Source organism: Empidonax traillii, unplaced genomic scaffold, assembly GCF_003031625.1.
Source record: "Empidonax traillii isolate 1590-97213 ecotype Southwest subspecies unplaced genomic scaffold, ASM303162v1 scaffold124:size1682992, whole genome shotgun sequence".
Taxonomy (NCBI): Eukaryota; Metazoa; Chordata; class Aves; order Passeriformes; family Tyrannidae; genus Empidonax; species Empidonax traillii.
In genome coordinates this window covers 108,033-179,787 of record NW_020955317.1, presented here as the reverse complement: position 1 = coordinate 179,787, position 71,755 = coordinate 108,033, and the positions used below count along the sequence as shown (strand labels likewise).

The 71,755-nt window shown below is 45.6% G+C and overlaps 1 protein-coding gene across 2 annotated transcripts; it reads right to left on the bottom strand.

Moving 5' to 3' along the window:
* Positions 1–21,787: 21,787 nt before the first annotated feature.
* On the bottom strand, positions 21,788–55,612 carry LOC114057280. 2 transcript variants are annotated; one of them, XM_027883346.1, is made up of 7 exons: positions 55,545–55,612; positions 54,580–54,665; positions 44,392–44,554; positions 31,128–31,297; positions 28,173–28,362; positions 23,813–23,997; positions 21,788–21,866 (listed from the first exon to the last, which is right to left on the bottom strand). In XM_027883346.1, exons 1-6 carry the CDS (start codon positions 55,578–55,580, stop codon positions 23,977–23,979), a joined length of 666 nt encoding a protein of 221 aa, XP_027739147.1. In that variant the 5' UTR covers positions 55,581–55,612; the 3' UTR covers positions 21,788–21,866; positions 23,813–23,976. The 2 variants fall into 2 exon arrangements, 1 of the variants encoding a protein (XP_027739147.1); XR_003571172.1 differs by lacking the exons at positions 21,788–21,866; positions 23,813–23,997; positions 28,173–28,362; ... (1 more) ...; positions 54,580–54,665; positions 55,545–55,612 and adding an exon at positions 32,608–32,966 and having other exon boundaries at positions 31,134–31,297.
* Between the last annotated feature and the right edge of the window lie 16,143 nt (positions 55,613–71,755).

Below are 71,755 nucleotides of genomic sequence, written 5' to 3'. Positions count from 1 at the left end.
GCTTTCCAGGAGGGAGATGGGGCCCATTTCAGCCAGGACAGGCAGTAGGCAGAGATAAATGTGTCTCACTGAACACACCTGGGCTCTTTCAGATTATTTGAGATCAGCAGTGACTGGAGCTATGGCATAGAAGCCCTGAATAACTGTCAGAAGACCCCTCACTTGGTCTACAGAAACTGCACATCCCCTCATCCCCTTCATGGCTTGGATTCTGAGGCCCCTGAAGGAGACAGTGGTAGGGCTTGCAGCAATCCAGTGTAGCAGTGGTGCTGCCAACCAGAACTACATCTTGTCCTTGCACATGCCCAGAGAACCAGATGTGGCTGAATCCCTTCAGGGTTGTGCTGGCAACCACCAGAGCTCTCTCCTTTTCCCACTGAGTTTTCCAGGCAGTCAGTGCCACTTTCATCAGGTGCAGAAGAAGTCCTATAGTTTTCCCGTGAATGCAGCCGAGACACAGTGAGCCCACTTTTATGTGGCTACTTCACAGTTGTCCACCCACTGTTTAGCTGAAACAGTGGGTTGGAATGGTAGGAAAGGAGACTCAACAGGGAACATCTCTGGGTGTGATTTCCTATTCACACCTCTAATTAGTGTCAGCAGAGTCATCAGTGGCGCAGTCACATTAATTGCATGTGAATGGCAGCTCCAGCAGCTTGGAGAACAAGTACAATTTCCACTGGAGTGCCAAAAAGGACATGCCTTTGACATAGCATGAATCTGAACATATTAAGAAATAAATTGTGATTTAAATACTTTAATATTGAAATAGACTGTATTATGGTAGCAATGGAAAAGATGACCAAAAAAAATATGGAAAATTCTCCAAAATGGAGAGTCTCCAAAAGGTGATTTAGACCACGCATGGGCTCAGTCACTCTGATCACAGGGAACTTGGGTGCACCTGTAGCATTGTTTGGTGGCTGTGGCTGGGTGGGAGGGTCTGTCTGGCTGACACCCTGAGTCACACAGTGATGGGGATGAGGATGTGCCCTGTCAGAGGGGGCTCGTTCCAGGCAGTGTGGGGCTGGGATGGTGGCACAGGCAGACAGACAAACCTGTGGTAGCTCTGCTCTGTCACAGGCAACAGAGAAACACAGAATCACTAAGGTAGGGAAAGACCTTAATGCTGGACCTTAAGTCCAATCACTAACCCAGCACTGCCAAGTCCACCACAACACGCTGCAGCACATCTGTCCCAGCCAAGCTAACTACAGAGATCTGGAAATCTCCACTGCCTTGGCATGGCAGCCAAGTCTGAAGTGTTGCCCTTTCCCCAGTTCCTGACTGGAACAGGGCCATTTCCAATCACACTCCCTTAATATTTTCATGAAAAAAGAAACAACTTCCAAGCTTTATGGAGATCAAAAATCTCCCTACAAACAGCATTCTGCCACTGAATGTTAACAACTTTGAGATTTTTATTTTTTTTCCCCTTAAGAGGCATTTTCCTGGCCATTAGCATCCCAGTACTCCTGTACAGAAGTGCATTACCTCTAACAGGGTAGAGCTGACAAGCAGCAAGAGATGTGTAGCTCCCTGATGGTTAAATCTATAGGAAACCTCTGGTGTCTAATGAAACCTCTATGGAGACCTCCATATTAACCATGGTTTAATGCTCTATAATGGCAGTGAATAATTTATCTATGAGCAACAGCAACTCCTCGTTCTGTGTGCATTAAGGGTTATTTATGAGGTAATTTCAACAGTTTCACACTGGCTGGTCATTATGTCGCCGAGGGCTGGCTGTCGGCACATGTAGCCTAAGAGGAGAGAAATACTCCCCTATCCCTGGCTAAGTAGTAAACAGGGACATGGCAGCACTTCCCTGCTGGTGTGTGCACAAGTGGGAGAAGACAGGAGGGAACAGCTCCACGAAAAACCCTCTGAGACCTCTGCACAGACCACCCTTCTGCTCCCCCCGCTGCCACCAGCTCTGCCCCAAGGATCGCCCTGCAGCTCTTGTGGGGGCACTTTTCATCTCCCTCCTCTGGTGTCTGCTTCCACAGTCGTGCTGGAAAAGAGGATAGAGAGGAAGGGGAGCACAGGGAAGAGCCCAGGGACGCTGGTGAGCCTGAGAGCTGAGATGGCATCACAGGGAGGTTTGCTGTGATCCAGTGAAGGAACATCTACTGAGGTAGGAGGGTGTCCCAGGAGAGTGGAGATTGGTTGGGGTCACAGATAGGGGTAATTCGGCACTTTTTGGAGCATGAAGAACATTGTGCAGCTGGTTACCACTGCAGCTCCAGGTGTGGGCTGCAGACCACGCTGTGGATTTCTGTGGGACCAGAAATCGTGGAAATCATAGCAAAAGAAAGTCGAGGGCACTGCCACAAAGCTGTAACACAGGCTCTTGTTGCAGTGTGACAGCAGACACGGGACACTGGCAGAGCAGGATGGCACCACAGACAGATGGGGAGAGGCAAAAGGACAGACAGGCTGGGATAAGGAGCATGTACAAGAAGGACCAGCTGGACAGAAGGGACAGTGAAAACAGGAGGTGTAGGAATGAAGCTGAAGGTGATAAACCATGAAACTGGAAGATAAGTGCAGAAAGGAAAGATCAAAAACACAAATAAAATACAGGAGGTGATGCCAGAGATGAGCACTGCTGGGAAGCTGGAATGTCAGTGACCTGCAGAAGATGAGGGCCCTGCTGCCAGACAAGTCCTCACTACCTGTTAATAATCCTCTGGCCTTGGCAGATCAGCAACTGCTGCCACAAGAAACAAAATAATGAGGAATATTGAAAGGAAATATTAAAAACCCAGATGACACCGAAAAGAGTAAGACTATGATTTGCTGCAAGAAATGAGCAAGAAGTTGGCAAGAGGGCGCAAAATTTGAGTGCTGGTAGTAGTTGTGTCAGCAATACAAGGAGGTTTCTCAATTGAAATTTGTTGGGTTTGTGTTGTTTTTATTTCCTTAAAAAAATGTCTTTAAAAAGAATCCTGACAACAGCACATGAGCAATGGGATAAGGTGGAAGCAGACTGTTCCTTTGCCCAAAAGCTGCAGGATCTTCCTCCAGCAGTGTCCCTGCGGCTCAGATCCTGGCTTAAATCTCTCTGCTGGCAGCTCTCCTCCTCACAATGTGCTGCTCAGACAAACTAGCCAGCTGCATGATGATGAAAGTGTTGGTCTTCTAGGTAGTTTCAAGCCTCCAGCTTTTCCTGAGTTCGTTGTCCAGGACAAAAATTGTCCTCCCAGAGTTCTGCAACCTCTGTTAAATCCGGTGGCAGATGTGATGCTGCACAAATTTATTGAGCAGATGTGCTCACTAAGAAGGTCCTGCAGCTAAACCATTTTTTTTTTTCAGACTGGAAGTTCACATCAGGAGAATTTACTTAAGGGAAACATAACTCCTCAGCTGTACATATGGGTTTGCTGAAGCCAGTTAAAACACATTTGCTTATCAGAAGGAGCATCATCTGGCTTTCTGGATTCAGCCCGGCAGAAATGCTAAAAATAAACCTCTTGTTTCCACTGTCCATTTCCCCCACATGAAATCTCCCATCACTGTGGAGTTCTACCCCGAGGTGTCCCCTTGCCATGTGTCACCTCCCCAGTGCCTCTTGCCAGGTGTGTGCCATGGAAAACCTTCATCCTGCCCTCTGTGCCAGCTGTCCTGGCAGCTGCAGAGGGTCAGGGTTAATACATGGAGATCCCTAACCTGGTTGTTGCTCCATTGGCACAGGTTGTGGGGGAGAATTCCTCTCCCTGGAGCAGAGCTGTCCCCTCTGCCAGCTCAGGACTGGTCAGGCTTGGCAAGCAGTGGGGCAGGGGGAACAGCGGTGACTGTGGACAGCTAGATAAACATGTGGCCCACTTGGTCAACACCACCTCAGAAGAGCAAACCCATTCTAAAACTTCAAGACCAGTGTACAGGCTCTCTTCCTCGTTCAAACAATAGGAGACACGCTTAGCACTCCTAAAATATTCCTTTTTCCGTAGCCCTGCTCATAGAAACAGCTCAGACACTTTTGCTGAGTCCTTCAAACCAGAGGTAGGCTAAGACAGAAAATTTCAGCTTAAGCTGTTTGTTTAAGGGAAGATAAAAAGGTCTTATAATGGGAAGTGCTGGGCCAGCACAACTGTGTATTGTGGTGTTGGTACATATTTGAGCTGGCCAATATCGAGGCTCAGGGAAGAACTCCTTAACATGCAAATAGTTCCAGGAGCTATAAAATATATTGCACATATCAGGGGGAAAAAAGTACAGTTTTAGATACCAGATCTCCTGACTGCAGGAAGAAACTCAGAGATTTCAGCATTTACTGAGTAGATCAATACCTCCTTAACTGAATCCATAAACCTCCCAGAGAAACCCCCCTCCCCTTGCTATCACTTTTTCCTTTTTTTTGCTGTATCACCAATCTGCCATGGATACTAGCTGAAAAGTCATTATGTTGCCCTGAAAATACCAGTTCTAGATTCCCAAAGGATTTTTCTGAAATTGTTCTCCACCCTTTCAATGAGAGCTGAACTCGCCTGAGAGCTTCCAGAGTCAGACTCTTCATTTTCCAATAATTGAAATTACCTGGCCTGGACAGAGTGGACAAGTCCATTTCCTCACTCACCTGAGCTTCCCCAGCCTAAATCCCTTAATTACACCGATTCACTCCTGAGCATGTGTGTTAATTCCACTTTCTCCATCCTGAGCCCCAGCCTGGCAATTCTTCATTAAAAAACCCCCCTCCCATATTTTCTCCTGGCAGTCTTTACCATGCAGTCCATAATAGTCTAACGCTGTGCCTTGGAACATCCACCCCACCTCTCCAGGTGGCTGTGAAGCAGCAAAGTCTCACAAGTAGGGACTTTTCCATTTACAGACCCAGACATGGTACTGAGCTCATTTCCATCCAATGCAAGCAAAGCAGTTTCTAGAAGCCAGCAAGACTGTACTGGTGTAAACCTGCCTTCACAGAGATTACATCATTTCATCTTAGTTTGTGCATAGAGAGTCAAAAAATGAATCACTTTCCTTTTTCACTTCTTCAGGGAGAAAGACTTGGCTAAAGAAGTAAGGCTCTGAGAAAGTCCATTTGTGAAACCCCATCAACGTACAGACCTTGATTTTACTCTTTTTTTTTCCATTCCTGAACACCAAACTAAACAGATGTACCTGGGAGAGTCATTTCCATCTCTCTCCATGTGTTTGGCTGAGAAATAACACTTCTCTCCTTGAATTCTTCTGGACTTTCTGCTCAAATTCAAGGTAACATCAGGCGGTGATGAACTGCACCCAGCAGCAACATACTGACATCAAATGTGGGATATGAGGGATGGCATTTGCACAGGCTCTGCCTGACAGCAGATACCTGGAACAGACTTTTACTGGGAAGAAAAGCGATTTCCTGACATTTTCAAATCAAGAGTATTCAGAAGCAATGTTGGAACAATCGCACACTGCTGGGGAGAGTTAACCTTAGAGTGGGTTCAGCAAACTCCATTTTCTTCAATTTTTTTACTGTGATAGCACAAGCAATAACTCACTGGTACTTTTAAATGTTTTTAAGTGGTTAGAGAGAAAAAGAAGCTGGTATAGTTGGAATTTCAATACATATAACTGCAGTGATTCACACTGCTGAAATTGTTTATTTACACTTGTAAATTTGGGTACTTTTACAAAAATTAATGCTACTGACATCAATGAAGGTGCTTTGGTGCATTCAAAATTCTTTCATCCACCTCTGTAAGTCTTCAGGTTATACAGTGTGACTTAAAATCAGGGCCCTTCTCCACTTTTAGGCAACCTGAACAGGAAAAGCGTAAGGGAGAAGATTTATTCAGGCAGTAAAGCACAGATGCTCACTGAACATTTGGAGGGGGAACATACTGTGCCCATTTTGTGGAGCAGGGTCACAAAGCCACGGCTGCCACTGCAGCTCTGCTGTGCTCCTGCCCAAGGTAACGTAACTCAGCTGGGCTGTGCCCAGGAGAGAGGGACAACACGGAAAACTTGTGTGGCAAGTTCCCCCTCCCAGCTCAGAGCCTTCCTTGTCTGGAGAGATATTTGATAGAAAGCTCAGAATAATTTCCAAGAGCTCAGAGAATGGGTGGAAATAGTAAGAAATCAATCTCAATCCACCCTCCCTCTGCCTTCCTCCTACAGTTTTATGGATCTCCATGTCCTCTTCTGCTGTTTCTTTTCCAGGATGTCATAAAGGGAGCGACAGTGATTCAAATGATCAGACCTATTTTAAAACAAGATATTATATTTTTTTTTAATCTAGAGTAACTATAGCAACTCCCCATAGAGTAACAGTCATATATAAACTGTTGCTAGAAAGGAACTTTTATGGGAAATACAGAAGGAGAAAAATCAGTGTATTTCCAGCTAATCAGATGAAAACAGTAACTACAATGTAATTATTGCAAGGAAGTTGTTTCAGCTGTACTAGGGCAAAACTTTGCAGCATCCATGTTATTTAAATCTGCAACTTGTCCTTGCTGGAGATATAAAATATAACCGTGACACAAGAACAAATGAGGAATGATGCCTTGGGGGAGAATAAGTTTAGACTGGAGATTAGAAGGATCCGAGCAGTAAAGGGAATGAAGTATTTGAGCATCCTTCAGCTTGGAGGAGAGAGAATAAAATAGCCCAGTTGGTTTTGTCTTGTGTGTCGTTAACTTCACCTGATCCCCCACCAAAAAAAAAGATTTGCAGTGGGCTGTAGAAATCTGAGCCTTCGGACTGAAAGCTGCGAGTCCCTACAAGCTGCTTGCGAATCCAAATCAACGTTTAGACTCACGAAACGAGCCGAGGGAGGTCTCCAAAGAGCCCTTTGCTGGGCAGGTGTCTGCATCACTCAGCTCGGGGCGTGACCTGCAGCAGCCCTGGGCAGCGGGAGCCGCAGCGCAGGATGAGGGATGAGCTCCTGCTGGGACCAGGGATGCGCTCCCGCCGGGGTCAGGGATGCGCTCCCGCCGGGGTCAGGGATGCGCTCCCGCCGGGGTCAGGGATGCGCTCCCGCCGGGGTCAGGGATGCGCTCCCGCCGGGACCGCCCGCTCCCAAAGGAAGCGCGTTTAAGGCTAAGTCAGGGCGCTCAGCCAAGGTGTGCACGCTTGAGAAAGACCAAACTGACGTTACCTGGACTGTATAAGCTGAGCTTTCATTTCCAAAGCTGCCGGCTTTAGCTTTTGTTGGCCTGACGCTTGGGGAGGGGAAAAAAAAAGAGTTCCTGCTTTTGACCTTCACAGCAGGAATGTGAACAATGTGCAATACTTTTAATGCTGGGCGCTTTTTTTTTGTTGTTGTTTGGAGTTTCTTTTTTTGAGTTTTGCTGGGGGAGAGGGTGTTAATATTTAGTTTTTGAGCTCTGGAGTAGCCCCAGGTTACATGAAAGCCATCTCCCGCTGATGCAGAAAAAAAAAAAATCACCACAAAGAAGCAGAGAGCAATTCTGTTGTGTGATTATTTGACCTTGCCCCTCTAATTGCAATGGAGGAAAAGGCCACTGAAAATTGCTTTGAGCCCCTGCAATTTGGGGCTAGTCAGCAGGATGCAAGACAGTTCTTGCCAAAGCACAGCCATGTGGTTAAATAACAATCAAAACAGTAAATATTTGCCATGGCAAACGTGGGACAGAGAGCTTGGAGGGGCAGGAGGGTGAGTGAGTGTGGAAACTGTTTCACTATTGCTTGTGATTTAAACTGCTTAGCAATTTATTGCTGATCACTGCTCTTGCAGAACTGACCTGGCAGAAGAAAGAGAGGTTCCCTACTTGACAAAGATCACAGCAAAAGACAGGAGGAAATCCAAATGAAATACGGGGTGAAGAAGGTGCTGTTGGGGGCACGTGAACCTGCAGATCAGAAACAATGTATTAGTCAGTGCTGTTCCGAGCCAGGGAGGGATGTGCAGGAAGACTCACCCCCTTCCCAAAGAGGGTAAATACAATTCATCAGCTACAGAGAAGTGTTTTAATTTAACACCTTTATCAGGGATAGGCTTTTAAGCAGGATCAATCGAAGACATTGACTGCAAACACAGAAGACCACGGCAAGTAAACAACATTAACTGTGCTTGGCTCTATTGTGCCCACTGGCTCCAGGTTTTTGGATGCAATTCTTCACTGATGGAACAGCAGCTCAAGTTTGTATATAATGCCCACTCTGACTATAAAAACACAGAGTATCTTTATTGTTGCTATGCAACATTCCAACATCACAATTATTTGACAACTTTATGCCCCCAATGCCCTCAGTTTGTTTTGCTGTCTGCTAGTTAGATCACCAGCTTTTCTAGCTTCACTTATTTTCAGTCAGCATCACATTGCAATCATTCCACTCTGTGTATGGGCAAAAAAACCAAACAACCCACAAACAAAAAGAAAAGCCAACAACAAATCCAAAAAATCCCTGAGCCCCCCAACCCTCATCTTCAGTACTTCATTCTTAGGACAAAGCTCATCCCACAAAGCTCCTTCCCTGTCTGGAAGCAACAGAGTTTTTGCCTGATGCTTTATTTTCATCTGTGGCAGTTTTATTACAGGAAGAAAAATGAATATTTGTATTTGCAGCACTTGTCAATCCACTTGTGGGTTAGTAGAAAGGCATAAAAGTTGCATCAGAACTGACTCAGCTGCAGAGCAAACCATCCCTCTTTCCTCTCCTGCCCCTCTCACTCCTTCTGCAACTTATCTTCTTATTTATCTCATCTGCCAATATTTTGCATAAAAAAAGTTATCTGGGAAGACCTTTAATCATTTCCAGCTGAGCTCCCCTGTACAGGGCACTACTGACACAGTTCTACTCTTTAGATCTGACTTCTAACAGCGAGACACAAAATTTGCAGTATAGGATTTTGGAAAGTGTTCAATCTCTTTCTAGAAATACAGAGGGGAAATCCATATGGTCAACACCTGTACAGGTTTAATAAGTTACCAATCACTCAGGAATCTGGTGCCATATATATATATTCTCCTATAGACCCAAGAACACCAAGTGCCGTGCACTGTACTAAGCTGAAGGAGCAAAATAAATCAAAAATACCAACCAAAGGACTCTTCAGAGCTGTAACAGCACCTTCCCTTGAGTATCTGAGTTGGCAGTTTGCACATCCAGGTGCAATCTCTGCAGGAACATACCAAAGAGCAGCACTGTATTTCATGCTGCATCTAAAAACACCCCAGGACCTGCTGATCAGATGAGCTGCATCCCCATAATGCCATGGCACAGCCATTCCCTGGCAGTAGAAGCAGAGCCAGAGGTTGCTAATTACTTGAGAACACAAAGAATTCAAGCTGCAGGGCTTGAACTTGCTCAGAATTTTTTTGCAGGGGCTAAAAGAAACGAGGTAACTTGCTTTTTATAACAGTTATTCTTTACATTGCCAATATACCTGAAAGTTCCCTACTAAACAAGACACATGGACAGGAATATTTAGCTTTCTTACCTCCACAAACCTTTAAGCTCCTGCTGGAACTCACAGTGCCACGATAGCTACCAGCCTGTGAGGGGGCTCAGCAATGGAGAAAACAAAGCTAAACCTTAAAGGGTTTCCATGACTGAAGAAATAACATGCTCAGTGTAAATAATGCTGGGTTCAATGGGGACCCCTTGGGAGTGGAATCAATCCCACCTTCAGGAAATAAAGTGGTGCCATTTGTATGTTAAAAGAAGAGCAGCACAAACTGGTTACAGTAATGACCCATAAAACTGAAATGGCAGGAACAAGGCTCTGGCTCTGAGATTTATACCTCTAGACTGGTAAATAATGGGGACTCTTGCTGCTTTCCTCTTTCCTGTACAAGAGTTCCCATTATCTGAGCCAGAATTGAAAATGCAAAGTGAAACAGATGTTTGTTCAGAGCCCTGGAACTGTTACTCCCTGCACCTCAAAGGAAATGCAGCAGTTTGCATTTAAGACCTGTCTGTGCAGTGTGATTGCTATTAAATAGGGAACCTGTTGAAAGGTCACCAGCCTTCACTGGTATGGGGACATGGCAGCGTCACCCAGCGCTCAGCTCAGAGCCAGGAATGTGTGAACATCCCCATCACGGCTCAGCTGAAGTGCCACTCGCTCAGCTGGAGCTTGGAGGACAGATACAGCTCACCCCTGCTTTTCACCCTGGATTTGTGGAGATCCTCACCCAGGGGAACCTCTCTCCTTGTGTGTGGAAACCGGACAGAGTGCTGGGGGTTGGGGTGCCTTCCCACCAGGCTTAGGACTCACACAGCCCTGCTCATGGAAGGAGCTGGGTTAATAATTTGAGCTTAAATGCAGCCCCCAGCCAAGGGCTGGAGGCCCAGGTGAGGCTCAGCAGGACAATTAGAGCCTGTTAGAGCCCTGACAATCATTTGCCTTGCTTTGGTATCACAATCCTAGCGCTGGAGTAATTTGCATTTGATTTCTGTATCTCTCTGGAGGATGACAATTTTTTTTCTGCACTGTGTGAAGAAGCTCTGGGCCACTGGGACAGAAATCTCTACAGCAGGATTTTCTGTGTCCACTACCCATTTTAGGTGTAAGACCTGTGCTGGTGCACAGACACCTCTGCCTTGTTTATGGCTCACCAGGGCCAGCCTGGCCCCCTGGCTCAGCACGATCCTGCTACAGGGCTGCTTGTTCCAGTCAAAACCACTTGGGTTTCATTCTTCGTGTCTTTGTCCAATCCTGGAAAAAATCGAAATTCCCTGTTTCTGTAGCCCAGAACTGACCCACAAGCTACAGACCACAGGTCCATGGCACACCCATCACTGTTTCTCCGAGGACAGACCTTTTCTCTGCGTTGTCCTTTGTTTTTGCCACATTGTGTGGCACACAGCAAAGAGCTGCAGAGAGGTGATGGAGCTGAGGTTAAAAAGCTGATCCAGAAGTGCCTCATTCCGCTGGCAGAATGTACAATTTGTAGCTGGTGCGGGAAGCCCCCAGCAGGACCTCTGGAAAGAGATATCCCATCCCATCCCATCCCAGACAGGCATTCCATGCCACCAGTGTGGATCAGACAGTGCAGAGCAGAAGGGGTTGTCTTTAGGGTGATCTGGGGTGTTTGGTGATGTGATTTGGGAGGTTTGGTGATGTTAAGCCATACACAGCTTTTAACATCCATTGGGGATCAAAGTGAAACCTCTGACTGATGCTAGAGCTCACAGGGAGCCAGGAAAGAATAACATTGTTTTTGAGGTGGATGAGCACCTGCTGCGGGTGGGTTTGGGGGTTGTTTCCTTAATGGTATGACTTGTCTCATGGGAACTTGTTACACTTTTGTCAGTCAATCAATCAATCAATCAATCAATCAATCAGACTTACCCCAGTGACTAAAGACCCCCAGGAAGCACAGAGTCTGACACAGCAGCTGTGGCCCTTGTGGAGGGACTATAAACATCACAAAAGGGTTTGTTTTTTTTTCTGAAGACTTTTTGTAAGTAACCAAAGAGCACGATAAAATTATAAAACTGAAACACAAAAATGCCCAAGAGACATTTTCATGTTTACCTTGTGTGCATTAAAATATATAATAAGGCTTTATGAAATAGGTTGGATTTCTCCTCCAGACATTCATGATGTGTAATAGGGCTCATTTGAATTGGAAAAAAGAAAAGCCTTGGAATCACTTGAGACATAATCTTGGAGATATTCCAGTAAATTCAATTTATTTTGGACTTTGCATGTGGGTCTGACTGAGCCTTGGAAGGTTGAGGAGAATTTTTTGGAACCTCTGTGTTAGACTTTTATCTCTGTTACACGAGTGGGAACCTGAAACACTTGGATTTATAGCATGAGATTCACTTCAGCTTTACATCTGGATACATTAAACAAGATCATACTCTGGCTCCATCCCTAAATGTTTTCCTTTTTCTCAGTGTAGATGAGAGGGAAAGGTAGCATTACAACTCTTCATATCTATTGTACCTAAATGACATTTATGTTCAAAAAATGGAAAAACAGGCCAAATACTTTCTCTTTTAAAGTAAATTTCTCATTTAAGTCTCTTAAGGTCTTGGATCACAGGATGAAAGAAGGGAAACTGCCTTCTGGTATCCACAAAGAACTGGAGACAGTTGCATTTCCTACTTAATTTCTAGCAAAGAAGTCTGTTCTCTCAGCTTTGTGGCAGTCCCATCTCTGTCATGTAGCAGGGCTTTTTCTTTTATCTGCCTAAAAATACAGAGATAGGCAAAGCACTGTGTGACTCCAGCAGGAGCTCAGGGCCTGAGGGAGCCTCAGGAGACCCTCTGGTTTATCTCCTCAGCCGGGGTGGGATCAGTCCTCCCTGCACCCTCGCTGACAGATGCCAGCCACAGGGAATGGCACCAAAATTCAACGAAGTACACCAGGATCCAGCACCAGTGACTATGAATTTCAACATGCAATTACTGGTACTCAGGGTTGCTTCATTGGAAATGGGCTTTTTGGAACAGAGGTGCTGTGGGCAGCACACAGAACGATCACTGGGTCAGCCCAAGTGAGCAGAAGTGGGGAAAGCTGGGGAGTGTTATTGCAGTCTGGTTTCTATAGAAGAGAAACCGGACAGGAGAGGTAGGAACTGGCTACCTCTGCCTTTTTTAAACATTTTTTGCCTTGAGTCAAATAAAGAAGTTCTGCCTTCCCTTCAGCTTGTCAAAGAATTTCATCCCTCAAAGTTGAGGTATCTCACCAAGCAGATCCATCACCACAAAGTGGAAGACACATCAACACACTTATTAATGAATTAATGTTTACTATTCTTTGCTGGATGCAGCTTACAATTATTCCTGATCACTTGATCACAAGTTTGGGCGCAATGCCCCCTTAGCAGTGGTCACCCTGAAAACCTCTCCGCTCCCCCTAGGGAGACAGTTTCCTTTCAACTCTCCAGCGACACCTTTGCACAAATATAATTGCTTTTCCAGCAGGGAGGCTGCTGGAGAGCTGGGTCTGACTGCCAGGTGTCTGAAGATCTGAATATATTGCCATGGTTAAGAACCAATGTGATTATGCAAAGTACCGCTCTGTGCGTGTCTGGGAGCGCAGGCGGGTGTGGAGATGAACGGAACGCAGCAGCTTGCCCTGAAACGTGACTGCCTTCTCTGAGATGGGGAAAAATCTCTGCTGTCAAGCAAATGCTCACAGAGTGCTAATGGAAAGTGGAATCTGAGCAGAAATTAAGGTTCAACCAGATTGCACAGGCTGGATCCTTAGCTGGTATAAATCTGTGCCTGCAGTGGATCTGACTGCTAGTCTACTCCAGCCTAGCCTCATCCATCCTGGGCTTGTTCTTTCCACGTGCCTACCAGCACAGAAGCTGGATGAATGTCTGCACAATCAGGATCCATACCATTATTATGCTGCCTGCAGACATGGCTCCAAAAATAAAGTGCTCAGTATGTTTCAGAGCAGCCTGGAGTTGATGTACGCAGAGGTTCCTTCCCAGGCTGTGCTCACCCTCACGAGCAAAGCACAGCTGGGACAGGTCTTACACAGTAGGTTTGTCTCCTTCCCAGATTTCTTCCTCCTCTACCCCCTCTCTCCCTAAAAATGTGCCTTGGTGGGACCAAGAACCCACTGAAAACTCAGGAAGGTATGAGGTTGAAAAGTCAATAATACTTTTAGAAAAGAAGGTGAGAGGCAGAGTAAGGTGTGAGAAAGAGGGGAGTCTAAAGAAACCACAGGAAACAGACTCATCTCAGCAGCTGTGCCTGGAAAAAAGTGACTTTCCAAAATCTCCCCTCTGCTGAGACCAGTACTTCATGCTTGTGGATGTGACAGCCCATGAAAATGAGAGGGAAGGAGAACACACCAGGAGCTGAGAGATCCAGAGCAGCAGCAGCCTGAGAGGTGTCAAATGAGTGAAAGATGCCAGAGGGGGGAGGGGAGATGGGCTGGGATCTGCCAGGATGCTCTGTGGCTTCATGGAGAGCTTGTTCCAATGTGTAACCACCTGCCAGTGGTGCCACTGGGCACCTGCTGATCCCAACAATTGCACACACGTAGGTGGAAAAGCAGGAGGGGACAGGGAAGGAGGACGGAAATGAGAAGTGGGTCAGCTTTGGAGGTCTATGTTGGTTTCATTTAGTGGGGAGAACCTGGGTGTCATTGCACACCTGTGGAGATCCATTTCACTGTTTGAAGTGAGATGTTTCATAGAAGTGGAGAAAGGGAGAGGTGAAAACAACATATCAGGGCTGTCTGGAGCTGTGGATGCACTAACAGTGAGAGGGAACAGTAATTACACTCGGTGTAAAACTTGCCAGGAGCCCTGACCTCTGCCTGGAGAGAGCTGGTGGCACACAAGCCCTCTTCAGAAAGTGCTCCTCTTTTCCCAGCAGCCAGTTTACTTTAAAATATTACCCCTGGCACAAATCCATGGACCATCATGGCCACAGGTGCCCACTCTGTGCGAGGTAGGCAACACTTGACTCCAAGAGGAGAGGGCACTGCTAAAGGCATTTACTGAACCAGAGAGATAAAGCCAAAAGGGGACAGTGGTGGATTGCAGAGTCCACTCCCAGCAGTGACAGGCTCTAACTGGGACCAGCCTATTGCAGCCCCAGTAACAGAGAACTGGGACTGAACTCTGTGGCCATAGCACTGCCCCCAAGGCTCCTGCTGCCCAATATCTCAGGTGCTCCAGCTCAGAGAGTACCAGAAAAAACCCGGACTCCTCTCCTCCAAATAGGACTCAAAAGATCATTTTGATCCCTTGGTGACTGATTCAGAAACATACCATTTGCAGAAAGCTTTCCAGGGTCACTAAAGATGAGACACTCAGTGAAGGGACTGAGGATGAATCCTGGCTCCTCAAGGGTTAATGGCATCTTTACACAGTGCCAGGATTTCATGCTGTATTTCCAGGGTGTGAAATACTGTCTCGTTATTTCTGTGATACAAACACCACAGCATACAAGTAACAACAGCCAGAAAATGGATCTTAGTAGATACTGACCATAAACAAAAGTGAAATAAATACTGATTCTCCCTTAGGCATGCAGACAACCCGTAAGCATTCAGCCAGCTGAGACTCCATCAGCTCCCAAATGTCAGTGAACACACCATGCCTGTTTGTTGCCCAGTCACTGCTCTTTGCTATGAATTTCCTCTGCTCTCTGACTCACCATGAACTCCCCAGTTGTGCTACTCATGCATGGTGTTCCAGTGCAGTCACCCAACTGGGACCCTTCCTTCAGCCCCCCTGGCTGGATGTGAATTAGATAATCTTAAAATTCTTATCTGCTCAGGAGTTTCAACTTTATTTTGTGTGGGCAGCTCTGGAAAGAAACCCTGGACTGCCCAGATATGTGCAGAAAGGGGTCAAACCTGAGAGAGGAGGGACTGCCTCTCCATCATGCAACACAAGCTTTTGCCCCAGCCTTGGATCCACCTCAAAGTTATCCAAAATTCCTCCCTAACTAGTGTGTGCTGTACCTCTGTCAGCCCTGTTTTGCTACTGAATGCAGCACTTCACAATGCAGATGTGTCCTGGGGGCTTTTAAAAGCATAAATAAAGATCTGTAGATTGTTTTGTCCAGAATACCGAAGGCTGTCATACGAGTCCTCCCAGATCTAAACACTGTTTTCATGCCCTGCTTGCTCTGAAAGTGCTGCTGCAGGGGTGTGACTTGGTGTGGTCTCACAGCACCGTTTCAGGGAGGTATCATTAACCCACTCACTTCACAGTACTCCCTTAAGGCACGGGGTAATTTCCCAACACATCCAACGACTGGGCAACACATCCAACGACTGAGGAAAAACAGCCCAGAAATCCCAGTGCCAGAATATATTGGAAGGGATGTGCATTAATGCAGAATTAATGGGGATCCATCACTGTGCAGTGGTATTTGCTAACGGGGCTATACAAGCTAATAAATAATGCACAACACTCAAATGTACATGATTTTGATGGCCAAAAGCCCTTCTAGTGGCAAAAGCTTCTGCCAGTAGAGAATTTGGCTCTCTAATTCCAAATAAACACAGTTAAAGGAGGTATATAAGGAACTCACAGCTCAGCTTCTGAAATTGGTCTGTTCTCACTTGGATCCAGGTTAAGACTCAATCAATTTCTTTGTTAAGGATTCTTTGTCTTGTGGTACTTTCAGGATGAAAGGAAATGCAGAGGGAAGAAGGAGATAACAGACGATGCCAATGGGTAAAAATAAAAATTAAGACCCTGGGGGGTCAACATATGTTTTATTCGTTCTTGCCACCAGGCCCTAAACTTGGTCATATTCCCCACAGCTCTTATCCCAGCCCAGTCTGACCACTCTCTTTCCACAGGTCTAGTCATTCTCTCATCTGAAAGAGAACTATTAACTCCTCGTGTGCCCCTGCCTGAGCATCAGCAAGAGGTCCTAAACCCTTGGAGAGCTCTTTTCTCTGGATGTGCCTTTGGATTCTGCAGGTTCACAGCATCTCACACTCCCAGCCCCTTCAGGATCCACCTCTGATAACTGAACACCTTCGGTACAAATGAAACAAGAACGGGGCTTTTTCAGCAACAAAGACCCTGCAAATCTTCATTTTCCATGCCCTGGAAATGCATGGAAAATCCAAATGCACAAAGGGATATACTTGGTGTAGTTTCAAGACAGGAAAATTCCCAACAGGGGTTTCAAATCTCAGCTCCAAGGCAAGGAGTACCTTCTGAAAGGAGAGAGTGCTGGAGGTTTTTTTCTGTTAGGGTGAGTGAAACAACATTTCTCTTTATCCTCTTTCTTGGAAAATCAAAATCCTTTTGCCTGAAATCATTCCAGTTTTCTACATATAAGGAGACTATACTTCTCCCAGGTCTGATTCAGAACACATGGAGATGGTCAGACCTCAGTTAAAAATTTTAAAAATTAAGTTCTTCAGCTTGAGTTGCATCACTACACCCAGTTTCATACCTCTATTTCTTTCCCTATGGGTGATAAATCTGATCTTCCCAAAGAAGCAGGATGGATTTACTCAGTGCTAGGATAAGAAAAGCCTGAGAAAAACTTCCTGGATCAGGAAGAAATAGGTCTGTGGCAGCAGATTGAGCTTCTCTTTGTGATCAGGCAGAGAGAAACTTCCCTGAAGTTTGAAAAATCCAGGATTTGCACATTGGCTGAAAGCAATCTCCCATGGACCATAAGCAGTTAGAGGAGTCTCTTGACAAACACCAGATATACAGCCCAGTTTGCTGGCATGACCTTATTCAGTGAATATTTTATAATCCCAGCATTATTTGCACCACTCTTCTGGCTCTGACCTTAGTAAATCCCACATCCCATGTTTAAGCCTACAGCTTATCAATCATCTCAAAGGTCTTTTGCAACCTAAATAATTCTATGATAAAATGCAATCAAAGCTGAGCTACATCCCTGCACATGCAGCGATTTGGTCTGCTGGCATAGTCATTGCTAAATGAAAATTAAGCTTAATACTGTACATATTTTTCATGCACAATTATACCAGTATCTTATTAAAAAAAAAAAAAAAAATCTGGCCTAGCAGCTCTGCCTGCAAAGTAGCTGGTGGTGGTTAGATCTGTGGATAAAAGATAAAACTGAAAGACAGCTTGAAAACAGGAAAAAAAAAAAAGAAAAGAAAAAGAGCAACATAAAATGGTGCAGTCAAGAGAGTCAGATGAACTCTCAAGATCCAACCCTGCCTAGAAATGCCAAACTGACTTAAATTGGAGGATCACATCATAATCCTATATAATTAATGTTTGTCATCCTGCTGTAAACTGCCAGATTATCATTAGTTCATCTTTTGTATTTCCAGGAGAAACTCATTACTCAGTGAGTGAAACGTTAGGAAATTATTTACAATTACGCTGCCGAGAGCAGTAGGCTAATTCCATCTACTAATTAGCCCCACTTACATAAGTATAGGTAGAGTGCTATAAATAATAGCAGCAGCGTGTGCCGGGCTGGCACCGGCGCGCTGGGGCTGTGCAGCAGCGGCAGCTGCCCCCTCTGGTGGCCTCTTAATGGGATTTTACTCAAACCACACGAAAGGCTCCAAAAAATCATTCCTTGCCTAGGGCAGGGAGAGATGGAGTGAGCTGGCAAACCGGCTGTTTCTGAGCTCCTTTCTGCAGCAGGCACATTTACTGCCCGGCCTGTCGATGCTGCTCTGACGCTGCTGGGAGAGAAGGGATCTACAGGGGCTTTGGGGTGAGGGCAGCGCTGATGAAAGGGGGGAAAAACACTTTGCTTTAAACTGGAAGGTGTTGTGCAGGTTCCAGGCAGGAGCCATCACAGTGACAGAATCACAGAACCATGGAATGGTTTGGGTTGGAAGGGGCCTTAAAGACCACCTTGTTATCCAACCCCTTACTATGGGCAGGGACACCTTCCACTAGACCAGGTTGCTCATGTTATGGATTTTGTGCTGTTGGTGGTTCCAGACTCCTAAGTCAGGACAGGGTGTTGCACATCTCCTTTGTTACTCGACTGTTTGTAGCTCTCAGAAGCAGCAGCCGTTGTATTTCACATTCAATATTAAAAAAAAAAAAAGAGAGAAAAAAAATCATCTCCCTCCATTCCAGCTGCATCAACTAACTAAGAGACAGGGGCAGCTCATGGAAAATAACATAATCTGTACTATATTTTTAAGCTGAACTCCACAAACCTGCAGTGAAGCTTTGCTGCCTGTTTGCATTCATTCTTCTTCTTCTTCCTCCATGGATTTTTTACCTCTCTATAACAGTAATTTTCATTTAGCAGGGACTCACCTTAATTCAACCCCAATTTGGGGATTGATTAGTGATGTGAATTTATGTGCAAATTAATAAAAGTCTGGTTGGGGCTGTTTTTAATATGGAGATGGAAGTACCTTCCTCAGGGAACTGTTACAGGCTGTGGACCTGCCATGGAGAACAGCAGGTCTGAGAAAGGCTCCCTCTAGTCCCATGTGGACCTTTCTCTGGGTGCTGGGTCTCTCTTAAAGGCCTCAGAAATGAAGCCTGCAAATCTCACATCCTTCCTCAGATAGGGTTGACAAAACAGCACCTGTTTTGGGAGCCAAAAAAACCAAAGAAAAACATCAATGCACACTTGAAATGTTAACTTCTTTTAGTCTAAGCCAGCATTTAGTTCATGTGTGGTTTCTTTTGTCAATGACTTTAGGGATATCTGGGATGTTAGAGGGGGAAGATGAATGGTGGTGTAAGGCCACGGTACACTAAAGAAGTTTGAGAGCATTTTTCCTTAAGGCATTGAAATACACAGAAATAAAGAAGTGCCATCCTAAACCACTTTAGATATCAGTCACATAATAAAACACTTACTTTGCTTGTTTCATATGGTTTTTCAGTTTGCACACTTGGCTACAGGCAGAATTTCCTGATGAAGAGTGTGGAATTGGCCAACACATTCAGCCAAACAGTCTCAGATGTTTGAGTCCTTATTACAATGTTCCCAGCACCAACTGCCTGGAACCGCTTAATAAGATGGAATTGCAGTTTGAATGACACATACAATCAAAATTTTCATTTGTTTTCAGAAAGAAAATCCATCTAATCTCCAGCAGAAGAGAATGGAAGTGGGTTTAAGGCAGGCAGTCCATGTTGCACTATCAATTTAGATGCAATTCGGAATATAGGATTTGCCTTAATGGATTGCCAGATCTTAATGTGGGGGGGGCAATGAAGGTATAAGAAGGGTTATTGTATAAGAAGGAAAGGCTGTATTAAAAGACAACAAAAAATGAGAAAGGGAAAACAAAAGATATATTTCTATGGCTGTAACTAAAAACTATTACTACATATGGTGGGATTTTTCAAAACCTTTTGATCACTTGTTATATCCAGACCATTTTCCTGCTGTGGCAGGAACGTTCCCTATAGTCCATGATCCAATTTGCCAGGCAGTTTTTCAATGACCCATGCAGGACGTTAAAATAGTCCCTCTATGGTTATTGCATCACTCCAATCTCCAAGATGATATCATATAATTTGCATTACAGGGAAAACCCTCCATCCAAAGTGGCTTGCTTGAAGAAGCAGCCAAAAGGAATAGTTTATTGCTTTTCCTGCTAGCTTGAAATATGTAACATTCGTTGTTTCCAGCTTGGTACTTTCACTTTTCCTTCTCGGTGTCATCCTCCAAGGAAAGCTGGCTTTTTCCAGTGCTTAAATCCCAATATTTTGTGTTCTTTCCTGGCTGCTCACTGTCATATCATCTCAGCTTTTAATCATATATATTCTTTAGGAAAGACATACCATGCTCTGCTGGAGCACTGGGGGAGCTCAACCCCCAGAGGAGGGGCCACAGGCTGGCAGGGGCTGACACAGCTCACACCAGGTCAGTCACAAAGCATCAGCAACACCCAGGGATCAGTCTGTCCCAAAAGCTGTCCCTAAAGCTCTCCAGCTCCTCAGCTCTTCTAGGTATGTGGCACGTGCCTTATGGCACAATAGATTTTAGGATACAGTTTATAGGGTCACATATGGTGTTTGCCCTTGAGCTCACTGGTGTTGGCATCCAGGTCTCAGCCAGACTGCCTGGTCCAGATTCTCTACTGTTCCTTGCTGTAAAGGTGCCCAAAATTTCCACATTCTTCCTAATGATCTACCTCCCCATGGGGCACTTTCCCGACTTGGTGCTGACTAATACAATCGCATTTTCCAATAACTCCCATTTCTTCACTCTTCCCCAGCCTCAAAGGGAGCTACAAGAGATGTGGAGAGAGCATTTAATGACAGCACAAGGGGGAATGGCTTCAAACTGACAGCATCTAAATAGGTTTAGACCGGGTATTAGGAAAGAATTCTTCCCTGTGAGGGTGGGGAGGCCCTGGCACAGGTTGCCCAGAGAAGCTGTGGCTGCCCCATCCCTGGAAGTGTCCAAGGTCAGGTTGGACAGGGCTTGGAGCAACCTGGGCTCGTGGGAGGTGTCCCTGCCCATGGGCAGGGGGTTGGAACTGGTTGGTGTTGAATGTCCCTTCCAAGCCAAATGATTCTGTGATTTTATGATACATCCCCCAGTCCATAATCTTGCAGAGCCATCAGGCCCTGTCACGTCTGCTGTGGGAGTCACACTGTTTAAGGTGGTGATAACAGAGAAGAAGCAGCATCTGTACCCTAAAAATCATGTGTGCAGCAAATAAAAGCACCACCTGGTTCAGGACTGAGCCCTCACAACCCGCAATCTGAGTCCCAGCACAGAAGCCACTGACAGGGACAGTAAAATCTTTGCCCTGAGCCTCCAGGAACAGCATCTGGCCTGTGGGAAGCAGCTCGGAGTGCAGTGAGTTGTGCTTACACTCTGTCTTGGTAAGTCAAAGGCAGAAATTATTGTGATTTGATCCTGCTCACAGCAATCCCTCTGGGTCAGTGGATATCAGGATTTGCCTTGTTGAACATCAGGGAAGAAAACCCGGCCCTCGAAAATTACCTTTCTACAGACGTATAAAACCAGAAATACGCAGATGTAGATGTGCACTTTCGGTTGTTTTCCTTGCAAACTTTAAAGCCATCACAACATTTTTTACATGTCAAAGGGCAAAAGTTTGCTGCTGTTTTATTTTTATTCCCTCTTATATGACTTTGTGTTTCCAGTATGTTATAAATCACAGGTTACACCAGGATGTAACCCAGAAAAGCTGCATTATACACCCAAATGTTTGGGATTAAAATTATAGCCTAGTGGCATAGATAAGAGGCAGATTATAATTAGATCTAAACTGTGGAGTGATGATTCACAACAGAGCACTCTACACCATCACCCTTGCACTGGGGTGCAGGTGAGAAGTTAATAATCCAAGGAATGATATCCAGCACCAGCAGTGCAGGACTGGAGGCCTGTGCTCCCCTCTCAGAGCTGACAGGTGACATTGCCTCTTTGCTCTCCCCAAAACTGAGGGTAAGACTTGGTGACAAGTGCCAGATGGGCCACTCCAGAACATGGAGAATAAGAAGGTTTACCTCTGGCTGCTGCACATCAAGAGGGATGAAGAAGAGAGAAAGCTGGAAAAAAATAAGTGGATAGATATTAGAGAAGGACATTTTTTCAGCTGAAGAGGTTTTTTTCAGGAAAACACCCATCTCTTGAGACTGAAGAATTCTACAGGGGGATACAGAACTTTTTTACTGGAATAGAGGGAAGAGATGGAGGATGGGCAGTGGGACTCCCCTGCCTCCCTGGAGCATCTACCTGGACTGGAATAGATTATCCCATGACCAACCATCCACAAAAAAACCAGGCAAGTTCTCAGAAATTCCAGTCCCTGTCAATTTAAAAACAAAACAAAACAAACAAACAAAACACAAAAACCCAACCAACCAAACAAACAAAAAAACCCAACAAAAAACAACAAAACAAAACAAAAATGAGCTGCTTGCACAACTTGATAACAGCAAGATTTAGCACCAGGAAGACTTTCCAGCACAGGAACTTCGAGGCACCCACCCCACGTGGGCCCCCTCCATCCACTGCGTGCATTGAAATGCTGACCAGTCTCGCAAAATGACTGTTGTTTTTAAGTACATTTCTCAGCTGGTTGAGCATTTAAGAAGCTGAATTCTGTTTAAATACATAGTTTGCTGTGTGCACACATGCTGCTCCCAACACTCAGCCTACTTTTCAAGAGCAAAACATACACACTCACGTATATACGTTGTCATGCGTGTGCTCACAAGACCCACAGACACAGGAGCGAACATTTCCATTGCAAAAACCACCCTGCATCTCGTCTGTCAGTAATTCCACCCTCCAGGGAGACGTATGTGCTGACAGTGAGACGATTATGAAGGTGATTGAGCTTAAAAACGTATTGTTGCTCTCTTCAATAGCGCTGATTGGCAGCGGTGATTAAATGGGGAGAGCAGGGAAATGGAATTCACGGGCTGACCATGCAGGTCATGGATGCAATCAGCTTAAGCATCTGCGAATAAGTGCTGGGGTTTTTTTCTTGAGCAGCTCTGTAGCTCAGAGGGAGGATGGATCCTGTCACCCACCAGGTGCGGTTGCTGGTTCTTTTTCCAGCTCAGTCATTGATTCACCTTGGCTTTCCTTCTTAGTCACTCTCTTTTTCTTGACAGTGCTGCAAGTGCCCAATTTCTGGGGAGAAGGGAAAGGTAATAGCAGAAAGCTAAAAGATGCTCACAATGGAATCCATGGGATCAGACTCATACCACAAATAAACTTAATTTAACATGGTCCTCTGGATTAGACTTGGTGGCATCTGAACTGTCTCTATGGGCCTGGAAAACATTTGACCTAAGGAAACAACTCTTCTGATCTCATGTGACAACTCCAATTTCCAGCAGCAAATATTTACTGAGCTATAGAAAATATCAGAACTACAAGGGTGAAAACAGAAAGAGTATTTATGCACAATACGATAATCCAAGGAACAGCCATCAAAAAAGGCTTCTAACTTAGAGAGGACTGTCAAATGCCCAGCAGAGTTACTGCACCATGCATCAAAATTCCCTTCTGCTTTAGTTCATGAGCTCCCTCATAAGGCAGAGAACAGATGAATCAACAGTTGCAAGCAGTAGTTATTTCATCACAGCCTCAGCTTGTCCCTCAGATACGACACAGCCACCAGAGCAAAGCACCCAGTGCGAAGGTGACCCAGTCCTGGTCCCCAGAGGAGGGGGCTGCTTGTCTTGTCTCACAACATGGTTGTGTACCAACCCTCCTCATCCCATTGCATGGTCAGGGTCTGTCATGTGGACTGATCAGAGAGGAATATCTTCCTCATAGAGGACCCCACCCTCTCCAGCTCCTGATGTTCCCTCAGACAACTCCCAGGCTCACTTACCAACAAGTTCCTCTCTATTTCTCTTCCTAATGTTCATTTCATGAGTTGCAGAAGTAACATTTTTCAGTATTAAAATGTAATTAATGATTTCACCATAATGGATTACTCGAAAGACATTCAGGCCCTTTGTTGAACAAAACTCACTCATTTTCTGATGCATTAGGACTGTCTGGTCTGCTCTGCCTCTGAAGCAGCCATCCCACAGCTGGCAGTAAGCCAGGGGCTGCAGAAAACATGCATTTTTTCCTGTCAGAGCATTTCTAACCGACCTCTGCAGCACACAGTGGCAGCTCTGCTCGCAGGCACCATCAGCTCCTGGCTTCTGGATCCTATTAAAGACAGGAGAACAAAAGAGAAAGGTAAGCACAGGTGGGGAAGAGGCGATGGGCTCAGCTGACCAGCTCCCCATCAACTCTTTGCCATTTGTGAGATGTCCAGACAGAAGGGTTTCTAAAAGAATTTAGAGAGGATCAATGTTTTGATATTTGCTTCGAGGACATCTCTACAGCAGATCAATGGGATGGAAGCCACCAGCTGCAGGGCAGGATGAGGAGCAGGGAATGAGCAGCTTGCAGAGCAGTGCCCTGTGCCCTCAGCTTTGGTGCCCATAGCCCAGGATCACTTCTCCTCCTCTTCTGCACCAAGCTCATCTCACTGCCCCAGGGACAGCAAGCCCCATGGAATAATAAATAATCTTGCTTGGAGACACTAAGATTTTAAGAATTTAGACTCAAACCAACAGATCAGGGGTATATTTTGGAAAACCCCCACACGCAACCCGAGGCCAAGGGGCTCTGCTACACCACCAAAGCCAGCCTACAACTGAGCCATGGCTGTTCTTTGGTCCTGAAGCACCTTAAACCAAGACTTTAGCTTTCCCTTGAAGCCAACTGAATTAATCAATTCCTCCTTGGCACTGAAATAAAACTCACTTTCTGCTGGGTGGGTCAAAACCGCACAATCTATTCTGGCTGCTCTGTTCCCATGAATTCTATTACAATACCTTGCAAAGGGGGAGATTAGAGGGAAGGCAGAGCCAGCAGCATGCCTGGCTTTATGAGGGGGAAAAAAACACACACACAATTTATTTTTCATTGCTTTATGATGAATATGAATTCAATTACATGCAGAGGAGAACTGCTGTAGTCAGTCAGAATTATACTCAGCTAGTAGCAAATATAATGGCTTTTAACAAGGAGAGCTTATCATCAAGGTTCAGACAAGCTTGAGTCCGTGTTGCACCTGATGAACCTGCACAGGCAGACAATGACTGTCACAGCTGAGAATTAATCTCTCATCTCCACAGCTGGAGGAGGGAGGAGGAAGAAAGGTGTTAGTGGAGCACTCTGGTCACTGCCAGTCCTACAACCACACAGGACAGCACCAGGGAGCACAAGGACCACCTGCCAAAACATGAGCACATCCAACAAAAGCAACAGAGAAACACACTTGTCTCCCTTCTTGTTTCTGTCATTTTTCCCACCAGGCAAAATGCATCTCTCCCTGTCCCTGGGTTAAGGTTTCCAACAGCTTGGTTAAGGTTTGCCCACAAAGCTCACAAGCTTAGAGACCACGTGTGCAGGGAACAGCTCACCCTCTGCCTTGATTGTGCCACACACCCAGGGAGTGTCTGCACAAACGTCATCACAGCACCCAAGCACCCAGAACACGTGTATTTCTGTCTCTGTATCTCTGTGCCTTTCATTTATCAGCTCTAGTCACTCCAAAACCACCACCACCTGTGCAGGAGCTGAGAGTTCTTCCAGGAGACCTTTCAAGGCCCTCTCGGTCCTAATTGAGCAGAAACCTTCAATCATTCACCCATCCCTGCTTGGCACAAAGTGTCTCAGCACAGCTCTGCTGCAGCAATGACCAGCCTGCCTCAGGGAGGGTCAGGAGTAATTAATTGTTTGTCCCACCACTGCCTTGCTGTGGAGCAGGACCCTGCTGCCTCCAGGACAGCCCTGCAGTGCTGAGAAGCCCCCAGCCCCTCTCCCCTTTCTCCTGCTCCCCGGGAGCACCAGTGCTCTGGCAGTGGTTGTGTTTCCCGAGCTGCCACAGCACCAAACAGAGAAATTCTCAAGGAAATGGGAGGAAAGACTGAAACTCTCCCCATAATGTGCATTATTCTCATGCACAGTGTGATTCTCCTGGGGTGTCACTGATGTTTCTGCAACATCGACACATCCAGGTTTTACTTCTTCAAGGTGACTCTCAGGTTGTTTCTTGGGGTGTTTTGCAACTCAGAAAAGTCATGTTGATGCAACACGCCAAGAAACCACCTCCAGCCCTCCCCTGGGAGCGGGCATAAAAATATTATACATCTTTAGTTATTGCTTAATAAAACAGCCCTGAGCAGCAAGTCCACCCAACTTGTCACTGCCTGAAGCCCTGAAAGCCCCAGCAGTGTGTGTGGGGCACACACAGACATGTGTGTGCTGCTGCCTGTCACTCTGACAGGCACCTCAACTTGGAGCTGGACATGCCAGTCAGGCAAAAAGGAAAGCCAGGGGCAAAGAGGAGGGCTCAGGCAGCAGTGAGCCAGGCAGGGCTGGAAGGAGATCTCATCTGTTCTGAGACCCAGCTATTACAGCCCAGCTCTGGAGCAGCAGATGTGCCAGGCTGTGCTTCCCCAAGGAGGCTGGTGCAGCCACACTTCCCAGGACGAGCTGATCTTCCTTCCTCTCTGCACACAGGCAGCACACACACAAGACTTCTATTGTTTTAGAGGCAAAACATTACTTTGCAGCAGCTGTCTAGAAAAGGATGCTCAGCTCTTGCCCAATAACGAACATTTCAAATTTCCTCACTATTTTTCATGAAACCATTTCATGGTCACTTGTGGGTTAAGCTTTACATCTTCTTCAGCATGGAAGGAGAGTGTTGCTGCTTTTCAGTGACAGGAGAAGTAAGACATGGAGCGTCACATTTCTTGATCAAACTTAGGAATCAAGATAGGGCAAAGTTCATACAAACCCCAGACATCTGTGCTCCTTCATCCCTGTGTATTTGCTCCTTCTCACCAGCAAAAGACAGTTTTGGCCATTTAAGAAAAGATAAGGTGTTTAATCTCATTTCCATTCAGGTGAGGGTGCCTGGAGGATGGAGGATGATCCCATCCCAGCCTGCAGCCTCCCCATTCCCAAGCCCAGGCTGCAGTGGCATAAGCAGAGCTGGGCTCTGGTATGGACACAGAGACAGCACTGTCAGCCAGCTTTGGGTCTGGAATCAGACTGTGCCATCAGACAAAATCTATAGGCTTGGATTCTGCCAGCTGCTCACCAGACCTGATTGAAAGTGTAGGAATTACATTAAATTACCTGATTATGTGCAGGCTGACAAATAACAGCAGATATTACAGCCAAGGCTGAACAAGAGCTTGGCCATTTCTGTCTCTGCTACAGCAGAGGGAGTTTCGCCCTGGTAATAACAAACACTGAAAGTTTCTCCTCTTTAGAGCTGTGTTGTTTTTTTTTATCCGAGGTTGGAGAAGAAAACATCCAAATTGCACATAACAAGTGGAACGCAGAGAAAAAGAGCCAGCTGTACTCACAGATGTTACAACACAACCAAAGGTGCTTTTCTATTTCCTCTTCCCCCTGAATAAGCCACATACACCTAATGAATAACACAGGAGATTTCCTCGATAGAATTAATAGCACACAGTCCTTCTTGACTTGCCTTTAATCACACTCAGCACCCAGTGGGCCTGGGAGAGAAAGTCAGCATTACTCATTTACTCAGGCAAACCCAGTGGTTGTCAGCCACCCCAATCCCTCACAGCTTTAATGCCGTGGGTTGGGGAACAGAATCACGACCTGTGGGCTGCCCTTGCAGCTTTGCTGTTCACGGGGGGACAAAGCTTGGATTAAAGTCAGCCGTCATTTCACTTGGACACAACCAGTGTTTACAAATGTTGTGGGGTGGGGAGAGCCTTTAGATGGACGGGTTCAACTGGATTCATGCACAGTGAGCTTCAAATTTATATTTAGGCAAATTCATGGAGATCCAGAGGATTTCGCTGACTTAGAGAAGGGAGATAGATCTGACTGTCAGTCTACAAGATGCTCACAGATTGTTCATTCTGAGTCTGTCAGACATCTATTATTAGTGGTGGTGTAAATGGTGTGGTTTCAAACACCTTTAATAGTCTATAGTTACAGAAGTGCCAGTGAAAATTAGGAGATAAAGTAAGAAAAGGAGTTCGGATATGGCTGAATCTGAAAATGTTTCAGGATTTGGAAAAAAAAAAAAAAGAGTTTTTAAGATATCTCTTCTGATCTGGCCTGGTCTGGTTCAGCCCAGAACACAGCAAAGTGTAGCACAGAGGGAGTTTTGCCTAAAGAAAAAGCAAATCAAGTATGAGTCACAGGCAACTGTGGTTAGAGAAGATTGCAAACTGGAGCTCCCATCCATCAGAAAATCTGATTACCTGAACGTGTTTTCTTTAGAAACATTTCTACCTACATAAATCAAAAAGTTTTGCCTTGCTGAGCAGCTTTACCTCCACCTGGGCCTTCAAAAAACCACACACCATCTCCCAGTTCCCCCCATTGCCTTGGGGGGACTGTCTGTCCCTCTGTTCTGCCTGGCCACACCAAGCCTGGGGAGGGACACGAGCCACCACACTCTCAGGCAGCAGCAGAATGTCACACAACATCTGACCTACGGCTCCTGCAGGCACTGAAGCAGCTCTGCAAACACAAAGACATATTGAATTCACTGAAAATGACATGTTTTGATTTGGCTTAATATGCCAAGATAGTTCGATCTGGATCCACTAGACTGGAATGATACGTTTCACTTAAATCTTCTTGACAAAAGAGAAAAAGTCTATGCATTGATTTGATTTTTTTTTTATAGAAAATTATCTTTTTACAGAAACTTCATTATCCACATACACAAACACTTAGGCACCTCTAATTATCAAACATTGATAAGTTTGATACAGGACCTACAGGACTTTATTCTCAATCATATTAAAGTCACTTTAGATCCTTTTACTCCCTGTTACTTAGAGGCATAAAATGAGTGTAAAAATAGTTATGGAGAAAGATTAGGAGCCCCTAGAAAGAACATATTTATCTCTGCCCAGGCAGATGGGCCACCAGGGCTGTGCCTGTCCCCCACTTATCTGCTCTGTAAGAGTCACCTGGTGACTGAGGCTGGGGAGATAAAACAGCCCAAGGATCTTGGAAGGATCTTTCCAAGGGATCCCTGTTACCTTCCAGAGCAGCAGATGGGGTTTGCAGCACAGCCTGCCCATAAGGATGGAGTTTTGGGATGCTGCAGGCGGTTGCTCCCAGGACAGCTGAGCTGAGGTAAGTGTTAACACAGCTCCTGTACTCCAATTTGTGCCTGCAAAACGAATGCTGCTCTCCTGGGCTGCAGTAAGGTTGTAACATGCTTAAATACTTCATTAATGAGGGCTCTGTAAGCACCACAGAGACAAATAAGATTTTAGAGGGGCAGAAGCCTTTGTGCTTTCCCCTTTTCCACAGGGGAGAATTTCAACTCACCGTTCAATTTGCAATTGCTACGAGAAAATTGTGCACATGGAGTTGGATTTGCCAGCACAGTTTGTGCCTCCATCTAATTGTTTTTAAACTTTGCATCTTGGGAAGAATTAGCAATCATGGTGTTCTTAGAGCCTTGGGAGTTTTTTTTAGAAAATTTTCTTCCCATAATATCCCATATGTTTCTAGTGCTTTCAGGGGAGCAGAGCCAAGTCATCTCTGACTAAGACCTGATAATTTACAGAGCACATCAATCTACCGGACAAAGCATTTGCAGCCTGTTGTAGCGATTAAGACAAACTTCCCTAGCGGGAAAATTTATACCAGGAATAAACATAAATCTTGCTAACATGATTATTTGCATTCTTTTTAGCCAGGCATGCAAGGGTAGGTTAATTTTCTTGAGGCTTTTTTTGATGAGAGGAGGAGTGAGGAGGTGATCATAGGAGGATGTCTGATTAAGGTCACTGAGGTCAGGTATTTGTAGGGAGTCATTCCTTCAGTCCTTTCCAGTGCTGGGTCAGGAACATCAGGAAAGCTGAGATGCAACAGCAGATCTTACCACCCTTCCTGATATGGCTTCTGCTGAAATTAAACACTTCAGACTTCTTTAACGAATAGTGATAGATAACCACTGCCAAAGGCCACACCATCATTCAGGATATGCTCCCACCACCCACCTTGACCACTCACACCCCCTTGGCTTCTCCTTTAAAGTCCTTTGTGTGAGACTTAAATGTGAGGCAAAGGTTTGGACCCTACAAAAATCTGGCCTCTGCTGGCTGTAGAAAAATTATGAGCCATGTAAATTGTTGTGCTTAAAACTAATACTGGCTCTGTTTTTAAAGTGTTCTTAAATCCTCCTACTCATGGAAAGAGGATAAAAATATCCCATCACACCTGCCTAACTTCTTTAAGGACAGGTGTTTCAAGGTTGCCCCCTAAACTGCTTTTTTTGAGCGTGACAAGTTAGATATTTTTTTTTTTTTTTAGGATAAGGCAACACGCACCCAACAAGAGAAAAGCCAAGCACTCAGGGCATTTGTGTCCAGTGGCACTGCAGTTTGTGTCAGCACTCCACTCACGGCACCACTGCAACACCCACCCCTTCACTTTGGCTCCCACAAAACCCTCTAAACTCACTTCCTTCAGTGGAGACTCATTCCCTCTCCACTGCTCTATGGTGGGCTTGTAATCTCGGGCAGGCTCCTAAAAATAGAAACACTTCCCTCACATCTGGGCCCTTCTCATGTCAGCAAAACCAGGGCACAAAGTGCTTTAAATCAGCCTCTCATCTCTGGACTGAAGAGGATTGCCCCTCTCTGGTCCAAAGCCATGGATGGCAGATGTTTGGGTTGATTCCTTTGGCCGTGGGCAGTGGCAGATCTGGAGCTGCTACCAAGTGCTGAGGCTCTGCACCAGCTCCCAGCTCTGGGAAATCCCAGCTGTCTGCTCACATTCATCCTCTGGAAGCAATCTTTAACCCTCCCAACGTTCCCTTCAGGCTCTTTGTTCCAAGGCTGCAGAATGTCTTCACACAGTCTCAAACTCTAGAAGTGCAACCTCCATGCAAAGGGTGAAAAAGTGAATCAGTGAATGGCATTTTTTGTGTTGTTTGTTTGTTTGTTTTATTTGTTTGGGGTTTTTATTAATTTTGGGTGTTTTTTAAATAATAAACCCCCAAACAAAACAAAAATTAAACAAAACCCCCTACTATTAACGTGGTTGCCAGCTTCCTCCTTCATGAAGATGCTTTATCTGCTCATTCCTTTGAACATCAGAGCCACTAAGTCCTGTACTTCCTCCTCTCTTCGTCCTATTTTTTCCATCAGCAAACATTTTTATTGCAACAGAAGCACCAACCATGGACCCACCAAACCTCTGATTTACAACAGATCATATAATCTGTTTGGTAGCTGGTACTTCCCATCCACTTTTCCTACCTTGAGCCTGCTGAAGGGTTTGACTGACATGCTGGCCTATCCATAAGAGACTTTATAACCACGTTTTCAAAGGATCTCCAGGTGCCTTTGGCTGTCTGAAGTTTGGCCATGAGCAAAGGGCACTCAGAGCCCTGACTGCTCCTGTGGTTCTCTGGCTCTGAGGATCTCACCTGCAAGGAAGAGAGACCCAAGAAGTTGAATATTAGACAGTTTTTAAGCACACCTTGCACACACTGCCCTGATTGAGGTCCCCTTCCTTTCTGACAGATCCAGATTTAGCCCACCCAAGGCAGACATGGGACATGGAAAGATACATCTTATTTTTTAAGCTGAGGGAGGGCAAGGGAAACACAGCCAGGAGCTAAGTGAAAGTAGAGGACAAGAACGTGGGGAAATTTTCAAGCTGCACATCATGCAGGTGAAGGGCAAGACTGAGGCAGAACCAAAGCTGCTTAACCAGACCTTTGAGGCCATCTGAGGTGAGCCAGAATCAGCAGAGATTTCATTACTCACAAATCCCTCCAGATGTCTTAAATAATTCATAGCAGGCACTGGGACATAAAGACCAGGAGTCCCATTAGGAGGCACATCGTATTGTTTTTGTTCATTAGGGTGAGTCACACAAAACACATTATTACATAAAGCAGGATGTCTCATTAATTACATCAGCCTGGGGGCTCTAATGTACCAGTGCCTGGGAGGGCTCTGGGAGACTCAGTCCTTGTCCTGGTTGTTCCAGGGAGTGTTTCCCTGCAGAAAGTCACCCCTCACTCCTCCCAGGCTGTAACCCTGGCTGTGACTCTGCCCGTGGGTGCTGGGCATTCCTCCAGCAATGTCACCTCTCCCATGAACTGCCCCCCTGAGGACATGACTCTCCTCGTGCTCACCCCACACAAGCTGGGCACAGCTCCAGCTGGGCACCCAGCTGTGACACCAACCAGGGAAAACCCATCCCTGAGCTGAGCTCCCGCTGCCGCCGTCAACTCCGGGAATACAACGGAGGCTGAGGGAGGAGTGTTTGTCACTGTGGCATTTGGAATAACACTGTGGCTTTTGGAGCAAGGGAAACTGAGCATTTCAACAGCAGCTGCCAGTGTTTGCCCACACAGGCAGGTGGGAGCTGTGCCTGCCAGCTGGAGGGGAGACCCTGGGACCCCGCATTTCCACACTGTTAGCCTGCAAACACTCACCAAGGCCAGCCCTGTTTGCATGGATGATGGTGAAAAGGGGTGCTACATCCTCTTCAATCCTGCCACCTGCAGCTACCCAAATGAGGGGAGCTGAATTTCATGAAGAAAAACACACTGCAGTGCATAGGGAGAGTGTCCAGGTTCTTAGGGCCTAAGTCACTTCTGCAGAGACAAGAGAGACACCTCCCTGGGGAGGTCCCAGCAGCAGCTGGGAGCTGTAGGCTGGCAACCCACCCCATCTGTGCAGCCTCTGCCCACTTTTGTAGCTCAGAAGTGCAGCTCCTTCCTACCTTTTCAAGAAAAAATTGCTGTTATGGGAGACATACACCACTTCACAGAGACAGGCTTCCAAAATCTACACCACCCTGTGGAAGCCCACTGCAACCTCAGGGACTAAATAAACTCCCCAGTTCCCTGCTGCCTCCTTTCCACTGTCCTGCAGTTTTCCAGGTAGGACTGTGTCCAGTGATGGATCCCTGCAGGGATGTGAGACAGAGATGTGAATGGGAATGAGGTTTCACTGTTTGGCACAGAAGAGGATCCTATAAGTAATTTAGGGGACCACCAAAGTCTGCACTAACATAACCTTTTCAGAAAAGCATTCACTCCAGACTAGGTTATATCCAGACTCCACTCCTGCACATTACCAAAATATTGCTGCCAGGATGCAGTCTGGGTTGCCTGCACAGGATCTCTATAATTTACAGGTGGAGAGGAGAGAAAAGGTCAGGGAAATCCTCGTGTATTTTGCTCTCTAACAGCCAGTCCTTGTGAGTGTATCAAAATGCAGCAGCAGTGACAGGGACAGATGATCTAGAACTCTCTGCATTATTAATATAGAGTGAAAGATGAGGCAGCTTTTGTGGAAAGTATCTGTTTGCATGCTCTAACTTTAACACACTGCTACTCATGATGCTGCATTAAAACACAGCTAACCTTTTAAGATGTCTCACACTGAACAAAAGGGAAAATATTCGCTGAGCTCAAACACTCCAAAATGTTCCAGGCTTGGAAATAGGACTGCAAAGATCAGGAGGAAAAGCAGGAAAGTGGGGAGAGAAAATGCAATGGGGAATGCAATAGAAATGAAGTAGAGGGAGAAATTCAGAGAGGAGAAGTAGAGGCTGGAGAGAGTTCAAGGTGTCCCTGGTATCCACCAGCTCCAAGGAATTCAGCCTCTCCTATGGGACACCCAGATCATGACAGAGCAATGCAGCACCACATCTCACAGTGTTGGAAACTGCTTCCTTACTCCTTGTTGAGCCTCCAGCTCTTTAAGGCACCATCCCCTTGTGCATGCCTTGCCTAAGACAAGCAGTTCACCCCAGCACTCCAAATCCCAGATTCTTATCCTATCACTGCATGAAACAAACTGCATCCACAGCTCCAGTCTGGCTTCTTGGAGAGGCTTCCTCCCTCATCTTAGGCTAAGCTTTGTGACAACTAGCAAAAAAAAAAGCAGGAAAATTCATCTTTACAGCAGCAGGGGAGCAGGTAGAAAGGATGGGGTGGTGCAAGGACCATGGAGACATTCCCCTCCATGAACCCTGAATGGTCACACTGTGCCTGCTCATCTAAAGAAAGCGTGAGCCTGGCAGAGCCAGGCCTTTAAGCCCTGTAGTAACCAAATCCCAGAAGTTCTTTATCCTAAGCTCTTTAACATGGAGTGACTGAGCAGCACGTGTAGGAACCAGCCTTAATGCTTGCAGACAGCCAGGAGTCAGGGAGACATGGGTTTCTTCCCGTTATGTTAAGCTTAAATAGAATTATATGGTCTTTAGTTTACCTTGCCATGCAGGCACATTAGGCATGGATTTCTCTAAAGCCAGAACATCACAAGCTACCCAAACAACCCTGTCATTGCAATTTCACAATTTCCCTCTTTTGTGTATCTCTGAGCTCTGACTGCAGGAAAAATCCTCCCCTCAGCCCACTGCCATCTGGAGCAAGGTTCAGACTCAGTCACAAGCCTGGTGGGAAAGGATATTTCTGGAGAATGGTGGGAAGGTTAACGATGAGTATGCTTAGAGCTGGTGATCTCTTTCTGCATCTCTTTCTGACACTCCAGTCTCCACTGCACAGTCTGGAACCAAGAAATGGAAGTAACTGGGAAGACAACAGGAGTTCTGAGCTCTGACAGGATCTGGGAAATGCAGAACTTCAGTCAGCAAGGCAGGAAGAGTCTCCCTGAAATATTTCAATCTGAAATTATCCTGATTCATCCAGGAGACTGGAGCTGGTCCTAGATTCGTGCAGAGCCTCAGCAGGACATTCTCAGCAGCTGCAGGGACTTTGCAACTCCCACGTCTGAGCCAGCCCAGCCCTTGAGGGAACAGAGGCGAAGGGTGTTCGAATGGGTTAACTCTAGTTACGTTAATCTTCTCAGGCAACATCAAAACTTTAACTATTGAGTTAAAAACAGACATCAGAGGATGCCTTGTCACAGAAACAGCTGGTACCCATGGCTCTGTTAAGATGAGGTAACATACCATCTTTCAAAGCACCCTCTGGCTGCAAGGCTGGATCACTCCACACTGCCTTCACCAATACATGACACCTCCTTGAACGGCTTCAGCTCCCTGACAACCTTGCTCAGCCATTTCAGTGCTCTTGCTCTTTCTGCCCTGGCCCTGCCTTATGAGGCAATGCTCCTCCACACTCCACAAGGCAGAGACCAGGAAGGAGGAAAGGAGGAGGGGTGCTAATGCCATCACCAGTAGGTGTTACAAGCCCATGTCAGACAGGCTGTTCGTTTCTGCTGGGCTTAGCTGGAGGTGTTTGGAAGCTTTTATACGGCTTGACATCCACCCCTCAAATAATCAAAGCTGCATCCCCAAAAAGGCCAGAGACGGGCTTGTTATGCTCTGATGCTATTTCCAGCGTTGTCCAGCAGACACCACAGGGAAGAAGAACAGCTGCAGCTCAGGCAGTTTTATGAGCTGTTACTGTCCTGGCTGTTGCAGGCAGTGCCTGTCAGGTCTGAGCGAGCTGGACGCCGATAATCGGGCAAAGCTGCTGTTTGTTACCCCCTTGCGGTCTTTTGACTTTTCATCTTGATTAAAGACCATGCTGAACGATGGAATTAGCAAGGCAGGGATCCTAATCCATTCGCTGCTCCTGAAATCCAGTTGCCTGCCCACGTGCTCGTCCTCGGGGCTACCTATTAGGGGCACCAGCTGCCAGCCTGGATGCCAGGGCCAGGAGCTATTAGTGCACAGACCATTAGCTTTAAAAGGCATTTGGAACTTCTGAACACATTAGGTTTGTGTGATTGACATACACTACAGCCATATGTGGCTCGCTGTCCTTTCTGTCAGCCCTTTTTTCTCCAAAAATGTGTTGGCTCACTGGAGTGATCTTGGTGGAGCATCTCATGAAAACATCTTACCGAGAGCATCCAGGTCCTGCATTAGTTAAGTAGTTGTTACCTGCTTTAAACAACTTCCTTGGCATCTCTTCTCTGAGATGGGAATGGCAGTTGAGTTGTATGAAAGGTTGGTCTCTATTTTTAGCCCTGTCATTTGCCCAGTTAATGGTTCCAGGGAAGTCATTTTCCTTCTTTATGCTTCAGCGACCCCATCTGTAAGATGGTAATGATGAGCCTGTACCATAGGGTTTTGAGATCTACGCTTGTAAAAAAATATAATAAAACTCAGAATTATCATGGTTGCCTAAAGCAAGGGTGGAGAGGAAGCCCCAGGGGCCTTTGCAGCAGTACCTGCATGGTTGTTTCTTGTGAATCCTGTTCTGCCATGGCACCAGACCTGGATCCCCTCTGCAGACCTTGGCAGTCGCTGCTCCATGCCTGGCACAGGGGCAGATCTCTGGGGGCTGCTGTTGTCCCTGGATTTCCAGCAGTGGTGGTACCAGAGCCTTAGCTCTCCAAAACAAGTTAAATGCCAGGTTGTCTTACCAGCCTGTCTGAGGCCAGTGCAATATGGCTGAAGGGAGATCTTCCCATTTCTTTCCCAGCTTTCTGTTTAAAGCAGGGCCATTGTGGAATTTGGAGCTCAAATACAAGATTTCTTTAAAAATCTGTAAAAGGGACATTATAATATGAAGTTCTGATGACATTTCCTGGACTTCCTGCTTTATATAGCTCGTGAATACCAGCAGAACTCTTTTAAAAATACTTTAACATTATGCCCCTTAACTGGATTCTTGACATGCAAACACTGAATCAGTGTCATTCTAAGCTGTTTTTTTTATCTTGGGTCTGGCAGATTTTTCAGGCTCAGGACAGTTCTTTTGTCATTTGAAATAACTCTCCCCTCAGCAAGACACACATCCTTCAACTTACCCAGATGGTCTCCTCCTCCAAGCTAGAATAATGTATTTAAATTTATCCAATGGATTTCATGACTCAGATTTCCCATAACTGGATGGTTTCTAACCGTCCTCTGCTCCACCTGTTCAGACATCACAGCAGCCCTCTGCCTGGCTCCCAACCCTCAGTGGTTCATCAGTGGGGTGTGATTGCCTTCAGGGGGAGGGTTTTAGCTGGTTCAGTCAGTCATACAGCAGTTCAAGAGAAGCTTCACATTCACACACAACCCATGGTCCACAGCTTGGTCCATGGCAGATCTGGAGAGAGAACATGGCTTTTAGAATCTGCTTCAAAGTTTTGCTTCTTCTGGAGAGGGAAGGTACGTCCTGAAAACAGTCATGATGATCTTTTGATCAAACAGATGGAAAACTACACTTTTATTCCACCCCAAATCTCTATCCCCTGAATGTTTCTCACCAAACTACAGATCCAATCCAACAGAAAGCTCATTCAGCAACCACAAACACAGAGACCTCACTGTCTCCACAAACAGATCATTTTCTGCTTCGGACTACAGAAGGTAAATGCAAATCCTCGCATAGAGATGTTTAATCATCTGCCTGGATTGCATCAAGACAACGGGCAGTGATTTTAAATACCATATAAGGGATCAAGGCACATCTCTTTACTGCTGTTCACTGAGCATCCTCCACAACACAGGTCCTTTTGAAAACGCCACCAGTGCCTCCCAACTCACAGGACTCCTACTGGAGCAAAGGTATTTTTGGAGAAAAGCACCCCCAAGTCTTACTGACATTCAGAAAATCCTTTGAAACTTCTGACAGGAATGTGTGGTGGCTCATCATGGCCTGGAGCTGCTCAAAGTCAGGTGCAGAGAAAACAGGTGAGGGAGGATGAAATGAGATGAACAACAGGAGAAGGGGTGGGAGGAACAAAGGCAAGAGGCTGGATACTTGTTTGGTTGAGCTGTTAGATTGGTTTTAAATGTAAGTTGGAGTTTGAGAAGGCAAAAGTGAACTAAACTATAGGATATTGTCTTGCCACCTTCTTCCACAGGCTGTTTCCAGATGCCATAGAACTCATAAGCCATTTGAAACCCTTCCTCTGCCCCAGCCCAGACCCCCCAGGACACTGAATGCACAAAAACCAGGCAAGGACCTGCTTCCAGAGGTAGGATGCACCCAGGAAAGACCTTGAAGATACCATGAAACAATGGGAAACATTCCTGAAGCCCGCTAAGGCACTCCAGGAGGATGAGTTGCTGCACAACGGCCTCAGTGGCAAAAGAAAACAAAACCAATACCGGATAAATAGGGTTTTATGTGCTAAAAACAAATGTTCTCTCCCCTGTTGCTTCAGCAGCCTAAGGAGAAGCCATGCAGCACTGTCAAAATGCCTGAGGAGCATTTAAGGCTTTCAGCATCAAGGTGTCATTTCCCATAACAGCCCATCAGTGGGGCAAGGCTTACACACAAACCTTCACAGCCAGAACATACATTTTTGGGCATCTTGCTGTCTCCAACACAGCTCCCCTGGCTGCTGGCACAGGCTCCACACTGTTCCCTGGGCACACAAGGAGTGACTGGGATCATCTCAGCTGTTGCAAATAAAACAAGTCCTCCCACATCACCATCAGAGCTCCCCTCACCAGGGCCAGGCTGTCACAGGCACTGAAATCCTGCCTCCCACCCACCAAAGGGATCAGGGTGAGCCCACACCACCCTAGGAATGACCTAGCTGAGGGTGCTGTGAGCAGCTGGAGCTGCTGCAGCAACACCAGGGGGCCTGCAGGAAGGGAACTTCCTTCCAGGCATCTTATTTTAAGGTATGAGGAATATTTGGGGATCAAACACATAGCATGTTAATGATCTCTCTCTCATCTGTCATGGCAATACAAGGCCCCTCCATCCTCTGACCTTAGAAAAACACTAATTTCTGCGATTGCCAAATGCCCATCCATCCTCCAGGACGTTCAGAGATGCAGCTTTGCTCCTTCCACCATCAGGCACCTGCTGAACCTGCTCAGGCCACATCTATTAAAAACCTGGGCTCTGCAGCCAAGAGGACAGTGAGAGATGGATGGTGCTGGAGAGCAGCCACTGCCGAGGAGAGAGGCAGGACCAGCCTGCCATGGACACAGACAGACTAATGAAACCTGCAGGACTGGCATGCAATTACCGAGTTTGCCAAACTTATCATGGAGAAGCGGGACATTTCCAGAGTTGTGTCTGTAGCCTCAGGGACAGAGCTGTCATCTGGACTGCGGTTGCCTTTCTGAGGTCAGAGGGTGGAGAGGCATGGTGTTGTCATGGCTGAGAGACTGCCAGTATGGTGGTCCTTTAATTCCAAAATATTCTTCAGATCTTCAAATAAGATGCCAGGAAGGAAATTTCCACTGCCCTGAGGGCAGACTCTGCAGGGTTCAGGATTGTGCATCTTCACAAGACACTGAGTTTGTTCAGACTGGAGTAGCAGAGTGATGGATGTGACCAGAACACACAGTTCTTCATTAAATTGTGATGAGTTAATGAGTTACTGGGGCCTTTCCTGCAGATCAGCCTGTAAATGCTATTTGGACAGGCAAGGATGTGCTTTCAAAGTTCTTGCATTTAATTTTTTTTTAATTTTTTTTTTTTTTTGTATGTGGGACTTGTGATCAGAGTTTTATTTTCACAAACAGTTTCCACAGCTTTCAAATTCTTCCATATCTATCATCCCTAATTTCCACTCATACCATGAAGACTCAGCATATGCATTAACTGAAATTTTCATGAATATCAAGAATTCAGGAACTTCTTGGGGGAAAAAAAAAAAAACTAAAACGACAAAACCAAACAAGCAAGAAGTCAACTTTAGAGAAAGATTTTTAAAAAAGTAAAACAGAAGACAAAAGGAAAAAAAAAAATCCAGGCGGCAAGGATTAACCTGCTTTCATCCAGACTTCCCCCAAATAGTAGCCTTCAAAAGTCAAACACAGAGCACTATTTCATGTTCTCCCCTGTAACCTTTAGAGTTCAAAATGCTCATCTGTTCATCCACGTCCCCTCGCAGTGGCGTTTGCAAATGACACAAACATTTGCCTGCGATCTGTGCTCTCCCTAATGCAGCCCCAGCCTGTGCCTGCCCTGGAACAATTTTCTCTGGAGCAAGTTCAAGCACAATTTGCTCATGCTGGTATCTATCTGTCATCAGATGTGTCAGCCTAATCGCCCTCGGCTCAGGTGGGGAGGAAGGAGACAAAAGGTCACCTTCTACATTCGGTCTGTTCTCCAGGAGGCAGGAGAGAGCAGGAGGAAAACCAAATTTTCACCTACCTGACAGGAATGGAATGCTTTCTTCCCTTTGCCTTTGCATTTCAGTGCAGCTCAGTGCCTCTGGTAGCAGCTGGATGTGCTTGGGACAGGTGGAAATGAACCAGATCCATGGGAATGCCGGGACAGTGGGTGCTGCCAAATGGTAGCCCTGAAAGATGTGATGCCTTTCCTTAGAGGAAGGATCTCTCACCAGCCTTTGGGGGCTGACTCCCCCAGGCTGTGCTGGACACTCAGACCAGGTCTGGTTCATGGAATGGTTTGGGTCGGAAGGGGTCTTGAAGATCATCCAGTCCCACCCCCTGCCATGGGCAGGGACACCTTCCACCAGCCCAGGTTGCTCCCAGCCCCATCCAACCTGGCCTTGGACACTTCCAGGGATGGGGCAGCCACAGCTTCTCTGGGCAACCTGTGCCAGGGCCTCCCCACCCTCACAGGGAAGAATTTCTTCCCAATATTCAACCCAACCCTACTCTCTGTCAGCTTGAAGCCATTCCCACTTGTCTGTCACTCCATGCCACTCACAGAAGTCCCTCGCCAGCTCTCTTGGAGTTCCTTCAGGTACCAAAGGTCACCCCAGAGCCTTCTCTTCTCCAGGCTGAACAATCCAAATTCTCTCAGCCTTTCCTCACAGGAGAGCTGTTCCCTGTGACCCTGGCACACCACAGGCTGGTATGGCTTCCATGGAATGTGCCAACAGGAGACACTCACTGGGATGAGGAGGGACATCAGAGCCCAAGCTTTAACCTGCATTAGGCACTTAGCTCAGGTAGGGGCACCTCCAGCACCTCAACAATCAGGAACCCAAGCATTCCAAAACAGCAACTCAGAGCACATCAACTGGTGGCTTAAGCAGATCCTACTGGTCCCAGTAGGCAATGGAATGTCTGGATGTTGCTGAATCCAGGAGGACGCTGGTCCTGCTGGTTGCTGGAGAGCACCAGCCTGACTCAGGGGTCCCTGTCAGGCTGACACAAAGCAGGGCAGGAGAAAGCCATGGTGCAAGGCATCTCCTGGAAGGTGAAGCTCAAGTTACCCAGATCCACTTGCTGGGGAGAAGTTTGGACTGGAAAGCACAGCAGAGGGAAACAGATTGTGTGGTGTGGTGTGTGCACTGCCCACACAAGAGACAACATCTGTCCCATCCAACACTCCCAAGATTGGCTTGGAATGGAGAGGCAGAAAAGTGGCTGGAGCAGGGAGAGAAGCAAGAGCATCCATCTTCATTGAAAAAGAATCTTATTCTTACAGCAGACAGAGCCACAAGGATATTTTTTTATCCTTGAGGTTTATTTTCCCAGCGTTTCTTTATCTGACACCGGTCAAGAGGGATCCTGGGAAAAAAAAATACAAATGATACTTTTAGTGTTTTATAAATGGAGATGTATGATCTCAGTGACTCAGGGAGACCAGAAGACTATGGGATGGCAAGGAATAGAGAAGAGCTTGGAGATTTATTTCCCATTTGAGTGCAGCAGATGGGGAGGAAGGGGCACACACAAAGCCAAATGATTTGATGGGGAACCAGAGCCAAAATGTAGAAAGGGCAAAAATCAAATCAAAACAGGCTGAAAGTTTTCCAGTGAAATGTTTTTCTCCCCCCAAGAAAAGTGGTATTTTCTATAAAAGCATATGTTCAGGGACACCCCCAGATTTAATGAAACTGTTATTATATTTTAGTTTGCACTGAGTAACCAATCCCAAAACACCCAAACCACCAGAAAAAGAAGTTTGGTTGCAGTAGACTTATTTCCATTGAAAACAGGGGTGGAAGAAAAGGCTTATGTGTAATTCTGAAAACAAAGGCTTATGTGCAATTCTCCCACCAATAAAATCTAATTTCCCAGCCATTTTTAAGGCTGAAATCAAAAAGAAGAGTTAAGGAAAAACATTTTCAAGGAAAGCAAGCTAGATGCTACAATACAAATGTAGAAGGTTTTACCAACCTGGCTGCTGTTGTTACCTGTCAATCTCCCAGAGCTGCCATGTGAAGGATAACCATGTCCAGGAGCCTGCTGCTTACAGCAGGGATAGGCTTATACACCCCAATAAAATGCTTTTTTTCCCCCCTTGACCATCTCTCTTCATCTAGTAATAGGTTTTATCTCTCTCTACAAACCTTGTGCTAATGTAACACTTCACCCTCACTGGCAACACACATCCAGAATAACCAGGGGAGAGAGGACTGGGACGTTCAGAGCCCGTGCACCAGGGTGCCAGGAATGCATCTCATCTGGGTCAGAAAAAGGGACCCATTGTTGCATCCCTCTCCCCTTTGAGGTTTAATCTGCTGTGCCTCAGACCAAGTATCCCATCCTCCCTCACGGCCTCCCTCACTTCTTGCATCACTGGTGCTTCCTCTTGCCCTGTTTGATGTTTTCAGAGACACTAAAATAGGAAAATACAGACAAACACCTACACAGTACAAACTTAGCAACATGAATTGGAGAAGAGAGGGGTTTTTTCACATGTTGGCTGTTCCAGCACAGGCAACAATTGGTGCAAACAGAACATTCTGCAGGATGTGTCATGTGCGGAGACCCAGCACAGATTTCAGCAGCAGCAGTGGCTGTGAGGAAGCTGGTTTGTAACAACCAGCACAGAGTAATGAAGCAATGAAAACACTAAACTATATTACTCTGCAGCCAAACTAAATGTCTTTTGGTCCTTCATGCATGAGCCTTCTAAGTGTAAACTTTTCACAGTGAGAGAAAGGAAATCACCCTTAGACTTCAGCAAGAATGATTCAGATAGCCCCAGGCAGCAAAGATCTGAGCTGATAAAGAACAACAGTTTTTGACTGCCTTTGGGAAAGTATTTGCTGATCTTTGTTCATGTGCAACATTGTTTTAAGCTACAAAAGACACAGAGGTTAATGGCAGGTCGCTGGGAAGATGTTATTGTGTGGCTTCTTTTCATCATGCTTCCTCCCCCTTTCCAGAGGTATAGGGCCAAATGGGAGATGGACTGGCAGTGGAAGCCTCATCCCCACTCCCTAAGCAGAGGTCAGCCCACCCCTGGGTCTGAGCTCTGGCAGTAGAACCTCCATTATTCTGAGAATGAAACACGGTGTTGCCATTGTAAAGGCTGTTCCAGTGCAGTTTTCAAAAGCAGATGTGCACAGGAATTAAAGCCAAACATCAGTCAGCTCCATGTGACTAACTCAGGAACCCAGCACATGTTGGAAATAAGGTAAAGAAAGAGCAGGGGAACAAATACCTTGAGATTCCATTATCCAAGTATCTCAGCACTTCCCATCTCTGAAATAAACCCTTCTGATGGGCAGAGTATCTTGGAGGAGTCCCTGGCTGCTCTGGGCCTGACAGCAGCAAATATTTCCTATTCAAAATGAAAAAAGTGCATGGAGAAGATAGTGAAAACAGGGGAAAAAAACTAGAAAAAACCCCAGAAAAGTAACTGAAGAACCATAGGGTGAAATCCTGGACTTTCTAAGTCAGTGTCAAAACACTCCCACTGGTTTCCATGTCTTATATAACTTCTTCTTTCATTAGTAAAACATCCTGACAAGTACAGAAAAATTTATCATGCAGGATTTTGCTCACACTGTCCATCATTCCTTCTGCAGTGGCACCACCATGGTAAGAGATCAGCTAAGGTCCCCCATCCCACCAGCAGCACTGCTCTGATGTGCCAGTGACTACAGCCCTTTGACCTCCACTGGCTTTAAGATAAGGAATGGGGCCTTTTCCTCTCCTGGCTAGGCAGGATTTCTGGCATTTATTTCAGAATGAGGAGCATAAAAACTGCCACACAAACATAATGGTTTTATATGAATACTTCTTACCAAATTGATGAGATGGCGTGGAGGGAACGACGTCTCTCTGCTCTGCACATGAGGCTGTGCCTGTGCTCCCCTCTGACACAGCCTCCACAGGGACCAAGCCTCAGCCCCACCATCACCCAGCAGTCCCAGGGCAGGATGAGATCAGCTGACATCCTGCTCATGGGCTCCCCAGAGCTTCCTCCCAGCCCTGTAAATCAGCCATCCCAAGCAGAGCTTGGTCAGAAGGTGCCTCGTCCTTTCCAAGACTCACAGCCCTGCCCTCCTCTTCCAAAGCCATTTATTTGGAAAGGGCAAAGAGAGGTCCCAGCAAAGCCATGACTAATGCCTACCTAATCCCCACAGGAGGGGCAGAGCAGCTCCCAAGGAAACAGGCCCTTGTGCTTTCCTGACCCAGGCTGTGACAGTTTAAGAGAGAGCTCGCTTTTATCAGTAAAAATAAATGCTTTCCTCATCAGAGATTAGAGAGGGCAGCTCTCCCTCTGTGTTACATCTGCAGGGCCAGCAGGGCCAGGGCACTGTCAAGGCTCTCAAGACCTGTCACAGTGCACCAAGGGATTAACCCAGGGCAGTCCAGAGGAAAAAATTACTGTGACTTTTGTCCTAACATTCCGAGGTGTTAAATGCTGAAGTAATTGGCCAGTTTTCTTTGTCACAGCCAAGCAAAACTCACCTTCGCTTTCTCTGAGTAGTTGTTTCCTACTTTGGGTTTGATCATCAGAACCTGTTTAGTCCTTACTGGAACGTCCATCACATTCAGAGGTGTGAAATAGTCCCCAAATTCTATACACACTTTCAGTGGAAGCTGCTCTTCACTTGAGCTTAGAAAGAAGGTTCTGAGAGAAGCAAACAAACAATAAAAATGGCATTGCTTAAAAAATAAATAAATAGTGAACAGGAACTCTTTGCAGTATAAAACAATCAGGCTCAGTGAAGCTCAGGAAATATCTATTAAAATGAAGACTACTTGAAACTATTGATTCTTTTCCTCTTCAAATGTGTATGTTTTAATTAAGTATTTTTAGTGTTTTATACTTCCTACATCACCAGCTCATTTGTAAGTTCCAATATCTTTACGGACTTTTTAAGCTACATTTGTTCTTCTACTGACAATTAATACTTCATTCAATTAATATTTTTACATTTACCAAAGAGCTATAAAAATCTTTTATCTTTGCAAAAACAATATATTCTTTTCATCATCTCCAGTGTTGTGCTGCAGGCAATGTTTTGTAGGTGTACTTGAAAGTTGGGAAACAATTACACAGAGCTGGAGCTGTCAATGCTCTTCCTCTGCTCAGAGGAAATTCCAGCACTCAGTGGAGGGATTTTGCACAGAAATAGCTGCAGATGCTGCAGTTGCTGTTGTTTATTTTGCCCATATGAACCTAAATAAGCTCTTTTTATAGAAATATAAAATCCCCTTTTCCATCCCTTCACCCTGCCCAGTGTGCAGGAGCACTAAAGGACCTGCCTCCAGCACCTACTCCTATGGGGGGAACTTCCCCCACCTTGGAGGAGCTGATGTGAGAGGCAGCACCCACTGAAGGGCTCCTGTGAAAAAAGGATGTGGAACATCATTCTGATGTGAACATCATTCTTCCCATCCAGGCTTTCCCTCCTGCAAGGGTTGATTTCAAGGAGTTCTGCACGCTCGAGGGTGTGAGTGGAGTGTCTCTGTAGCAGAACTTTGCAAAGCAGAACTGCAAAAGGAATTCGTGTCAGCCAGGAACAGAATTACCTGAGAGCAAGGAGTGCACAATAAATGGCCCGTGGCTCTCTCTACAAAAAAAGGGAAGTTCATAGGGTAAAATATCACAAGGAAGGAAACTATTTTAACCATATTTTAAAGCATATTTTAAAGAAAATGGGTTTTAGTTTAGCAGAAGTAGTTTGACCGAGGAGTACTTTTCTGGCAGGGAGAGAACATAGTATCCAACTTTGCTTTCATGATGCTGTGCCAACACAGCCCATTATGCAAGAGAAGACTTTCAAATTCTTATTTCAGAAAATAGGTCAGACTGAGCTCAAATGCTTTCTTGTTGAAACGCAGCTTAATGTGGATTTGAGTAACTATCATGGCTCAGTGCCAGTCAGCAACTTCAGAGACGTTGCTGAGAAACGTCCTTCAACCTTCCTTTGCTTCAATCTTCCTTGTTCGGGGAAGGAAGGGTAAAGCAACAAGGCTGAGATGTCTCCATAGAGGAGAAAATCACAGGCTCTTGCTGTGGAATTGCTGCAGCCAGCAACTCAAGCTATCCATGCCAGGCAACCTGTCTGTTGGTTTTGCTGCTGGGCTACTCACCTTAAAGAAAGCAGAGAAGGGCTGGTCTGCAGGTGGGGCAAACAGAGAGGTGAAGCCCTTTCTGCTGCAGAGATGGAGGTGTCACATCAAAAGTTCATTTCAAGCACAGGATTGGCTGGAGGGGGACGTGGTGGTAAAATCTATTATCGATTCTAATTTCATGGCTAAATCTCTGTAAGAACAAGGACAACAATTTTGAAAAGCATCGCCGGGGAAGCGTTTCATTATTTTGTTGCATTTTTTTTTCTTAAGGCTTAAAATTTGACATATTCAATCGATTCTACTACTCCTTTTACATTGTGGATTAGTTAATTGCAGAAGCAAAAATGGGTGCCTGATTTATTATGTATAGAGCTTTGGAAAACTACAAAAAGCAGAAGCACAGACAAGTCATCCAGCTCCTCACTGATGGCCTTCAGCAACAGTGAAATGAGACTGACTGTAGTAAAAATGCAAATAAAAAAAGAGTAACATATGAATTCAGGCCTCTGTCTTCATTACAGAATCAATAGGAAATGCATTAATTCAGGCAGCCAAAAGTTGAAAGCAAGCCAAAGAAAAAAGGAGAACAAACACCAGTCTATCACATCTGTAGCTCTGGCTGCAAGGAAATGTTGCCAAATTACTAACCACATATATGACAATTTATACCTCCCATCACCCCAGGTGCCTCTCTCAACAATTCAGAGAACAAGTCTACACCAAAAAAAAAAAAAGGGGCTGTTTAATCTGGGGACAGGAGGAGTCTCTCTTGAAGTCTCTTCCATGATGAGAACGTAAAATTGCCAAACCCCATCGAGCTGGACTTGCAGAAAATTTAAACTGGATTTCCAGAGCAGTCCAGAAATCCTCGCCATTTCTTCCCAGATGTTTCTCCTGCTGCCACAATGCCTGTCCTGCTGCAAGGAGGGCTCATGCTCAGTGCCAGCACCTGCTCTGAGGGCTTTTCAGTCACGCTGAGGAGCAAAACTGATCAGCAGCTGCCTGGGAAATCCTCGAGGGTGAGATTCAGATACCCAATCTATTCCAGATAAAATGTAAGAACTTGATAAATTCAACAGTGATACCAGCTGCTTTTGAGGAATCCATTACACAGCCATCAGCTCATGACAACTCTTGGCTTTTAAAGACTGAACCAGTGACACAGAGGAGAGATCTACATGCAGCTACCAAAGAGCCCCTTGGAGCTGAGGCATCCCTGATAAAGTAGTGAGCCTGTGCAAACCAAATTTAGGGCTGAGAAAAAATGGAGCTCAAACATGTGCAAAGCTTTCACTCACTGCCTGGGTACGGCTACGAATCAAATTTCTGCACTGCTCTTTGCCAATTAATACCTCCAGATAAAGCACACCAGGGAGTGACTTCCAACAGCAAAGATTTTGTGTGCTCTGCTGCCCTGATAGACATCGTAGCACTTTACTACTGTTTTACATGTCCAAATATTTGCCTGGATAAATAGATCTAGAATAGTTTGAATAAGCTGCACTTTATCTTAGGAAGCTGGATGAGTCACATCGAAATGAAATATTCTGGGAAAAGGTCTACAGCACAATTACAGACGGGGAAATGGAAGGAGAAATTGCCACTAAACAATGTATCGAGTCCAGACTGTGTGAAATGTGAGTAGCCTGCAGATTCAAAGAAAATTTGCCAAAGAGGCGTTTCCCCAAATCCAATATTTATGAAAATATATTTATGAAAAATTGTTTCATAAAACATTCAATTGGATAAACACCTTTTTAAAACATAAAATAGATACCTTTTTTTTATATATATATATACTTTTTTTAAAGTGAAACTCACAGAGAATTAAGCTCACCACGAGCATAACTCCTCGAGATGGTTGCTCACATAGCTGGACTAACTGGACTATGTTAGGACTAGGCACTGTCCTAACACAACCTGTGAGCTCAAAAGGTACTAACCAGTGGGAAAGTCTTGCCAACCTAGAGTTAGAACTAGTTAGACTAGTTAGAACTAGTCCTGGGGTCTCCAAAACTCCAGGGAGTCATTGTGAAAGCTGTCTGCTGGGCTGGACTGCCATGGTGCTACAGCTCCTGAGCCCCTGCAGGAAGGTGGCCTTAGGTCTGGACCCAGAACATCACATTTAAGGAAAAGAAATGGAGAGGCTTGAGTAGAAACCTGCCTGACATTCTGGGAACACCCCTAGAAACATGGCACAGATACTTGAAAACACCATTTTTCACTCTAATTCTGCTTATACCACGAGGAGGCAAAACACCCCAATAGCACACACGCCGTAAGAAAAGGCTTCCAGTCTAATTTTGTGTCTCTCAGAATACAGTGAGAAACCTCACATGCTTCAGAGATCCAAGTGGAGGTTTAGCAGGTTATGTAGATTGATTGCAGGCAGAGAATGAAGGAAGCAAAGAGTGATATTCCCACCATTAAATATAGGCTGGAGTCTTAATAAGGCACAAAAAGAGGGAAATGGGAACCTTTGAAATTGAAGTTATTATGTGCTGCATCAATTGCCAGAAATTAAGCATCAATATAATTCTCTTGCTTTTATTCCCCTCCCCTTCAGCAACAACCACTCCCCTCAGTCTCTTTCTGCACGTGCAACTCCTCATGTCCCACATATTTGGAACCGTTCTCTCTTTAGACAGCAGACCATCACCCACCAAAATGCTCCAAACCCAACAACTTCACCGTGGATCCAGCATCCTCTCTCTGGATTTAGCTCCCCAGGACTTCCCCATGCCTGTCCCACAGGCTGGACCATAAACCAAGATCCTATTCCTATAACTGCTTTCCTACCAGCAGTAAATCTGCTGCTAGAAGGATCTGCTGAGGCATTTGTGCTTCCTCAGCCTTGTCTTTCACTCTGTACACAGGATATAGTAAATAAGTCAATTAAGACTTTAGCACTTCCTCTTCTCCCTCATTTCTTCTATTTAAAAGTAAGAAACAGTCCAAGGTTGGCCAACTGGAAACTTGCAGAGTGGCAACTTCCATTGCCTTCCTTCTTCCAGGAACACAAAGGAATAAGCCCAAACCCTCTTTCCTCCTGTTCTTCAGCCTCTGGCTCTGCGTGACACGTGTACTGTGCAGCCAACCTGCATTCTTTTACATGCACTCATCAAACAGGAGATCATTTCAGCCCTTGGCTGGTTCCTTCTGTGTGGGGACCCCAAGCCCACGCTGTTGGTGCTGCTCTGTCCCACCTGCAGTTTAAACCCCACCAAGGGCATGAGGATTTTATGAGCAATTTTATGACCCTTCAGCAACACTGGTCCTGTTTGGCAGCCCCTGTGTCATTCCCAGACAACCAGGCAGCCTCTCAGGAGTGCTGGTGACTGCACAAAAGGGCGTGTTCAGGTATTACAGAATATGAACTGGAACTGCAACTGGATGAAGGTTTGCCAGAGAAAAGGAGGTAGAAACCTGTCCTGTGGGGCTGTTAGCACCCAGAAGCACCTTAGAACTAGAAATAGATACTATAAAGATGTCTTACAGCCCACATTAAAGTACACTGTGCTCTCCTCAGCCACAGGTAATGACCCCAAATCCCCCCTGCAGCCACAGGGAACTTTGCTCCTCTTACCCATGTGAATGGTTGATGTTCTCCAGACCCTATGGGAACTGCACCCAAAATCAGAGCATGGCAAAGGTTCAATCACATCAGTAGCAACAAGTATGAAAGCGGTGTTATATGAAGGTAAGAACCTGTGGAGAGAGAATTAAAAACCCAAAACTAACAACAAAAAAACCACAAACCACAAAACTAGAGCAACACATGACCAAGGTGAAAATCAGAAAGCTGCAAGGCAATTATGGGTGACTTTCTTGGCAATCAGAACTTGCAAATCAAGTCCACCTCCTGCCCTGGTGGCTGATTGCCAGGAACAAGTTAATTAACCAGCACTAACAAATGCAGGTCTAGACTTTAACTAGATGGTTCCACCTCCCCTTGGCAGCTCCCCCGACTGACCTATAATTACCCATGGGCCAAATTCACCCTTGGGGAAAGCCTCTTTTCCCTTAGCTTGCACCAGGAATTAATTTAGTATGCCCTGGTATTTTCCCCATAACTTAAAGAAACTAATAAATTTTTTTTTTTTTTTATTTTAACCTTCCCTCAACATCACTGACCTTTCCCATCTTACTCCAGCCACCTTCACTCCACAGGCTTGCAGCCAGCTCCTTTTCTTTCAGCTGATATTTGTAAGCATTTGTTTTATTTTACATGTTGCTCACTGAACTTTTTCCAGTTCATGTGTCTTATTCTAAAACTACAATTCACGAAATAGCCTAATTCTCCAAATGGTGCTGAACTGAGTGGAATAATTACCTTACTTGTTTTAGGTCTCTGTTGGAGTCCAGAATTACACACTTGGAAAATTATGATTGTTTTATCCTCTTCTTTTTTTTTTTCTTCTTTCAGTTTCACAAGATGTGTGAAAGACAGGTTTTTATAAAGGACATAAACCCAGCCATAACTATAATTACCACAGACAGAAAAGAATTCAGAGAAAAGATGATTTTATGATTAAGGCATTGGAGTAGAAACTCCAAAATTTAGATTCTTTTTGTGGCCCTGCCAAAACCTCTCTCTATAACCTTTGCTGAGTTAATCCCTCTGTGCCTCAAATAAAATACTCTGGTACTTCCCTGTTTTACAATAGCTGCTCCTTAAACACATTCATTCCCATTTGTGAGCTGTTCAAACACACCAATAATCAGAGAACCACAATGACTGGGTTGGTTAAAATCATCTGGCTGTATTTAATCATCTCTTGTCAGAAGTGTGTGCATCTTTAATCACCAGCACATGGGATATGGCAGCGTTGCTGCTGAGAAATAAGCATTGTACTAAAACAAAATAAAATAAAGACAAGGCAAAAATTCCACATTCCCAGCAAAAAATACTTTGCAGATCAGGGCAGCAATTGCATAAATGAAGCTTAGCATCTCCCCATTCCAGTTCCCCCAAAACAGGGACAGGGAAAAAGAAACCTTATCAAAGCATCAATTCACATTCCACTGGAGATGTGTGAAGTCAAGAGACAGCAGCTCCCAGACTTCCATTTTGATATCAAGGAAAAGTACAAAAAGAAATGCTACTAAAGGCACACACGCAGCTTTAAAAACAACCTTACAAGGAGGATGCCAGAAGAGCCAGGGGTATCAGTCACCTCTGTTCCCAGGACATGATGAGGACACTGAACTTTCAGAGTGAATTCCATTTAAAAACTGTGGGATTGAGCAACAGCTGAAATGAGAAGGGAAGAAAAGCCAAGGCTACAGCAGCACAGCAAGGGAGGGTCACTGTGGGAATGTGTGAGGGCAGCTGCCTTCACCTGGCACCTCAGTGCCTTGGTGGCAGCTTTGGGCATGGGCTAAGGCAGATCCAGAAGGTCTTTCATCTCCTGCCGCTGCCACTCCAAGCCCTGTTGGTGTCCCATACTTGTACAGAAACTGCTGCCACATCCTCCCACCCCTTTTCCTGGGGGAAAAGGCAAACTCATGGGTGTCTCTCCTTCTTCTCTCTCCCTCCCTGAGCACCAAAAGGCTCAGGAGGCTGCTGTGTCAACCGATCCCCCCCTTCCCTTTTCATTGCTTTAATAAATTAAGCCAAGCAACAATAGAGATGAGAGAAAGCAGGACAATGTGGTAAATGTAGCAGAAAGAAATTTGAATTGTAATGAGGAGAGCTAATCAGGAAAAGAATGGACTATAGAAAAAAGCACTAATGAGTTTCTAAATAAATTCAAAAGGTTAATATTGTTCTATCTAACAAATACGAGAAGAATCCCAATGTGAAATTAAAGGCCTCACTCCAGTGCCCTTGCAGCCATATGTTAAATCTGTAACACCCACTCTATTTACCTCCCTGTCCACCACAGCTTCCTGATACCTCCCATGGATGGCTCCTGGAAATGGGATCTCTTCAGGTCAGCCACGTCTCTCCATCTCTTTTGTGTCTGTGCTTCCAATATTTGAGCCAAAGTCAATAAGTCACAGACTCTCTTTGACCTACAGAGTTTGAACCAAGATTTTTTTTGACTTTTTTATGTTGGCAGTGGCAAATCAGTAATCAAAATACAGTTTTCAAACCAAGGAGGATGTGTGTGTGTTTGTGAAGTGCTGGACAACACAGTTTTCCAGCACATTTGTATTTTCTTTTATCATCTCATGCATTGACAGGGTGGATAAAAAGCCAACAGGTTAACTGATGAAAGAGTAAGAGAAAATTAAAGTTTATTTAAAACAAACAAACAGCCGGAGGGTTCATTGTTTGTTTGTTTTAATTTATATTATGCCAGTACTTAAAAATATAAAGTTAAGATTTTCTGTATATCATCAAAAATTAAAATATTCAGAGAGTCCTTTATGCATTCTATTACAAAACATGGTAAAAATTTTTTTCAGCCAAAGTATAATATTTTTTTAGGTGAGGAAAGCACTACCTTTCAAGAATAAAAGAAAAATCCAATTCCCAGCAAAGTAATAGACTCACAGGCTTTTTATAAGAACAGAGGATCTGCTCTACAATTTTTTTACTTGAAGTAAGGAAATGGTGCCATTATAATATTTTACACTGAATACAAAAAAACAGAATGACATCACACTTTGGGGAGAAGTCTGAGAGTATTTGTGTACGTGGCTGTCCATCTGTCTTCTGAACTGCAAACAAAATCTAGTGGGGAGAGACGAGGGCGGCTGCACGTTTATCTCCCCCTGGTCCAAGGCTGGCAGGAGATGAGTTAGGTGCAGTCCCAGGGCTGTGTAACCTCATTATGATCCAGCTTTACCCACAGCAATAAATCTCCTTTGGCCCCGTCCTGCGGGCACAGTCAGGCGGTGACGCGCGGGCACAGCCGGGCTCTGGGATGAGTCAGAGCCCTCAGAGCCAGCCCAGCACAGAGTGCCTGTGCCCCTCTGCCCTGCCCCACGCTCACAGCACACCCACACCCCCACAGGGCAGAGCTGCAGCCTCTCACGCTTCGCCATCCCTCACTCCCATCACAGAAAATGGCAAAGGCTGGGATGGGCACCTTCTCCCTTTCAGGCGTGTGAATTATTCCAGAGTTGGAGCAACACTGCCGTGCCAAGACTGACCATCTTATGCATTATTCACAGGAACCTTGCAAAATGTTGCTCAGCTGCTCACCTGCCATGAATAATTTTGTTTGACAGGCAGGTTAAATACTTTAGCTTCCTAATCCTCCTCCTCCTCCTCGCAAGGAAGGAGGGCCTTGTGGACTGCACTGAGAGGCATCACAGCGAGGATGTTTAATAGAGGCTCTGGTGCAGTTCCACCCTGGTAGGCAAAGACTGAGTAAACCCTTGTACTCAAGAGATGGGAGTGGGAAATGCACAGAGATTGGACAAGAAATGTAAACTCTAGGTGAATAACCCTTTGAATGCCAGGGGAAGACCAGCACTGACCCCCATGTCAATTATGGAGAGCTCACCAGAGCTCCTCCGTGTTTCCAGCCCAACCCATGAGGGAAATGAGATGGAAAGCAGTGGAGCAGCTTGTGCTCCTGAGCCCAAGGTAGATGTCTCTGGCTGACTGTTTCTGGCACTGCTCTCTCTGTAAAGGCTTGAATGCAACAATTTTTCTGAGACAAAAGGCACTGCTCTGAAATTGCTAACTGTGAATAAACAAGACAGTTGCATAGCTCATCATAACCCTAATGATCCTCTCTAAATCATGCAGGCCCTTCACCCAGATCTATTGGCCACATTAGCAGACTGCTGAGTGCAGGAAATATGGAGAGGATCATTTTTAAAGGGTTTTGCATACCACGCTCTTTGGGAACCCTTTGAGATGGAGTCTAAAGCAGATGGTGAAATGGGAAAATTATTCACATTAATTCTTTAGCAGCCTAAAATAAATTTAGAGAATAATGAAATAATGAAAGCCCCATCCAGTCACGTTTTTCTTTTGCAGCAGTCATCAAAGCCCTGGCAGGGAGAACCCAACGCTGCTGCATTCCACACACAAAGCTGCTGCTTGTTAATTGGTTCAAAGACACAGGAAGAGTAATATCCTGTAAAAAAAAATATCAGGTCACCCCCTTTCATTAGCTATTGTTCAATGGCCTGATGAAAGAACAAACAAGCTGAAACAGCAAATAAACTTCAGAGTGCTGAATGCTCAAACCCTTTCAATCCTGCTTCATACACGTTTTCTGCAGAACAGCATCATCTGCTTTGAGCTTCTCATCCACTCTCCCAACCCTTACAGAGAGACAACATTACTAGTCCCCCACGTTACAGGCAGGGAAACAGAGGCACTGCTTTTATCCATGGGGGAAACAGCAAAGTCAGGGCTACAGCCTACCTAGTCCATCCCTGAGACTGGGTTTTCCTGCTCATTTTGCAGGAGGATCAGCTCCTTGGGTGACCTGGTGTATCGAACCACCAAAGTCTCTTGAGCTAAACACGATGCCCCTGCCACAGCAACACCAGGACTTGCAGCCTGTGATGTTTTCCTTCACCCAGATAATCCAGGGGATGTGAGGAACATGCCAAAGGGGAGCCTCACTCCCACAGCAGCAGGTTATACAGAACTTCACTTACCTTCTTAAACGCAAGAAGCAAATAAAGAACATCACAGAGTTCACAGACATTTCTGTGTGAGAGCAGCACAAGGCTCTGTGAAACTGCTGAAAGCAAATGAGGGCGAATGTGAATGTTTCATCCTTAAAAATGCTGAAGTTCAATTCTAAAATCACTAGTCAGAATCACCCAATATCAAGACATAATATTTGCTAAGTGGAACTCTCTAGCTCAGTTTTCACTCCTGACACTTTACTGCCCTGTTGCTTTCTGGCTATTTTATTCCCTATTAGTTTTTGGCACGATGAGTAAAACCTACCAAGGCTTACAAGCACTTGTAGCTGTAACCTGCACTTCTCTAAGTGCCTGTCCATGGTGCTGACACTGTTTTAATTTTGTTCTCTTCTCTCTTAACGCACTAAGGTGTGCAGAATGAGCTGAGCTCGCACAGCGAGAGCTGCTTCATTACTCTTTTCCCATCAGGTTAGTGCTGGGATAAGCATCCAGCTGTTTCAGTGAATAAACATATCACCTGGACAGACTGCCCTGCCTCATTTCCCAGAGTCCAACAACTGTGAGACAGAAGTTACCACACTCCAGCTCTGCCCACTGCCTGGATGGATTCCCTCTGCAGCCCAGGTTTAGGGATGAGAGCCACCGGCAGCACCCTGAGCTTGGGGTAGGCTCTGAGAGCTGCTCCCACCTGTCTGACCCCTCCCAGGGCTCAGAGAGGAGTCAGTGACTGTGGCTTGGGAAGGTGCTACACATCAGCTGAGCTCTGGGGACTGCACTTCTGCTCTTAGTCCATGGTTGGTGACAGCAGATGTGCATTTACTGCTGCCACACACGGCTCTGCTCCCTCTGATCCTGAGGTCCCAACCCCTTGTGTGTACTTCAAACACCACTGCTTCCCCAGCTCCAGCAACGAGCTCAGAAAATCCTTCTTCCCACTTTCCTGCCCTGCTTCCCAAAATGAGGAATCCTACCAGAGGGGAGGAGATGGGAGGAAACTTTCCCTGCATTCTTGTCTCTTCCCAGCATCAGATGAAAGCCCTGAGCCCTGGAAAAAAAAAAAAAAAAAGTACAGCTTGGTAAAGGTCATGATCTGAATGCAGATTATTCATGGACATGAATTTATCTGCTGAATTATTCCAAACACATAATTCAGCTGGCTGTACTGAGCACATATAGGATGTGCCTCTGCAGCTACTCTAAATACAAAGCAGGGTATTAAATAAGGACAGTCACTTGCTTGGAAGCGTAATATTTTATTTGCCACAAATATGCTAATTCTTTAATTTTCAGTCTCTGTGCTAGCTAGAAATACAACCTGAGCAAGATAAGTTTTCTTGTAGCTGATTACTAGGTAGCACATCACAATTGATATATTAGATTTTAGACCCTGATTCAGTGTTGCCTTAGACTCTTGTGCAATTTTGATCACATGGAAATGGATTTTGAGTTGCTTACAAACATGTCAAGACTATCACCTGCCAGCCATGTCCCCATGCTGCTCATTATTTGTGCTACCGAGCAAATTTATTGGCAGGTTTGTCAGAAAATGCAGTGTTTTTTCTAGTGCCTTCTAAATAAATATCAAGAGGCAATGAAGAACCAGCCATTTCAATGCCTACACCAACCTCCTGATATATCACCTGGTTCCTGGACTCCAGTTTACTGGATTCAGATAATAAAAGCAAGCCCAGAAACATCAGTTAACACTTCCTAAACTTCATTAGTCCTACTATTAGTGCTGGATAAGTCTTCATTTTTAAAAGGCTATTTTCTGTCGCTGTGTCTCTGTTCAGCACAAGCTCCCACTGGGAGGGACCACAGGCATAAATTTCTACAGGATCTGGGGAGGCTGGAAAAATGTATTCTGTCTGTTGTAGGTAGGTCTAGTTAGAGCTAATCTAATTACACAGGAATTATGGGAATGGTCTCCAAGGAGGGAGGCACCAGGCCTTGGTCCAAGAGGAATAAACTGCGATTCACCAAAGCAAGAAGGCACAGAGATCCCAGCCTGGGGACTGCAGCGTGGAATTCCTGGTCAGGGGTGCTCCTGCACATGGTTAATTATTCTGACTTTAAGTGTCCTGCCCAATCTGGGAAATGGAAGCAGATGTTTAAAGCTGAGCTGCAGCGATTTTAGGAGCTGGGACAATACAGACACTTCAGCTCAGGTCCATCTCTGAAATCAGCAGCTCGGGGGAGCTCTGCCTTCCTTGACAAATTATAAAAATATCTCCAGATATTTTTAACTCCTATGGTACTTTACCATGACAAAAATGGGATGGGGAAGTTCACTATTACCAAATTTAAGAGACAAATTTACCATTGCCCTGCGGTGTTTGTGGCTGTTGATGGATTTAGTGCTCGAGTCTGACACCAGCACAGAGAATTTTAGGGGATGAAGAGAACAGAAAAACTATTTTAAAACAAGCACAACACATTGGATCTCCTGAATAGATAGAGTGCATTGCTGGTTCAGGACAAATATTCAATTTGATTCTTATCTTATCCAAACTCCAAATCTCTTTTGTCATCAGTTACTTTCCAAGGCACCGAACAAGAGAGCTCTGAACTTTATATTTTAAAGGCACAGAAACAACAGAGCCCTTTCAGCTTTCTTCACAGGGAATTAGCCCAGCCCAGACTCCTGACAACCTTGGGGAAGTGCAAACCCAGAATGAAAGTCCAAAACTGCAGAAATAATGGCAGTAGCTAAACATTACAAAGTAATTTTCCAGACTTATCAGAGCAGGTCAAAATCCAGGACTGGTCACACTGGCAGGATGTAACCCTGTTGCACAAGACCAAGAGCTTTATTTAGATCTTTGTCAAAAAATATTCAGGTATAAGGGACTTTTATCTCATCTGTTCTCTTCACCATCCCATCCTGTGACCTACAAAATTGCTTCTCCACTTATTCCACAGATAGGAGAAGTCAAAACAAGCACCACCTTAAGCCAGGCACTTTTCTTGGCCATGTCCAGTCCACAGAGCTCATTAGAAAAGTTTGATGCAAACATCCCTTTGAACAATACACATCTATTAAGTGGAAGCTGATCAGAAGAAAGATTCCCTTTCATATGTTCCCTTGCTTTTGATAAAAAAAAAAAAAAAAAGGTCAGAAAATTATTTTTACAGTTCAAATAAAAAAATGCTCAAAGTTAGAAGAAGTATCTCTTTAAAAATGCAGGAAAACATTAATTCTGTTCAAGTAAACAAAATTAATTGACATGTTCCCTTTCCACTCACACCAGGGGAGTGACCACAAGTGAATAGCAGAGCAAATCCTTAGGATGTTCTTCCTGATCTGTATTTTCTGTAAGAGAGGACCCCTGTGCTTCTCTCAGCTGGGAGCAACAAGAACTTTATACATAGAAGAGTAGCCTGGGCTGACTAAAAGTACCTCCATAAAGTAGAAAATCACCTTGGTCTTGTTGCCACAAGGCAAGGTTTGGGCATGAATTCATCACATCTTTAAAACACCCCTCCCCTGTGGCCAAAGCACCACCGGCTGAGGGAGTGTTGTAGTGACAAGGAACACAGAGCACCCCCAAGACCTGTGGGGATACTGTGGAAAACTCCAGCACAATAAAGTGATCTCCCTGTTGGAAACATGAAGGCTTGGGTCTTATCTCTCCTACATCTTAATTTTCCACTCCCCTCCTTTACAGTCTGGAGACAAAATGGATCCAGTGCTCTTCAAGAAGGAGAAAGGAGGAAGGAAAGTATAGCCCCTTCCACCTTTGTTGTTCCCAAACCTACCCAACCTCATTAATCCCATGGTGTTTACACACACACCAAGAGCAAGCCAGGACCCCTGGGACACTCCAGAGGACACCTGGGTCTTTGTGGGCACAAATATAGACCCCCAGCTGTCCACATGGACCACGGAGGGGTTGTGCACAGGAAGGGCAAGCCCAACAGATTTTGGGTTTTGTGGGACTTGGAACAAAACATGACCAGTGTAGGTGAGTCCAAAAGCACAGACAGGTTTAGCTCCCAGCAGGACATGTTATGCTACAGAATGTATGTGTGGGAAATAAAAGATAAACTGCAAAGATGAAACTGCTTCCAACAGCATCTTTATCCAACCAGCAGAAAACCAACTGCTCAGCAAAGGGCTTCACTGAGTAGTTTATTTGTGAGAGCTGGCGACCCAAACCCAGGGGATTCTTCTAAAAATCCTCTGAGCAGGGCATAACCATGGGTGCCTTCAGCAGAAGCACTTTCTGCTTTGTTTTAATATAGAGAAAGGGAAGGAGGAAGGAAACAAATATAATAGGAAGGTGTGGAGCAGCAGACTGAGACAGCAGCAGGGGTGACAGGAGACAATTTATAACTTACACGAGAGTCTTTTCCCAGTCACCTGTTCTGCAGCTCAGACAGCAGTGCAGGTTTGTCTGACTGTATCACACCCAGACACAAAAGCCCACGTACATTCCCAGTTGTTTGTAGCCACCTCTTTCATCCTGGGCTATGGGAATGTTTCAACAAGCCACATTTGGGCTGATTTGTTTCGTGCTTAGAGTTGAACGCAGGTGGTGAAAAAATTCAGCTTGTTATGACCAGCTGGAAGGGGAAACTGCTCTGATCCCATGGAAACTTCTCTTACAATAAATAATAATACCAGCTGAGATTCGTGGCTTTTTGTGCAATATGGTAAAGTCAGAAATAAAAATGCAAAAGACTGTCCCTGAGATTCACTTGCACTTTTGTTCTGTGCTGACTTGAGAGAGAGAGACTGGTGCTTCAGCTCAACAAGCTCTGGCCACCAGAGCTCTGGAGAAGTGAAACACAATGCTGCCATTTCCCAATGCCCCTAAATAAATCCCAGCACTTAAACATGGGATTCGTTAGCTTGAGTGTCCTGTTGGAACTCATGAATCACCATAGAACTATAGAATAACCTGGGCTGGAAGGGACCTTCAAGGATCACCCAGTCCAACTCCTGGCCCTGCACAGACACCCCAACAATCCCACCCTGTCCCTCAGAGCGTTGTCCAAACCCTCCTGGAGCTCTGGCAGCCTTGGGGCTGTGCCCACTGCCCTGGGGAGCCTGTTCAGTGCCAACCACCCTCTGGGGGAAGGACCTTTTCCTGAGATCCAACCTAACCCTGCCCTGACACAGTTTCATGCTATACCCTCAGCCAAGGTTTGGGTGGGGACAAGGGGGCTCTCAGAAGCCTTGTGACACCTACCAACTGCACTTTGCATCCCTTTCCCTGTGCTCTGGACTGGGCCAAGCTGCATCTCCATATTCACTGTATCCTCCTGCAACCCAGGTTTACCTGATGGCAGTGCCAGTCCCTGCTCCTGATCAGGGTTCAGAGCTGTTTCCCATTCAGGTGATGATTAACTGGCCATGCTGAGTCCAGGGAAAAACTAAAAGCAGGGAGTTAAGGAGAAGAACTCCAAGGAAAAAGCCTTCCTTCACAGTGTGGCTGCATGGGAACGATATGTTAAATTTACACCCATCAATCCATGTAATAATTACCCAGGCCTTCTGTTTGCACAGTAATTACAATGAAACAGTTTAAGGGGGAAGAAGAAAGTCTCAAAAACCGGCATGGCTGGCTTTCTAGTCACTGCTTCCATCTTCAATTCCTCTTCCCTCTGCAGCAAAGGAGGCATTTGGGCTCATGACTCCCCACCAGCTGACCCAGGTCTGTGGTATATCACTGCCCAGGATGGGCTGTGGGGAGCTCAGTGCCTCACACCCCACCACTGACACCAGGGCCACACCTGCAGGTGCCACCCCACAGGCTGCAAAGGTGCCATCAGAGGCCCAAACAGCCCTTTGTGGCTGCCTCAGGAATATCTAGTGAGTTATTCAGATCCACCAGAACCAGCTCTCATTAGCTTTCCAGTCTCTCCCATCTGCACAAGAGAAGACTCCCTGATTCCCTAAATCAACAGACAACTACTGTGTAGGTTCAGCTGGGACCAAGCACAGCGAGACAGGATCATCCCCCACCCTCCTTGGTGGCAGACAGGGAGCTTCAAAGCCTGTGGGTGACCACGCTGGGGCCACTAACATGCTTCACTTCAAACACCAGTGCAAACTCCCAGCCTGAGGCATTAAAATTTAATTACCAGGGACAGCTGGAATCGGGCAAGGGTCTGACACACTGAGGATCTGGAGGAGGAAACATGCATTCAGCAGCAAGCTGTCTGTGATGAGCAAATGGACTCAAGCCAAATATTATTTATATGTCTTAGGGTCTCACAGACTCTGCTCTGTCGAGCTTGGCTGGCCAAGCAACCAAAGCCAGGCCTGAAGCCTGAAGGATATACCCCTGGTCCTCAGTACCAGGGACCTGCTTTGCCTTCTGCATGATTTTTTGGAGGGAGCTGAGCCTTGCCATATGGGTGACCCACATTTTAGGGGCCACACACGGCAGTGGGACAGGAGGACACAGACTCCTGAGCTCCTGAGCCTTGACTCAGGGTTGGCTGCTACTGCTGGTACCCACCAGCACCGCTGCTGGAGCATCTCCCAGCCCGCAGCCAAATACAGCAGGAGTGCAGCCGACAGATTTGATATTTTCTGTTGGAAATGAAATTCAATCTCACACAAATAATTGTGTTTGTTTTCCCCACGGGTTCCAATCAGGCATAGCCAGCTATTGAAAAAGCCAAATACTCATCAAATTTCCCTCTCCTCTCATTTCAGTGCCGCCGCTCGCAAATTCTTCTCCTGGAGGGGTGGTGCCAACTGAAACACTTGGGCATCAGCCGTGTTTTTCAGTTTTCAGTGAATCAGATCAAAACTGGGAGTGGGCAACAGGTATCTTTAAATATAGGAACAGTAATCTGTAAACAGCATTTTTTGTTACAGTGACAGGGAAAAATCCAGCAGTTCCGAGTTTACAACACACCTCAATCTTCTACTTAACCCCCAGCAAATGTACGGCTGTTTTAAGGGCTGGTGGGGTGTTTATTTTTAAGCACACACATCTTTTCCAGGCTAAAGGGACAGCAGTACCATGGGACAGCAAAGGGACCCCCCGGCAGCAACCTGCCCACCAGCATCACCCCCGGCGCTGCGCTCGGGGCACCCAGGGGTGAAGCTGGGGACCTGGCACCCCAAAACCCGCCTCCCAGCCTGGCACGCTCCTGGCAGGAGCTTTTGGGTGGGGGAAGGAGTGTTCCCTCCGAAGGTGCCGTGCGTGGGGCTCTGTCCCCCTCTGGTGACCGGCTCACGGAAGGACAGAGCGGAGCTGGCCGGGGGTGGCTCCGGTGGGACCCGGGGCTGCCACCGACCGGGATGGGATGGGATGGCAGGGCAGGAGAGAGACGTGGTCACAGCACGGAGGAGAAAAAGAGAAACGGAGAGGAAAACAGGAGAGAAAAGAGAAAGAGGGGAGAAAGAAAGGGGGGAAAAGGGGGAAAAAGGGAAAACAGGAAAAGGGAAAAGAAAAAGAAGAGAGAAGAAGAGCTAAAGAAAAAGAGGAGAGGAGAAAATGAGAAAAGAAAAAGAGAAGAAGAGAAAAGAAAAAGAGAAGAAAAGTCAGTGAAAAATAGTTTAAAAAGCAACTCAGTGCCATTTACCTCCCTGGGAGGGGCCGTTCCTAGGCTGGGTTTTTGCATTTCCCAGGGGCACCATAAACAGGAATGTTGCTCCCAAATCCCCACGGGAAGCAGGTGATGCCCTGCTCCTCCAGGGACAAACTGTAGCCATGAAGGTTTGTACCTGCAGAGCAAGACGCCACTCACCAGCCTTGAAGGGAAGTTACTCCTGCTCCTCATCTGCAGGATGAGCTTTACCCCACTCCTGATCTAAGCTAAAGAAAGGCAGGGATGTTTTCACTGAGAGCAAATACCATCCTCACAGAAACGCAGACCCCTCAGTCTCCCTTAAAGAAAGTTTTATATGAGTGTTTTTTGGCAATCCATCTTTTAATCCACATAAATCCCATTGGAGATGTGAACATTAGTGGAGGAAGGATTTACTGAGAGGACCCCTTGCCTATGATGCAACTTGGGAAAAAAATAGCATTTCACCTATTGAGAATAAGGAAAGGAATAGATATCTTTTTTAAAAAAAAACCACATTATTCCAGCAGATTAATCAGGAACCCACCTAAATGTTCTCCAAAATCTCTGAATTCCAATAGGAAAAGTTTCAAGTTTTTGAAAGAATTAAAGGAGAGAGTAGAAAAGCTCCACCTTGGAAATAGGAAGTGTGACAACTTTTTTAATCTTCTAGTATACTTTTAGCTTTTGGCCTGAAAAATCCTGACAGTTTAACAACAAAAAACCTGTGTAATTGTACTTTTGTAACAAAAAAATGCAATCAATAACCACATCATACGTTTGGGTCTGTTGTACTATTTGTTGGTTTGGGGTTTGTTTGTTTGTTTGTTTGTTTAGGGGGGGTTGCCATATTGAGAGAAATGTTGGTTTCTCAACATTTGGTTAAGAAATGGCGGATTTGGTTAATATCATCTGGAAAATATGGGTGGATTTGGTTAAAATCACCTGGAAAGGGGCCCTCAGGCTTGGCACAGCCCTGCCATTCACAGGCAAAGCTTCTCAGATCAAGAGCAGCCTTCATGGGCAGCCACATTTGGGTGGATGTGATTTTGTTCTCCACAAGCAAACTGAAAGCCGTTTTAAAAAGCACTTTAGAGGTAAGTGGAAAAATAACTGGAGAATTTTCCTAGATGCCTTTGCATTCCCTGAAATCTCTGGCATTTGAGGGTTTAGCTCTATCAACATAGAGAATAAGGCAGGGAAGTCTGAGGCCAAACTCAAAACGCTGTCACAACTCCAGCAATCACTGGAGCCCCACCATCTTCTTCCTCAGAGCTGAGATTTCTCAGGAGCTACATAATTTTTGTGGGATTAAAAGACCTGTAAGAAATCCTCAGCACTCACTGCTCCTCTGACACCCACAGCACTGCACAGGTGGGAGAGACATGTGGAAAACAGGCAGCTTTTTCTGCTGGGTTTCATGGGGGCTTTGCATTTAGGATTGCAGAGTCTTGGGAAGCGGCGTTTCTCTCTCTGCCCTAAAAACTTCTGGTTTACAACCAACGGCCCAAGAGGTAGACTTGGTGATCTGATTCCTCTGCAAATGCTTCACAGATAATCTTCCTTGAATACTTAAAAGTGCTTAAAATGGGGAGGTTTTGGCATTGTTTTTCACAAGTGAAAAAAAATCCTTCTACCAGGCTTGGGTACTGTTACTGAACAGAGAAAATGTTCACTTTTGTGTCACCTTCCAGCCCTAATTGCTTTGCTGACGCCATTATCCTGTCATTAAATCTGTAATTTGAAAGTTTTCTAGGCCTTTCATTGTGCTTGAAGCCACATCTTTTAAGGGGAACCCACAAAAGAGGGGTCTGTTTTGTATTCCATCATCTTTCCCATCGGCTTCAGCACATCAAGAGGTTTTTCCTCCCTCCTGCCCTGGTAAACACTTTGTGTCCCTGCTGTCCTACTGGCAGGTGTAGGTCATTCTGGAAAGACTGTCCTGCAGAAATCACTGAAGTTTAGTGGTCTCTCATGGTGACAAATGTCACCTCACTCACATCCCTGACCTGCTGGAGGGTCCTGGAATTTTTACAGCTCAGGGAGATCAGCTCTGCAGAGCTTCTGGGAGAGGCTCCTCCAGACAGATCTGCTCTAGAATCACGAGATACAAAGCTCACAGAATAGAATGATGAATTATCCTGAGCTGAAAGGGACCCACAAGGATCATCAAAGGCCAACTACTGGCCCTGCACAGGTGCACACCAAGAATTAAGAGCTGTTGCAAGGATTTGTGCATTCCCAGCCCATGTCTGCTGGCTGGCACTAAGGAGGTGCTGTATGAGCTCCATCCATCCCCAGGGAACATTAGCAATCAGTATTTCCCTGTCCCTACTAATTTTTTCCCCTGGTTTCTCTGTTTACAGCTGTGCCTGTTCACTTCATGTATCGTCTGGTGGTGTCCTCTAGTGGTTCCTTCCCGCACAAGAAACACCACCTTCCCTGGATAAGTCATGTCAGCTGCATTGTAAAAGCATTTTGGGGAAAGAAACCCACAAACTTTTGACAGGACTCAGAGGAACAGAAGAAAAATGACATTCTTCTCCTTCATTAATATACTTAAAGGTTATAGCAAAATTCAGGCTGTCCTAATAGTACAGAAAAGTTATGAAAGGTAACAAACAGCAGCATGATTCAATATTTTTTAAGTGATGGCTTTCTATAAATATGGGGGGGGAAAAAAAGCCAGAAATGGCCAGTAGAACTATTAATTAAAATACGAAAGCAGATAAATAATGAATAGCAGTGTCATGTATTCATTAAGATTCTACAAATGAAAAATATCTCTCCCGGTTATTCCTTTGATGAATCCAGCCCAAATATACTTGAACTGCAACATAAAAAATTCAGGATGCTCGTATTTCATCCTGTATCAGCCAGTCTCAGATCCTCAAATCCCAAAGCCAAGAACTGCATATGTCTAAAAGCAGCACTGATACCAGCCTCCTTCTCTGGTCTTGGACAAGTCTGGACTTGGTCTTGAGACAAGAGTGTCCCTTAGGGAATCACAGAGTGGTTTGGGTTGGAAGGGACCTTAAAAACCATCCCATTCCACTCCCTGCCATGGGCAGGGACACCTTCCACTAGCCCAGGTTGCTCCAAGCCCCGTCCAACCTGGTCTGGGACACTTCCAGGGTTGGGGTCCACCTGCTGTATTTTTATATAAAAAAAAAATGGCCAGTCTCTTCGCAACCGAAGAACCGGGGAAGGTCTTTCCACCTTCCAGCCTGCGCATTGGATTTTTTAGGTGAGACACAGTGTGCGCGGAACTGATCCCACCCTTTAATCCTGAGGTTCATCTGCCGGGGCCAAGCACGCTTGGACGGTGGCAGCGAGGCCCTCAGGACGTAGATGGATTGCCTTACAGGGCTAGCGAGCTCCATCTGCCCGGGGAGCGTCCTAACCGGGAATCGAACCCAGATCTCAGCGTTGACAACGCTGTGGTTTAGCCACTGCAAATCTGCAGAGTGTATGTGTATAACACACCAATGTGGCTTCTTTGTCCAAATGTTTTCCAACAGCCCTTAAGCCCCTCCTGAAGAACCAGAACCCAGCCTGCCACTGAAACTCAAGGGCATCCTTGGGCCCTCAGACACCTCAGCACTAAAACGAAAACCAAAACCCAAAACAACACCACCAAAAAAAAGCCAAAACCCCCAAACAACTAAAAACTCAAACAAACAAAACAAAACCAAACAAAACCATGAAAACCCCAAACCAACTTCCTTGTCACTGATCTAAAAATACAAAGAGCTCCAATGGACAGTGACTGGTTCATGGGGCCTCAGAAGAGATTGTCATCACAGGCTGCTTCTCCCACCCCACCTGCAGGTTCAAGGCACTGTACAGAGGAGGAGAAGGATGGCAAATGGTCACCAAAACCTCCTGCCATGGCCAGTGGATGTCCCAGTCCAGTGACTCCTCTTGCTCACACAGAAAAGGTTTTTCACTAAACATTCCAGTGTGGTTCCTGCAGTGTACCAGCAGTTGTTAATAAAAGACATGCTTTCCCCTGGGCTTTGTCAGCTCTGCACTTCAAAGCTCATTTTACACACAGGCTGATGCTGTATTTTAAAAAGGGAATGTTAACATGAGCTCTTTAGTCAGTTGAATAAAAGTATCAGAAGCCCCCTCTTCCTCCCTCTTCCATCAAATTAAAAAAAAACCCAACAAAACCTCTTGGCAGCCTGTGATGGATTTAACGTTATTATTGTTTTCTTTATACATCTTCACTACTCTGCAGCTCCCAGTACTTGTGCTGCCCCACCAATATCCCCCCTTGATGCTCTGGCTGCGAATTCCTCCCACCTTGGTTTGTGTTTTGGGGCTCACAGGCAGGACCCCACTGTCAGCTCACAGCCAGCCCCGAGTTCTCCAGCATGACCATCACATGCACCCCACATTTTGGGGTGAGCCATCCTCAAGACACCACAAAGCTCCCACAGTGTGCTTTGTTCAGGCAGAGGACAGTTGGTACTGTCTGGCAGCAAAATTTAGGAAATACTTTCCCAGAACCAAGGGGGTGCTCTTATCACCATCCAAATGCTCTTCCTTCCAATTAAAAGGGAAGTTTAGAAGGTAAGCAAAGAGCATGCTGCCATCCTGCTTCCTTAACAGAGCCACAGGGAGACACTGGAAGGGAGAGACAGGAGCACACCCTTTGCAGGGTAGATAGAAATCCCAAGCTCTATGAATGTGACTTTTTTCCCATTGCAAAATAAAAACTGAGACCAGCTGACACAGACCAAGGAATGAGAGTTAATTGCCAGCGTGCCCAGGGGGTGTTTGATGACCTCAATTTTTTCTCTGTTAAACACAGGTTTATGCTGATATGGGCTGTCTCAGACAGACAGGTTGGAGATGGGGAATGCTGCCCAGACAGGTGGAGGGCTGGCAATTCCCAATTCCTGGTGGGCATTTCTGTCATACCTCTTGTTTGGGTTGCTCTGCAGATGGCATCTCATGCTGTTCTTCATCACCAAGCTCTCCAACTGCTCCCTTTCACAGTGGGCACAAAGGCAACGTGGACCCACCAGCCTTGCACAGGGACAGTGATCCAGATGGTCCAGAACCATCTCAGACCCTTTGTTACGGGTTTTTTTCCATCTATGGGGAACTCTGGGCAGCCTCAATCCAGCAACATCTCCCAGCCCTGGTCAGAAGGGATCTGCTTTCCCCTTTCACAGGAGAAAAACACTTTCACCCTCTCTACTCTTGTCTGAGGACAAAGCCCAGGTGCCCACAAACTTCAGCTGTCAGCTGAAGCACAGCATTAGCACTGTGTTGTGGTACAAGGCACAAGTCATTTCACCTTTGTGTTTCCTTTTGCAAACCTTTTTTGGGGGTTGCCCTCTGCTCACACTCCCACCAAGATCACCTCCTGGAGGTTGTGTCCTGCAGGGAGATGCTGCTCCCAGCAAACTGCCATCAAGAGGACCCAACTCTCAGCTGCCACATCAACAGTGGTGGGCTGGTGCTTCAGGTTCTGTGAGCCACATTTTGGGGAGAAAACACCTGATTTAAGGGCTGCAGCACTGAGGTATCAGAACAGGCCAAGTAAAACTGGCTGAGTGTGCACACAAAGAGTCAGGTTCCTTTTACAGCCAGAGAAACCCTTCACAACAGTAACCCTAAACATCTAAACACCTAAACACCTAATCATCTAAACACCTAAACATCTAAACACCTAAACACCTAAACATCTAAACACCTAAACATCTAAACACCTAAACATCTAAACACCTAAACATCTAAACATCTAAACACCTAAACATCTAAACACCTGAACATCTAAACACCTAAACATCATGTGCTGTCTACTACTAGACTGTGAGAGAGGGGTAGGGACTCAAACAAAGAGCAACTCTTGAAGCCACAAAATCAAAGGAGAATTAAGAGAAAAAGACATTACTACTAGTTATTTGGACAGTTAATTACAATGATATATATTAGGCTTATATTTACTGTAATTGCTGAATAATTTATATCACCATGAAGCTGACAGAAACTGTAAAAATCATTGTAAAGAATTCTTGTTTCTTTAAAGTGCTTGGAATGTGCGAGAAGTGCTTTGTAAGATACATTGAAAGATTCTAAATCTAATTATAACAGTAAGTTACCTTAAGCTCTGTTTAGGCTAATAATTTTTTCTAGCAATTAGAAAGCAGTTGATAATGCAATTACACTTTCATGTATAACTTCTTCACAACCAATATAAGTTTTTATTAAAAAATAATCAGAAAACATAATATGTGAGAAGTAGTTACATTAATTTTTTTCTATCATTTTCTCCAGACACATTTTGTATCTCCAGTGCAGGAGCTGCATAACAAAAAGGTAGGGTGAAGTGAGAAAAAAAGGAAGGAAAAGAGTCAAGACAAGCAATTTATGCATGGTAACTCCTCAGGAAGGATTATCTCAGCCTCCATCAGAGGTGCGTGAGGTTAAGGTGAATTTCGAATGAAGAACAATATCACACATGAGATTAAGAAGATTAAAAGTCAAAAAACAGAATGAAAATTCCTAATGACATTTTGGTTGTTTTCCAGATCTCACAATTTAAAGATTCTGATTCAGTGGGTTGTGGGGAAGGTTGGTTTCTTTTTTTCTTTCCCCACTTCATTTCCTGAACTGGCAGCTTTGGAGCAGCAACCAAAAACCCCTTTGGAAAAGATTTGTCTTCAGACAAAGACCAAGGCCAAGTTCCCTCCCTCAAACATCCAAGAATCTGCCCTGGATCCACTTTTCATCCTGTGGGACTCAAGGTAATCCCAAATGAGCCCATTTAGCCCCAGCAGCCTTGGGACAAGAAAGGCAGAGAAGGGATTTGTGTCAAGATCCAAAGGAAACAACTCTCCAAGTCACCCTGAAACTGGTATATTCTTTCCTGGCAGGTTGTACCAGCCTTGCCTCCTCCTCTTTTCTCTTCTGCTTTTCCACTTGGACCAGACTTCCAGCTGCCCAGCCTGTCCAAAAATGTCAGTCAGCTCTGAAAAGGGTCATTTTGATAATTAAGAACATCTAGAAAGTGAATAGTTAAGATTTATCAGTGGATTAGGAAATAGCAGATGAAAAAAAAAAACAAAAACCAAAAACGAAGACCACACCACCACTCACCACTAATAAATGTTTCTCTCCAGAACATGAAAATCTTATGCAAAGAAGCATTCATTATCATCCATCATGGTACTCCTGCAGCATCAGCACTGTACCCTGGGACTGCACGATCCCAGGGATGCAGCAGTCTATCACTGGTTTTGAAATGAGCAAATTCTCCCTAAATCTTTATCCCACACTCACTTTCCCTGCTCTTTTACAGTAATTGCACTCCCCTGAATTCCCCAGCATTACTGCTGTTGGCTTCCATCAATGGGAGAGAGCTTCAGGACATGGCCAAAAGCTGGAATCTTCTGACAGCCTCAGGCCTATTTTACTGAAAGATGCACAAATGTACGATAAAATATTTAAGCAGCCATTTACCCACCGAGGCTCGAGGGATGCCCTCAGCTTCAGTGGTGGAGACTGGAAACCAACATCAGGCTCCTGTCCAGAACTGCCTTTAGGCTGCAACCACAGGGACCATTCCAGCACCACCACGCTGCAGGTGCAGGCAGCCCTTCCTCCAGGAACCATCAGCTGAGGGCTGCACATCCCCTGTGGCAGGTTTAGGGATGCAGAGCCCCTACAATGCCTGCACACACCACCACAGCATCCCTTGGCAGCCCCAGATTGCTAATTAAGCACTGCCCAGGCAGTGATTTGGCAGATGTGGTGCTGGACAGGTCTTGCATCTGCTGACACAAGTATCCCTGCTCTGCAATTCATGTGGAAGGAAGAGCAGTGGGTACCAATTCTGGTCACTTTTGTTTACTGTAATTTACAGGTTTAAATATTTGTTTTATTGATGTGTTATTGTGGTTCTAGAAGGGCACTGCTCAGGGTGCATTAGAATAAATAGAATAAATTTGATTCATCAGAATAAAAAAACCAAACCCTAGCTTTTTAAATCCAGCATTAAACAGAATATGCAGATTTCCATGTCTTCCCACAACGTACTCAGCTTTGGGAACAGACAGTTGTTACCATGGTCAGTGGCCAACACTCAGGTTGTCAAGGCTAGGTAGAGGAGGACCAACCAAACACACTGATCCCTGTGCCCTGCAGCAATTATTTCTTTTCCCTTCATGCTCAGGGATGTGAACAGTTAAAAAGACACAGGGAATTCATGTAGTGAGCAGATCCACCAGGTAAGCAGATGGAAGCATCGACACAACCTTCAGAAACTGTGCTGGCAGAAGTGCCTGGAGGCACAGGGCAGGTATGGAGCAGCTGAGGAGGATTGACAAGGAAACACTGAACTGGGAGGGGAATAAGGGAGAGGACAGAGAGCACGAGCATGAGGCCAAGTGGAAGGGTCATGCAGGGCTTCAGGGAGATGGCCTGGGAGTAAAGGCAGGAAGAAAAGCTGAGAGAATCAGAAGGAAGTGAAAGGTGCACAGCAGGATGTCCAGAGCAATCACATGAAATGACCCCGCTGTGCTTTCCACGGTGAGCTCAACAGCCAGGGTGGCACCACTGCCCACAGAAACCACGGACCTGAGGGCAGGGGGTCAGACCCAGGATTTAGTTTAGCACAGCACCAGCACCCTCAGATATGTGCCTGCAACATTCTCCACTGAAAGGGTGGTCAGGCAGCGGAAAGGGCTCCCAGGGAGGTGGGGAATCACCATCCCTGGAGGTGTTCAAGGAATGACTGGATGTGGCACTCTGGGCTGGGTGACAAGGTGGTGATTGGTCAAAGGTTGGACTCAGATTTGGAGGTGTTTTCCAACCTAAATGATTCTTTACTATCAGTGCAATGCAACTTCAGTAATGCCCCCAATAAATCCCAACAATTTCACTTGCTGACTCCAGGGGAAAACCTCACTGCAAGGAGCAGCCAGGCCACACTGAGAACCCAGGCTGGACCAGGTGCTCCAAAAGGAGACATCCCTGATGGAGACACAGACTCAGGAGTCTGCTCGGCACAGATGGGAGTTAGAGATTGTGGGATTAAATTATATGGGGCCTCCAGAAGTGTCTGTTATTTACAGACGAAAAGCCAAAACCACAAGCAATGTTTCCACTATTTACCCACACAGCAGTGTTTAAGGTCAGCTGACACCTTCCTACAATCAGACAGCTGCTGGGATGTCCTCTGTTTCCTTGTGTGAGGTTTTCTTGGGCATATTTTGTTGGGGAATCCAATCAAATGCTTTTGATTTTTCAAATACAGCAAAACCCCAGAGGCTGCGCAGAGAATGAGACGTTCCAATGAACTCCTGAAATTAAGAGTGAGAGTGACCTGAGCAGCAGCTGGAAGCACTGGCAACAGAAAACATTTGCAGGCAAAGGAGTGATGAGACAGGCAGTTTAAATGACTCCAACCTTATCTGAAAGAAGGTCTAAAGAAGAGTTAGGAGAACTTATTCGAACAAATTGGAACAGATTGCCCAGGGAGGCAGTAGTTTGCCCATCACTTCGTATCTTTCAAAGAAGATTGAGTTTTATACACACATATACACATTTTCATTCCAGGTCAACCAGAAGTTATTGGGATGGATACATCTGTGAGTGAAATCCTGTGACTTGTGTTATACAAGAAGCTAGC

Bases quoted from the DNA above. Each gene is read 5' to 3' on its own strand.
- LOC114057280 (XM_027883346.1), bottom strand. From the start codon at position 55,580: ATGCAGGGAAAGTTTCCTCCCATCTCCTCCCCTCTG. The intron at 54,666-55,544 runs GTAGGATTCCTC...ATTTGCTTTCAG, and splicing joins CTCCCATCTCCTCCCCTCTG to CAGTTTCACAGAGCCTTGTG. The intron at 23,998-28,172 runs GTAAAGCTGCTC...TGTCTTTAATAG, and splicing joins TTTTGAAGGCCCAGGTGGAG to GATCCAGAAGCCAGGAGCTG.